The sequence below is a fragment of the Cornus florida genome, unplaced genomic scaffold, assembly GCF_030987335.1.
Source record: "Cornus florida cultivar Cherokee Brave unplaced genomic scaffold, ASM3098733v1 CherokeeBrave_3.0.0_Hap2_Chr06, whole genome shotgun sequence".
Lineage (NCBI taxonomy): Eukaryota > Viridiplantae > Streptophyta > Magnoliopsida > Cornales > Cornaceae > Cornus > Cornus florida.
The window spans coordinates 17,355,041-17,427,129 of NW_026775576.1; the positions used below are offsets into that span (position 1 = coordinate 17,355,041).

General features: G+C 35.6%; 2 protein-coding genes across 2 annotated transcripts; one reads left to right on the top strand and one right to left on the bottom strand.

The window, feature by feature from the left end:
• The first annotated feature begins 12,873 nt into the window (after positions 1 to 12,873).
• Positions 12,874 to 23,717, top strand: LOC132311136 (uncharacterized). The gene is made up of 10 exons (XM_059808877.1): positions 12,874 to 13,072; positions 13,936 to 14,161; positions 14,282 to 14,439; positions 14,534 to 14,679; positions 15,313 to 15,375; positions 15,475 to 15,567; positions 19,216 to 19,377; positions 19,787 to 19,878; positions 20,453 to 20,616; positions 22,843 to 23,717. The coding sequence occupies exons 1-10, from the start codon at positions 12,976 to 12,978 to the stop codon at positions 23,145 to 23,147; spliced, it is 1,506 nt and encodes a 501-aa protein (XP_059664860.1). The 5' UTR covers positions 12,874 to 12,975; the 3' UTR covers positions 23,148 to 23,717.
• Positions 23,718 to 30,880: 7,163 nt separating this feature from the next.
• On the bottom strand, positions 30,881 to 31,615 carry LOC132313842 (secreted RxLR effector protein 161-like). Its single transcript, XM_059812785.1, has one exon. It carries the CDS (start codon positions 31,613 to 31,615, stop codon positions 30,881 to 30,883), a length of 735 nt encoding a protein of 244 aa, XP_059668768.1.
• Positions 31,616 to 72,089: the final 40,474 nt, after the last annotated feature.

Here is a 72,089-nt window from a genome sequence, read left to right on the forward strand (position 1 = left end):
ATTCATGTATTGATCGCCATCACATACATATATAAATATCTCTTGTAATCAAGTAGACACTATCAATTCCATAATGAATCGAAACATAATACATTGAATTCAACAATTGTACAAAACATAAATATTTCAGAAACATCAGGAACATATGTCACTATAATCCAAATAGGAATTTGCTATGCCAGGGCATATAAATCACAACACCTTTAAGCTCGAGCATTGGTTGAAGCTCGAGCCTAGAAGGTTAAGCTCGAGCCTCAGTTTCCAGATTGCAGAAATTGGATAATTTTGGTGATTTTAGGGATTTTCTTGGGAGATCCTATTAATTGAAAGTAGAGATGGTTCGTCCTGCTCCTTCTAAGCGTGCTAGGGTGACTAAAGATGTTTTGCCAAGTGCTTGGAAGATAATTCCAATTTCTTATGAGATGACCTTTGATTATCAGGCGTTTATCACTGATCCTCGCACTAGATGGGCTATGAAGTTCTTCAGTTATAGGCATCTTCTGCATTTTATGGTCCCTGTTACTAAGATTGCTTATCCTCATCTTGTTCGTTTGTTTTATCTCAATCTTGTTTATAGTAAGGATGACCCTTGGGAGCTTAGGACTATGATCGATGGGCATGAGTTGATTATTAATCCTTGTGCTATTGTAGCAGCTTTAAAATGTTATCATACACTTCCTGAGGTGGTAGATGAGAGTCGTAGTTGTCCTACTTCATACCTTTCCCTAGGTTACCAATTGCAGAGAATTTGATTCAAAAATTATGTGATGATAGATTTGCCAGGCAAAAGCATAGTAGTACTACCAAAGCTAAGATTCCAAAGAGGTTATGGATTCTAGATTCTATTATCGCTGCTAATGTCCATCCTCTTAGGCATAAGAATATTAGGAATACTGATTTTCTCCAGGCATTTTATGCTAGTCAGTTTGAGCACTAGTATTTGTTTCCTAGGATGATTTTCTACCAGCTACTGCAGTTTTGGTCAGAGATTGGACCACATAAGAATGTTCCTACCCATATGCTACCTTTTCCATATATGATTACCAGGCTATTAGAGCTACATGGTTTTGTGGTAGGTCAAAAAGAGGAATCTTGTGATGAATCTCCAAAGTTTGGAATAAAGAAATGGAATAAGGTGTGGACACATATGCCGACACATCATCGCAATGCAGTGGAGTTCGGCGATAAGGGTTATATATAGTTACTGCTAGGTTGCCAGAGGATACAGATAAGACCACGTAGGATGAGATAGATACCTCTGACAGCCAAGCCCTACCGAGGAGGAGGCCAGTTTCTACAGCCCAGCCTGAGAGTTCTTCTCAGGATGTGATTAGAGAGTTACAGGCCAGGGTGACAGGGCTGCAGGATGGACAGACAGTGCTAAGACAGATGCTGACTGCACAATAGAGCTGTGACGGCCCTGGTTTTTAGGCTAGTGCGTCCTGTGATGAACCGAGCGTCCTGTGATAAACCGAACGTAGATCCGATAACGAATCCAGAATGCGGAAGCAAAAAGATAAAACAATGATCTTTAGAGATACAACACATCTTTAAGACACTAATATAACCCTCAACGAGGTCATGGAACCCAAAGGAAACAAATGCGGAAGCGGCGTTTAAAAAACGGACAAGAATGAACCTAGGGGAAAAAAGGTCATTTCCAAAATAAAAGTGGGTGTTACTGAGCACACCATTGGAAAGACAACGAAAAATTAATAAACTTAGACTCAAGAATCACTTGATTTGGAATCCGGATAAAGAAGATATGGCTAACGGAAGAAAAAATGACAAAAAGGTCAAAATGAGCCAACCCAAGAACATTTAACCGGTTACAAGGCTTTCCTAACCTGTTAGAAGGCAATATAGAATGACCACAACACTGCCCCAAGTCATCTAACCGGTTACGAGAATTCACTACTCGCACACTTGTACTAAAAGTCAGCAAAAACCTAGCAGCAGGGGTTTTTCAGTAAAAAATGGGTTTTTGAGGGCCGAGATGACTTTTTCTGAAAAACACAAAAAAGAAGAAACCCCCCACAAAATCGAGTTTTCTATTCGAGAAAGAAAATGAAAAAAACTCGTTAAAAATGCCCAAAATGCCCCTCCATGAAATTAGGTCATGAGAGTTAAAAAGCTGCTAAATGAAAAACAGAAAGATGAACGTCGTGAGGGATTTCTGATACCAAGACAACATTCTCTGGAAAAACACAAAGAAGAAACCCCCCCTAAAATCACGTTTTCTAAGTGACTACGTCAAGGCCAGATTTATTTCTTCAAAGAAAACCCTAAAATGCCCCTAGACCAGATTATGCAATAAAAATGCAAAATGAGTCCATAGGAAGCTCATTTCACCAAAGAATAAGTTTTTCTTGAAAACGATCATGCACGCAAACGTAACTTACCTATTAGGATGTGCTACAATGATCCACGACTTAAAAATACCACTGATGCAAAATACGACCCCCCGACGGCCAAAATGACAAAAATGACGCTTGGAATGAAAACTTGGCACTCAAAATTATAAAATGGTTTTAAAATGCCGTTTAGCCCTTGGCCACACTTCATACATGATTAATGAATGCATAGTGCACTATGAATTTCATACATAGTGCACGCTCTAGTGCAAAATAACATATTAAAACGCATAACTTTTCATATATTCTCATTAAAGGCAACATTTAACATCCATGACATATATGCAATCCAAAAGAAGTTTGGCCCTTGGCCTCATGTCATATACATAAAATGAGAATCAAAAAGTGTGCTTAGGCACACATTACAAGTTTAAAATCAAATATACACATTTGATAAATAAGGCTACAAATGACATTTCTAGCCAACATTTACAAGAATTGAAACCTTCAAGTTCACAAATCATCCAAGCATAATGAGAATCTCAACCTTGATTCCTGTACCCAAAAAATGTTCCCTTTACATGGGTGAGTAACATAAAGTTACTCGTAGGAGATGAGCATGCAAGGACTTAACGTTTTACAAGTTTGCATAATTTAATCCATATAGTTCATTCCTCCTAACGTCTATGTCGAAGGTGAGACTTAGGGAGCATCCTAAGCTACCTTAGATCATTTCTATCATAAATCACATCATTCATGCAATTTCAATAATATAAGAACATGTTATACAAGGCAACAAGGTATAGATTCTCAAAGTTATCAACTTGAAATCTAAAATGCGAAAACAACCAAAGTGGGTTATGCTACCTAACGTCTATGTTCCAAATAAATCTATAGGATCATTCCTAAGCTACATTTGAACATTTAGCATAGATGTATTTAACAACATCAAAGTTTGCAACGATTAATTAAAAATCATAAAACATAAATGTACTTAACAACATTAAAAACATGCGATGATTCCTCACAAATCATAATGCATAAATGTACTTAACAACATTAAATCGCCAATAACCAAAACCATAAGTCACAATTAAACATTGGTTGTCAACTTGGAATTGAATGCGAAATCAAGTAATGGTAGACTTGGACATCAAATCTTGGATAATGCCAAGAACTACGGTTATTCCGGGCATTAACCCGTTGGGAATACCGCCCTAATGTGCACTATAAAATAGGGAGAACTCATACCTCCCGTACTAGAGCCAAACTCTAGCCATATCTCAGTAACAATGTCCCAAGTGACTCCAAAATAAATAAGTTAACAACTTATATACGAAATATATAAAGCACGAAACTACATTTCATGCACAAGTAGGTTGAAACCACACAATACATGCTTCAAATCCACAACTACTATACGATGACAATGTCGAATCTTCAGAGTGCGATTCGTGACACGCTATAATAACATTACATGTCGAATCTTCAGTGTGCGATTCGTTATACGCTATAACAATATAACTCAATATTGAAAACACAAACTGAAGAATCTAATACAATTCCAAAATCATGATTTAAATATACAATCAATGCCAAACACATGATTAAATCATTAACGTAATAAAAACGAAAATTAATTACATAACCTAATTAATTTCTCTAGGTTTCAAATCTCAATTAAATGATCCCTAATTAATATATGTTAAACAATATAGAATGGTCATTACATACATCAAATCAAAAACTTAATTAGGCCAATGGAATAACAAAGTATAATTTAATTAAATCATGATAATTAAATCTCTAACTTCTAAAACAACTTCAAATGGTCCCAAATTAATATATGCTATTATACAAGTCCTAGTCATCACAAATATCAATTTAAAAACTTAATTAGGCCAATAGAACCTTTAAATAGATTTTAATTAATCCTTTTAATTAAAATCTCTAGATTTTCAAACTTATTCAAATGCTCTCAAATTAAAGTATGTTAAGGAACATGCCAAGACTTAATTTAAAAACATACCACAAGTTAATTTCATGCAAGGTAGATCCATGAGAATTAAACTTTCATAAAAGATAATTATTAAATAAAAAGTGCAATTCTTATTCAAATAATTTCAATTTAATATATGTTAAAAAAGCATATCAAAGTATAATTTATCATCATACCACAATTCAATTCTAAGCTATATACATCCTTGTAAATTAAATCTTATACAAAGAAATAAATATTACTAATTTTCTAGATTTGATACAAGGCATGCAAATAAGTTGTATAATCATGAAAAATATTCAATATTATAACACAAACATAATCCTAAAACACTCTCTAGCTCAATTTGAGATGAAAATCTCAAAAGCCACCAAAATGAAACCGCTCCGAATTCAATGATACTTTGAGGTTTCGTTGGGGACAACACGGTGAACAAGAACCCCAAGGAAGTCCCATCGTAATCACAACTTGGCTTCAAACCCAAACTCAAGAAATAGCCAAAACGAGATTCCAATTGGTGGAATCGAAGGCCTCGCCAAGACGAATATAAAACACTAAGGCACTACGGCGTTTCACTAAGGAGAAAAAGCTCAAAAGAAGAGAGAGAATGTGGCAACTATGGCTGCCATGGAATCTGGCCAAGAGAGGGGAGAGAGACAGTGAAATTTGATTTTTCAATTAAAGACTCCCTATTCATAGAAAAACTCAAAAAGTGTCCCGAACGGGCCCCACTAGGTCCGGAAAAGTGGAATTCGAGCAGATGCACTCAAACGGCAAAACTCCATGAATAAAAAAGAACCAAAATGAGAAAATATGAACGGAAGAAACAACGTGAAAAATCGAGTCCCGAGCAGAGAGATATATCCCAAACAAGTTTGGTAGCAACCGGTACCAGAAACCCTGAAACTGGAGAAAAATAACTAGAAGGAAATTTTAAGAGTAAATGACTTGACAAAAAATGAAAATGAATCCCGTACTAGGATCCAGGCTCAAAACAAGGCATTTAGCAATAACTTTCATTAATTACATAATGGCCCTCCAAAAAGTGAAAACTGCATAACTGACCCAGAATGAAAATATCTTCCAAAAATATTTTCTTAAAAAACCCTAAAATAAAATATCTTTAAAAGATATTTACAAAAAACACCCCAAGAAAAGAGAATATTTTTGAAGAATTGTGCATCTATACCCCTATGGACACCGAGAGGAACCAGAGTACTTTTCTGCAAAAGTAAAGATACGTATTCTATGAAAACCACTTAGAATGAAGATACGTGAAGTCAAAAATCAACTCCGAACACAAAAAGTATGGTTATGCCAACAAAGTGATAAACGGGAAAAAGACAGAACAGGGAAAAGGACGAAAAGTGAATAGTGTCTGAAAAATGAAAATGTGGAAATGATGCGGTCTTTTAAGGAAGTTGTCAATCTAAAGGAAAGAGTCTCGAAAACCATTCCAGAGCACTCGAGACGACACTAAGTGATGAGAAACCGAGCTCAGAAAAGGAAAGATCAACCGAAAAAAAAAATATCCGTGAAAATCTGAAAAAAGTAAAAGGAAGGAAAATGACCGGATCATTGCAAAAGCATTCTTGAAGAGCTATTACGCTGCACTCTGTCTACACCTTCTACTTCTATTGATACTCTTCCACCTTATACAAATTAGCTGTCTAGGGTTTTTCTGTATTTTCTTTTGCTAGATAGGCACTTTTGTTGACTATGGTAGTATTTTTGATGTATTTCTTTCTTTATGTTGTATTTCTGCCCTAAATTTGTTAGTTCAAAAGCATTCTACTGATATTGATCATTTATATACATGTTTTCTGCCTATATTATCCTTGTGTTGATATTTGAGCTACATATGATATTTCTTTGTTATTACAACATATACTTGATACTCTGATGTGTGTTGGAGTTTATTCATTTTACTAGGTACTATAGATTAAGTTTGGGAGTGATTTTTCCATTTTACCCTTTTGTGCTTCATTTTGGTCTATCTTTGTTGGTTTGCTTGTATGGTAATATTTTTCTAACTCTCTTTTGTTTTCACACATTGAGGATAATGTGCACAATCAGTTTGGGGGTAAGGTAAATTGGGAAATCAAAAAATTTGGCTACTACAAGGTCATGATATTTGATGTTATAAGCATTAATTTGAGTCTGTTGATTGTCATATATTCTGTTTGCAGTCTGATGTTGGTTATAAATGGTTTGTATGCCAAAATATTATGAAAAGATATTCTTGAAAATTTTTGAAAACAGTTGGTGATCTGTGGTCCACTCTGTTAGGATGATTATTGTTTAATAATATTGATCTCTGAGATGCTACATTTTGCACATATTCATACTTGCATGAATTCTGTGGGATAAACACTAGAAGTCTTTGAGTTAAACTGAGATGAGCAGGTGGATTTGATAATTTTGATAACTAAGGCATAAAAAAATAATAATAAAAGAAAAAAAAAAAAAAAACAAGAAATTTGGTATGTATGCAATGTAATAAAAGAAAAATTCTTTACTAATGTGAATGAAAGAAAAAAAGTGAAAAAAATAAGTAAAAAAGGGTCAGGTTCACGTCTTTACCTAGATAACTTGAGCAATTAAGTCCTTAGGGGTGTGTTTTAACACCTAATGCCCTAAGACCATCTGGTCTAGGAATCATTGGCTGAAAGCTTGTTACATAAGGGGTTTAAGTTACCTTCATTACTTGAATAATTAGGTCTGGAGGGGTGTTTTATCACTTAATGCCCTAGGACCATCTGGTCTAGGAGTCATTTGCTGAAAGTTCGTTAGATAGGTGATTTAGAAAGCTTAATAGACCTGAACATTGTACATGTTGACCTTAATGATTTCATTCAAGGACAATCTAGAGGTTTTGATGATAACAAACCATTAATGGTGTTTAAGAACTAATATTTACATTGAGTGTTATAGATTATTCACATTCAAAGGATGATCTCAATGAAGCACGAAAGATCATTCCAAGTATTCCATTATTCAAGATCATATCAAGGAAAGCAATGGATACAAAGAAGACATGAAGTTGCAAAGAAGCAAATGCAAAGTCCATCCAAAGATAGCTTGGACTACAACGAGTAAGAAAGCAACTCAAAGAAAGGAAGAAGCAAGTCTACCTAAAAGCCTACACGATCATGGACAAAGCTTGAAGAAAAGGGCAGACAAGATGGTGAGTATTTAGGATTTAATGTCAAAGTATTTATGAATCCATTTGAAGCTCATCTCTATAGGACCTTGGATATCATATCATTATTTATATGCTCCTATATCTATTAATAATAGACTATGCACTTCATTCATATATAATTGCACATGAAGTCATTGTTAAAAAGTGAGTTAGTTCAAGCTTGCATAAGCTTTGAAAGAACTTATCATTTGTGCTAGAAATGCTAAGACCATGCACATCAATCATATTATTCATATTGGTCAACAATTAAGGTATGAAAAGCCTTCATTACCATGAGTTGGTAACGGACATTAGGACCCCATAATGCGCTACATGAAAAACTGTGTTTTTGGCTAAGTGTGAAAAATGGATTTTTGAAATAATGATTATTTCAAAATAATTTTTCCCGATAATAACTCTTTATACTTCAACTAGCCTAAACTGATTTTATCAGAATTTTTGACCAAATCTACATTGGTCTACATAAGGATTCAATTTTACCAAAACTGTCATAAATCCAAATTTATACTAAAACTGAATTTTTACATTTTGATTTAGTTGGATTTCAATTTTCTAGTATTTTTTATTGAATCCAAATGGGGGGTACTTCCTTATTTACATTGTAAACTTAAAGTAAATGTACATATAAATTAAAGTAAAGACATTTACTTCAATATTTTCAATGAAAATAAGGTCTGTGCAGATGTCCTGTGGAGTAACTATTTCATCTGTTAACCTAGAACATTTTCTGGAGTATCAGTTCTATTTCGGTCTACCGAAATACAAGACCAACTCACTTCGGTCTACCGAAACAGAGATACTGAGGATGATGCATCAGTTCTATTTCGGTCTACTGAAATACAAGACCAACTCACTTCGGTCTACTGAAACAAAGATACTAAGAGGATGATATCCAACCTTAAAACCATTTCGGACGACCGAAACACAAGGGTGTTTCATTTCGGTCGACCGAACCTGCATAGATTTGAATCTGAATGGCTATTTCCTCTCGGGCAGTGTGCATAACAGCTCTATTTTTAAATTTGCTGCTTAAACTCTATAAATAGAGTAAGGGGACTTCGGGATTAGTTGTTGCTACACTTGAGAGACATCTTCTAGCATCCAAAGAGCTTTTGTTTTTCATTCATATCATACTCTCTCATCCCATATCATTCATAGAGTATTAAGTTTCAATTTATTCATCTATACTTTAGTTGTGAGCTAATATTTGCATATCAATCTTTGAGAGATATATTTGTATGCAACAAATCTGATCTTCACTTGTAAGGGCTGGTGTGGCCCAAGGAAGAAGAAGCAAGCTAGCTTCATATTTGTAAGGGTTGGTGTGACCCAAAGGAAGACTAAGAGAGGTTGTCTCTTAGCAAAGTGAAGCAAGGAGTTGCTTCATGTAAATGTTTGCTCTCCACCCGTAAGGAGGTGCCATATCGGATTGGGAAGTCTCAAGAGGGGTCTTGAGCCGAGGAGTAGGAGTTTCCGAACCTCGCTAAAATCGCCATATGAATGTATGCAATCTTTCTTCTCTTATCTTCTTTACATTTATGCTAGTAATTGTTCATGTTTATATCTTGATAATTGCATAATTGTTAGAAGAGTTTAGTAGAATTTGCAAAACTGAAAATTGGCCATTGTTTGCCAAAGACTCTATTCACCTCCCCTCTAGAGTCTATACTTGGGCAACAGTACAATATCCTTTTTGAAAAAAAATGCATACCAGTAGAAAAAAATAATAATGCATTGGGAGTTGGAATTTGAAAAGTTTGCCTATAAATTGAGGAATAGCAAGGGATAATGCAAGTATGGACAGTAAGTCACACGTTTAATTATAAGATCATTTTCAAAGAGTTTTGGAGATTAAGATTGTTGAATGAATGATTAAACTAACATATGGGGACCATGGCTGTTAAATTGAAATTGGAAGTTGAAAGTTTTTCTGATTATATGATTGGCTGTACTTGCTACATTTGACTGATTAATGAACTACAGGGATATTATGATTTGAAAACAGGCTTGAATGAGCTTATTGTGCAATTAAGGTACTATTTGAGATGTTTGTGGGTACCATCACTGGAAACTCTCACGAGACTATAACTCGTCCACTAGGAGTAACCTAGGGGTTTAAAGGCTTGTTGCATAGGCTAAATGCAACCGCGATTCTCACGAAAGCGGCTTTTTAGTTCTATATTGCTAAGGGACTAGCAATATGTAAGTTTGGGGGTGTGATGAGTACTGAATATTGCATATTCGAGCCCCTAAATATACATATGTTAAGGCCTAAAGTAATACTTCTATCTATTGTTAGACTGATTTATGTTTAATATGTGTTTATAGGTACTTTCCCAGAGAAATGGTTAAAACCGAGACTTTATGATGAACAGACTGATATCGAAGCTTATAGAGTTGTTGCCGGTTATTCAGAGCAAGCCGAGAGCTTAAAGTTTGGAAGAATTTAGGAACCAAAGCTCGAGCTCAAGTCCTGAGGCTCGAGCCCTGCAAGAAAAAAAAAAAGAAAAAAAATCAACAAGGCATTGAAGCTCGAGCCTTTTACCTTCAGAGCTCGAGACCTACTCAGTGGTGCTCGAGCCTAACCTCAGGATGCTCGAGCCTTGGCCCTCAAGCTCGAGCACAAGGCGTCGGAATTTGAAGAGTTGATTTAATGAAAGAACCAAGCTCCCAGGCCCTCGTGCTAGACCTCAAGGATCGAGCACCATTATTCAAAGCTCAAGCCTTGAGTACCTAAATCTCGAGCTTGGTACCTAGAGCTCGAGCCCATGAAGCTTGGATTGAGCAATGTTAAAAGAGATGAATCCCAAAATATTCTAAGTGTTGAAAGAAAAGACGCTTTGGAAAATAGTTGAAGAAATTTGGCTAAGTGTAAAAGTGAAGATCGAGCACTATTCCTTGAAGCTCGAGTAATAACTCAATGAAGCTTGAGCCTTGTTCCCAAAGCTCGAGCCCTGTTCCCAAAGCTCGAGCCCGAACCTCAAAGCTCGAGCTCTACTTCCTAAAGCTCGAGCCTTCCATGACAGATCAGATTTAAGTTACGGGATTATTCTTTTTAAAGTCATATCTCATTCCAGATGGGCCAGAAGACCTAAAAGCCCACCAGACCTTTATTTTCTTCTATAAAAAAAGGCACATGCCTTGATAGAAGGAGTCCCTTTTCTTATATTATTCAAAAGGCTGATACTATAGTGGCGGTTTTTAGGGTTTCCATAACCTTAGTAGGTGAAGATCCTAAGAAGAGAAGTGCGTCTGTGATGATGGAGACGACTATAACACAGATGATATTCGGCATCATCATGAGTAGGTAATTTCTCTCTTAGGGCACTGTTATAATCCAATCTAGTACTATGGCTTGATTGTTTTAACTCTGGGATATTGTTAATATATTATGTTTTTGATTACATAACTATGAGCAATTGAGACAATTCAATTGGATTTTATATTTTAAATAGTTTTCGAATTGTTATTACTTTGTCTTAGATATAACTGTTCGTTTTTTATTCTCAACCCATTCTTATTGGACGGTATCTGCCGGAGCCCTGCCGGACATAAGAATGGAGGTTATGTAATGGTGTTCCAATGTTTTTTATAAAAGAATGTTTTCATAGTCTATTCTTAGGAAAGATGGATTATTTACAAATTAGTTAAAGTAATTAGAGTAGATAGGTGAATAGATCATGCTAACCGCAGATAGATTATAGTTAATTACATTTTATAAAATATATTTATTTAAAACCTGAGTTGAACGAATGTTATTGAGTTCAATTCATTTAAAATATAATTTGTTAAATCCCTATAGTTGAAACAGTTAATCATAGTATATCAAAGCCCTAAGACCTTTCTCTCTTTAATCACTCTAGTTTAATTTTAGTTTTATAATCGTGATAACCAATCAATCAATTGAACCAGTTATCGTAATAACTCATCTCCCTGTGAGTTCGACACCCTCCCTCCCTATGGGTTCGACACCCTCCCTATATTGTTATCCTACGAAGATTCATACTATTGCAAGTGGTTATTTATAATTGACACAACACAGCAGTTGCGATTTAGCTTAGTGGTGAATAAAAAGAAGAACATCAGATGGGGGGTCGTGCTTGGATAAAAAAAATTTCCTTCAAATTATTGTTGTTATTGAAGGATTAATTGACACACACACAAACACAGATAAATAGAGAGAAAGGTACTCATTGATGAAAGGATCTGTTGTAGGATTTTGATTAATTGAGTAAAGAAATTCATAGATCTTCCACGAATCCCGCCGGTGGTGTAAAAGTCAGGTCCTTCCCTTGAGAACCCCGATGACATTTTTGCCAGCTCTCTCTCACCCAACTCTGCCTACACTCCGGCGAACTTTCACGCGCGCTTACTCACCGGTATTGCGCCACTTCTGCATCGGTAACCATCATCCTCTTCATTATCACTTTGCCGGCGAGTGAATCTCCGGTCGCTTAACGTTTCTGAACTCTCTATAGTCTCTGTTTTTTCTTCGCCACCGCCATCGACTCCTCCATCACAAATCTACCGTAGACATCCTTGAAGTGTTCATTAGTTCTCTACTCCGATCACACAAAATTGACCACATTGAGCATTGATGAGAATGATGGAATTGATGATCTAAATTGAAGTGTTGTGGGTCGGAATTGAAGAAATGGTGGGATGGAGGTTATGGAACCCAAAACTTTTCTAGGTTGGGAATAGCTAATATGAGCCAAGATTTTGACACGTTTTTTAATATACGTGTAGCTTGGTTCATGGAGAGATTTGGAGGACTTAATGGTGTTATGTGTCCGAAAATCTTGGTGGAACAGGCTGGTCATGAACTGAGGGTTGTATGTTTTCACTTTTCATTATTGGGGAAGAAGACTTACGACACCATTTTATTAAACGAGTATCTTTATACTTCTATATGATACATAGTATATAGCCATGTCTATAGCCAAACATGACAGTAGGAGGGTAATTTTGGCATTATAATTTAGTTTTTTTTTTTTTTGTTGATGTTAGAAAAAAGTGTCTCTAAACAACTTTGATAGTTAAAGAAGGGAGGAGACTGATTTGTATTAAAAAAATGTGGGGGATTTGACTGAATTTTCGAAAATATGAGGGTGTATTGAAGCATTGACAAACTTCAGGGTCCAGATGAATTTAACCCTTTATTTTTTCGGTCAAGTCCTTGCATACAAGTGTTTTTTACCCCTATAACGCAAAATTTATCTTCTAGTGTTTTCTATGCTTATCAATGAAGGGAAAAGCTTAAAAATTAACAACAATAATTTACGCAGTTATGTGTATATAGTTTTGGCCCTTTTGGGTATAACTGAGAATTTGAAGAAATCAAGAGACAAGCGCGCGTTCTCTCTCTAGAGACCTAGAGAGAGAAAGAGAAGAGAAGAGGTGACGGAGGGAGGGCGATGGGCTCATCTACTACTATTCTTCTGTTCTTCCTGTTAGTTTCGCTTTCGACCTCCTTATGTTCGAACAGTTCGATCCATGTCACAACATTCAAAGGTACTTTTCACATAATAGAATTTCCAGAAGTGCTTTTCGTCTTATAATGAGGTGTGAATTAATGGAAACTTTGAGATTTAGTATTGTAGTTTATTTTACCTTTTAAAATTGACCTCGCGTAAAATTAGGGTTTTGTTTTGTAGTTTTGGTTTAAACGATTTGGTGTCGACTATGTAGTGTTTGATCTAAGCGTGACTTTTTAGCAGTTTCTTTAGAAGATTGATAAAAACAAATTTATTTCTTCCTAAACTTCAGAACTGAAATTTATTAATAGTTCGTTTGCAGTATTAGTTGCTTTTTCTTGTTCGTTTTTTTGATGAATTACTCTATTTATTCTATTCAAAGTAGTTGTATTGCTTTTGTAACATTGATGACAATGTCTTATATTGTGAATAATTGGGAGGCAAGTTGTTCAATATGCTTGTGTTAGTGGGGCGGTTTGTTTCTACTTAAAATATATTCATGGAAAATTCTTCTAGTGATAAAAGAATTTTTACTAGTTATATATCATTTTCCTTTCCAATAAAAACTATTTATCTACATAAAACTTGGGTTAAATTTATTTCCTTAAAAATCTAGGATATATGGAAAGAATTGAATTTGCTTTGTTTTGAAGGAAATATAGAGCCTGAAAGTATAATTGGCTTGTTCAATTGGAATGACTATTTTAGGTTACTGATGGTTCAATGGCTGAATCAGTATATGGTGCTTGAAATGCCCAATTTAGTGTTGTTCTATGAAATTATGTTTGTCATGGAATCTTGGATGACCACAGTTATGTAACCGTTTTCATTCTTGTCATTGACTCTAAGTGGGTATGTTAGATATTAATAATCTTAAGCATGTTAAATTTGAAATTTCAGGCATTGATGTGCAAAATCCATCTCTTGATGTAACTCCATCCACCCTCTCCGGCCATACACTTTCTGCTCGTGGTTCTGAAGACGTTTTATCGTGTGAGCGTATTCGAGTTGCTGGTCTATCAAGATCAAAACTTGGGAGTTATGCCAGTGTTTATAAGGTTACTGTGGCCCCATCGGTAGCTATCCCTGAGATATTACATAGCAAAATTCAGATTTGTTTTCTCCAGTAAGCCAAATATTTTGGAATTACAGCTCCTTTCTCTCTCTCTCTCTCCCCCGGCTCAATGCACATTTTACCTTAGTGCTTAAGTTTCATTATTGCGGAGAATTGTGTCTTTTTTTGCAGGAATGCTTCCCTTGGATTATGTCAATGTGATAAGGATGAGTGGAAATCTGTCCAGAAGGGGCTATGGAGCTCTTTCATGTCACCATATCAGGACAGATACATTGATGTCAAGTTTGTTGGTGATGTTTCTGGTTCTGTCACTGTCACCGTTGAAGAAGGTTGTGTGCTTTTTTATTTATTATTTGTTTGTTGTTATTTTCCTGAAGCTCGTGTTTAATTTGCTATCCTGCTGTACTTGTCTGTTGCATGCAGAGTTTCAACGATGGCGTCTGCTTTGTCTTGCCCTGGGTTTTGTTTTACTGCTCTTGGCACCAATTATCAGCAGTTGGGTTCCCTTTTATTATAGCAGCTCAATGGCCATTGGTGTGTTGCTTGTCATTGTAATCCTTCTGTTTCAGGTATTTGGGTCCATTATGCATGAAATAGTTTTTATTTTTTTATTTTTTGCTTGTCTTGTTGCCTTTTAGATTTATCCGAACTCTTTACTATTATATGGTCTTATTTGTATGGTTCAGACCGTATACTAGGACATAATAAAAAAATCCTTATTATTTGATATGTTGGGAGACACTGATAAATATTTTTAGCATTGCAAGTCAGGAAAAATAGAAATGTTTGTTAGTGGTTGCATTTGCAGTCTGATCAATAACTTTTACAAAAAAAAAATTGAATCCACAATGTCTCTTTATAGTTTTGTGATTGTGCCACGAACTAGAAATCTCATTGTGATTTTTTAAAGCGTCATCATCTAAATCTATATTGACAAGAAACTGGTTTTCTCATTGAGAGTTATAAAATGGACAAGGGAAGGGAAAATAACTATTATGTTATGATGTGCATCAATGCATTCATCTCCAAGTAAAGTCTTACTGCTTAATTAACTATTGAAGCATGAGTTTGCTTACAGTAAAATTGCATCTCAGCGATATGATTTTATAGAACATATCTTTCGTCTTATAAGTTCTACAATCTGCTATTATGTTCATAAAAAACTAGATGTCTCATTAGTCTGCTTTTGCATTGTGGCATAGGGAATGAAATTATTACCAACTGGCAGGAAAAATGTCTTCTATCTCACTATATATGGATCAGTGGTAAGCGTTCTTTTGCTCCAGTCTAATGCTGTTAGAAGGTATTTCATTATTTATGTTAAACATCTTACATTCATGGATCTTACCTCCATATTGTTTCAGCTTGGAGCAGGATCTTTTCTGTTTCATCAATTTTCAATGTTGGTTAATTCTATTCTTGTCAATTTTGGGCTGAGTGAAGAGATGCACAACCCTGTAAGTCCTCTTACTTCCATTTTCTCTTTCCCATTTATCATCTCACGAGTAAGCACACATCTTCACAGCTGTAGTCAGCTTCATTAGATTTTCAATATGGTCATATGAATTTAATCAATATTTGTGTAAATTAACCCACTCAATCTGAAATGTTTTGCCGATGTACCGCTTTATTGAAACTTGAAAATGCTTCTTGAGATTTTTATGCAGTGGAACTAACACTCGTTGTTCTAAACCTACAACCAGCACTGTTAACAAAAGATATCCGTGTGATCTCAGTTCGCTTGATAAGATTGACCACTTTGTCCTTACCTCCATATGTATAAATTTATGATTTTTTATTTATTTATTTATTTAAAAAATTGAATCTTTTTCTTTGACTTGTTGTTTATCTGTATATAAGTTGGACTATTATCTAATAGTCTTTGTTATCTGTATATGAGTTGGACTATTATCTAATAGTCTTTGTTAGTGAATCGATCATGCAAAGAGGTGAAAATGATTAGTCTTTTTTTTTTTGGTTTAACACTCCTAATTTTAGAATGTTATTGATTTCTTAAAGGGATTTACAAACACCATCTGATCAATTTCTATTCAAAATCATCATAATTAAATTTAACCATTAGTAGAACATGTTATATTCTTTTTCCCCTTTTCCCCATAGTTTTTTTTTTCCTTCCCTAATACTTTGGGGAGCCTTTATATGTATAAATATATATTCTGATTTAATATATGGAGATTTGCTAACTATATATATGAGAACACCATTAGTTGTTGACATTGCTGAAAGTTCAACATGTTATGTTTTCTATTTCCATCAATCTGACCAGATTATGTACACGGATGGAGAAATTGGAGATGATTTTAAATCTTAGAATTAATTCAAAGTGGGTTGGATAGGGGATGACTTTTGGCATATTATGTGATCAGCGTGTACCTCTAAATCCGAAAAGTAAATTCTCTTAAAGAGTTGTTAAACCGGTCATATTTTATTGGATGGAATGTTGGGCGATAAGAAATGACATATTCATAAAATGTGTAGCAAAATAGCTGAGATGTTTATGTGGCAAGATAGGAAAGGAGAAAATTAGAAAGAAATATACTAGTGAGATGGTTGAAGAGTAGTCAATAATGGACATGGGTTGAGGTAGTTAGCAAAAATGGAATACCATGCGATTTAACTGCACATTTTTAAATCACCAAATTTTTTTATTTTTTATTTTCAAATGGTTGGGAATGTTTATGTCTAGTTGAGGCTGATGAAATTGTTCTGTTATTATTTTGATTCTTTTTTTAATTTTTTTAATTTTTATTTATTTATTGGAATTAGTTAATTGTATGATGAAATATTTTTTAAATGTCATATGTGTAATCTTTGTTTTTTACTTTTTAAAAAGAATTTTCTAGCTTTAATATTTAGTATTCAATATTGATAAAATTCCAAAAAGAAAAAAATTGGCATATACTCTATATTGGAAAATGATTAGATGCTGTCCATAAATCAGTTAATGAAAAAGTACACTATCTTATCATTTTTGGTGTTTCCTTTACTGTGGTTTTACTTTTAATAAATTTATTATTAATTTGTACTTGCCCTTTTTTATGTTTCCTTTTCCTTTTTTCCCGCGGGTTGGGGGGGGTGGTTTGTTGTCAGTTGGATTGATGTTAGGGAATGCAATTATTTTATTTCAGCAGTATTTTATTCATTGCACGTATCAAGAGGCCAGTTTACAACTACACATGGCCTTCATCTTTTTTCTCTATCCTTGTGCTTTTCTTTATTTATTATTTAAATACCTACTGATTCTTTTGCCAGTATGTAAGGTTTCCCATTAAAAGGTTATACTTGGAATTTTAAAAAATAATTTACTTATAAAATGTACTGATATAGTTAACGCATCTATTATTAGAATTAAGATATAATTTGAACTTTGAAGAAGTCCTGTTTGCCTTTTTTAACATTGTGGACGGTGTTGATGAATATCAGATACGATTTATAGGTACTTGCAGAGTAGCTTGCTTACAAGTAGCTTCTGGTGAATCCTGTCTGTGGCTGTTGGAATCTGAATTTGCGTTACAAATGAATGGCTGACCTAAGCATCCTTCTGTCTTTGGTCATATATTTAATAAAAAGTTGTATAACAACATAAAACTTATCTTAACACTACTAAGATACAAGTGAATGGGTTTTACAGTTGGGAAATCTAATTTCTTAGAGCAAGGGACAGCTTTCTTGCTGATCTGCAGATTGGGCATTTGAGTGTGAATCTGTCCTAATGTGCAGAATAGATTACAAAACACAGTGGGGTATTCCTAAATGCTCTTTGTTTTAGTCAGGTAAATTTTTTTGTTTTTACCATCTTTAGTTAGTGTTGACATCAAAACTAGGACACAACACTGTAATGAAGGGCAAGTGCGAAGAACATTCTTGTAGAAACTTTGACATGAATATCAATGTTGTTGTGTTATAAAGGGTTTTTTAGAGGCTGAATGTTGTTTATTTTCTTCCTTGTGTTGTGCCTAAAGGTTTGTTAAAGTATTGATTGATAATAATTTTTAATGGTGTAGAATGTGATGGGGGGTTTTGATAGTGCAATTAAGTAGAGAAAAGCAACATCTTTGAGGCTGTGTTGGGAACAGTAACTAGGCTGTTTCAATGTTTAGCAAAAAGGATTCGGTTTGCCTAACCAGATATTTTTTAGGGCTGGGAAAAAGATAAACTGATTGTGATTATGGTTTCAGTGGTGGGATGTGCAGAAAATTTAAGGAAAGGAGGTGTGTGGAAAAAGTTGGGCCCAATACGTAGATTCCCTTAGGCATCATAGTTGCATCTCAGAATTCAAAAGATAATGATACTTGCACATTACAGAGCGAACCTTACAATTATATAAATTCCACCCCCACGTCTGCCCTCTTAGTATGATCTGAAGGACAAGGTCTCAATCTGCATGATTCAATCTGCGTTCTAATTTTCCTTGGTGTAGAAGTATGCAATGGCTGTGAAGTATATGAAACAGTCATAAAGCCTTTAAAAATACTTCATGTTGAGTCTTAAAGGTTTTTCCCCTTCTCTAAAAACAATAGGCAATTTATCCATCATTGCAAAAATCATTTATAGGTTTGATTTCTGTTGGTATTTCTTCTATTGAAAATTAATTAATTTGAATAATCAAAGTTACTAGTAGCTTAAGAAATTATGAACTTGCATATACATGCAGTCATCTGTGTTGTATGGCTATGGGTCATATTTTGGCAACAGGCATTATTCCTCTGGAATGATTTCTATGAAGTTTTGGAATTGCAAGGTTGTTCCTAGTTGCATGGCACCCATACATAGCATTTGGAGACATCGGTTTCACTCGTAATTAGTCTTTGGGTTTATAATATGCAGTTCACTTGCTTGACAAGACGTCTTGTTTGGTATCTTGATGTGGTGCTTCTTGTATCAGTACAAAAGGTCCAAAAGGAATATGCAGTTCACTTGTGAATGTGACATTTATGTTGGCTTCTTGGTGTGTGTATATATATATATATATATGGGTTGGTTTTTTATTTCTTCTCATGATTCTCCAGTTTTCAACTAAACCATGGTAACAGCTTTGTTTCCCCTTTTATATCTTTAACAGTTTTCACCTTGCCCTTTTACAGGTGTCTGTGTTTGTACTGGTCTTGATTGTTCTTGCAGGAGCTGCTCTAGGTTACTGGATTGTGCGGAAATATGTTATTTCAGAAGATGGAAGTGTGGATGTTGGTGTAGCTCAATTTGTGAAATGGGCAATGCGCATCATTGCAGCAACATTTATTTTTCAGGTGCTCTGTAAATGTAATTCCGTATAAAAATTAGGAAAGTTCTAATATTCATAATGGGGAATAGTATGCTTGTAATGTTGTATAACTGAAGCCACATTTTACTTGTCCCTCGACATTACTCATCAAATGAAGGCCACCCTGCCATCACAAAAAAAATGATTCTTGGCTGTCTTTTTTACTGAAAGCCTTCGTATTTCTTTTATTGTGTATGAAAATATATTATTTTACTTATCAAACTATATATATATATATATATATATATATATATATATATATATATATTGCACAAATTAGTTCCAGATCAATAAGCAAAGGATGTCAGTGTTAAGTAAATATATATATATATATATGTGTCATATACCTTAATAGTTTTGCTGTTCCTAACTTATTCTTCTTTATTCTCTGTCAGAGCACTCTTGATACTCCTTTGGCAATGGGGGTACTGGTTACTAGTTTGACAATTTGCTCTCTTGTCACTTCTTCAAAGTGGCATGTTCTTGAGTAAGTTCGATATAGCTTTTCTTTCCTGCCTTTCCCTTATTTCCTGACTCATTCTGGAATACTGGTACCTAATAGCTCTTCTAGGTGGTTGACCAGTCCTTTTCAATCTGTTTCGTCTACGACATCTAAATCAATGATTGATCTTTTATTAGCTATTTTGAGTAAAAATTATCTAAGCCATCCATTTGGACGATCAGAATTGGTGGCCTGTGAAAAGTTGATTGAAAGGACCGATGATCATGAAAATTGATTAAAGAGTTCTTCGGATGTTTAATGGGAATATAGTAATTTTATTTTATTATATTTTAACTTTTGTCTCAACATTTGGAGGCACAGACACTATGGTACAGACTACAGGATCATTGTTGATGGTAATTAAGGGAATCAAATAGGCTTATTTCAAATGGTAGACAAAAAAAATGGTGGACCCTGTTTCTTTGTAGATCTGAGCTATGAACAATTGTTGTTGCAGTTTTTAGTGTTAGTGTGGTGCAGTTGATAGGACAGATTCCAAAATTTCCTCATTTACCTTGTATTATCAATAGATTAACATTATCAACGTGATTCGATTTAGGTATCCATATTTTGAGGACGAGACTTGGCCACGAGGTGGTGCTTGGGCAACTCCAAAGCACAATCGTGCTGAATTCCTTAGTAGGTCAAAGAACATGCGTGCTAGAAGAACATTGTCGAATAGCCCAAGGAATTTGTCTGCTCGGTCCAATTCTCCTGTTAAAGGTCCAAATTTTCTTACATTCCTTTTCCAGCATCTATGTTCACATTGATTTTAAAAAGTGAATGCATATAATATTTTATTTTTGTATACATATAATATATTTGCTTTGACTTGGAAAAAATTTAATCCCAATGACATGCTTCATGATTTTAACCAGTTGTATAACTGTTAGGATTTGAATTTCGATTTTCTTTTACGAAAAAGTAGATTCTCAGTCACAGATGGCTTCAGCATGAATGGATTCTACCAAAATCAATATCTAGTGGATGACTAGGGTGAGCTTTAGGGTGCTCGGGCTCGGCTCAGCAAATCTAGAGAGGTGCTTGAGCTCGGGTTGAGCTTGATCAAGCTTTGGCTAGCCAAGATTGAGCTTGGCTTGCTGGTGTTTGAACGAGCTCGGATAGCTCAACTTTGGCTCGCTTAAACATATGTTACATTGTATATGTGTGTATATGCCTCACTGGTGAGAGAAATCGCCACGGATCTCAACTCTATTTAGAGAGAGAGAGAGAGAGAGAGAGCACTGACCTATTGGCGAAGGATGTCACCTGTTTTCGTCGTCAATGGTGGCCTCTGTGGCCGGCTATTGTATCACAAAACAAGTATGTCACAGACAAGACATAGCCTTTCCTGGAGGAAGATGAGCAGCCTTAAGGTTGGAAAAATCCATTTGCCTTTCAAAATCTCATCCATTGGGTCTAAATTTCATCTTTGCGGCTAGGGTTGTGTGTGTGTGAGAAAGAGAACGAATAGGTAAGATTCATCTTTTTTTTTTTTTTTTTTGAAAATTAAGCATTTTATAACACTGAAAAAAGGCAAAGCTATTAATACAAACTACAAGGGGCATCCCCCAGGTGAAAACCCCAAACCCACAGGCATATTAGTACTCAATTCTATTAATCTACGTGGCCAATGCCATTGAGAACCAGAATTAAAACGTACCCTCTCCCCATAATTATAAGTAATGACACCATTTGGAAGCCAGTAGTCAAACCATAAAGATACATCCACTCCATTAGCAACAACATACATCCACTGCAGTCTAAAAATTGGCCTCAGCTTTAAAAGCTTTCTCCAAGACCAAGTACACTCAGCTGGTATAGGAATGTACCAAAAATTTCTACCTCGAAGAAAATAATACTTGACCCAATTAACCCAAACAGAAGAGGACTTGGGCTGTAAGAGGTACCAAATATGCTTGCTCATGACAGCATAATTCCAAGATAATAATTCTTTAAACCTAAGGTCACCTTCTGTTTTGGGAAAACAAACATTGTCCCATGCAACTTTAGCACTCTTAGTAAACACCTCAGGACCAGACCACAAGAAGTTTCTCATCACACCATCGACCTGCTTAATGACTTTTTAGGCACGACAATACAAGAAGCCCAGTGCACTTGGATAGAAAACATGACAGAAGAAATGATCTGCATTCTCCCAACATAAGGACTAGAATTTACTATGCCAAGACCTAACTCTAGAAGTGATTCTTTTCACAAGATCAACCCAATCATCAATTCTAAGTCTAGTACAAATCAGAGGAACACCCAAGTATTGATTCATCTTTGCGGCTAGGGTTGTGTGTGAGGGACAAAGAGAAGGTAATAGAGATAGGGTTTAGAATGGGCTGAGCAATGGAGATGGGCTTGGGTTCAGGGCCACTTAATTTTGGCTCCTTTATAGCCCTATGTATGACTATCACATCCTCCTGTGATTTGATTGCATATAGACTGATGTATGTCTATCCCAGTGTTCACACTCCTAGTTTTGGCTGTTGTCGTCGCATTTTGAGGGTCCAAGAATCTCCTCCCTTTGCTCGTGTGAATGTTGGATGGGTAAATTTTTTAATAGTGTCAAGCGGGCATACAGTCGTTTCAGTCTTTTCTTTTTACAGGATTGGTATGCATCCCTTCTGATTTCTACATGGTTTTCTAACTCAAATCTTCCTACTTACTGGGAAAAGAAAGTAATCTTGGACTTTGATTATTGTTTGATATGACTTGCTATGAAGAACTGGATAAATGATATTACCTGCCTTTATGAACCCTATGCTTTAAAATAACCATGTATAATTCAGTGATTTCAATATAATGACATTAATTGTTTATTTATTTATTTATTTTTGGTAAATGATCTATTAATTTGTTTTGCATATTTGGCAAGGATGACCTTCCATTTGTTGCCTATCGTCCATTTCATTTGACACGCATTGTTTTTGGTGCTTGCAGGTTTGGTGTCGCCTTCTAGCAGTAGAGTGGTACGAAATCAGCAGGATTACTATTCTACCTTCCATAAAGCACGTAACAGAAAGAAGTTCTCAAAGAAAGAGTGGGAGGAATTTACTCAGAAATCAACCCGGCAAGCGGTGGCTCAGTGGGCATCCTCTCCAGAGTTCACTGATTGGGTCATAAAGCATGCCGATAGAATACAACTCCTTCCAGATGACAGTTCAGATGATACAATGGGAAGTGGCTCAGATTCCACAGATGAGAATGTAGAGAGTCGATCCTGGCATGGGTTATTCAAGTGGTAGGCATACGAGTAGATTATGCTAATTAGCAGTATGCAGCCTATAAACATATTATTTTTAACAGGTAATACATGAGGTGACTTTAGGATAGAAGCTGAATGTGGCCATTTTTGTTAAAATTTAGATGATCGTATAACAGATCTTGCTCCCTTTTTGGTGCTTCATGTGGCCATTTTTGTTTTTAAAATCTAGATGATCATGCAACAGGTCTTGCTCCCTTTTTTGTGGTGCTTGTTATAAAATGCTTCCACTACTTGTTCATAATGGAAGTTGAGGAGCAAACAAATTTTTTTGTGGTGCTTGTTTTCAAAGGCTTCCCCTACTTGTTCATATAATGGAAGTCGAGGAACAAGCAAATTGTAATTTCTGCACATATATAGATGTAGGCACTGGAACTGTATTGCTAACCATTTGAACACCTCTCTCTCTCTCACTCACCCACTCTGTGTGTGTGTGTGTGTGTGTGTTTTTTTTCAATTGGCGTATGTCTTTTTTGTTTTTTTCTTCTTTCGAAGTGGCATCTGTATTTAACTCACCCCTTGGCAAATTAATATATACTTATTACGTCTGTAATGTTCTCCATCAATCTCTCCTCATTTGCTCTTGGATTTTCTTTCTTCAAAATTTTGAAAGATTTGTGCGCGCGCGCGCACACACACATCCACTTTCTCTCATAATAATAAACTGTTGGGGCTCTTTCTTTTTTGGGAAATACTTTGTTGACGTGAAAAGTAAGCAATGCAAATTCAAAATAAGTAATAGATATCAAAGAGATTAAATTATGTGAGCCTACGTGGAGATACATATTGCTACTTGGGTTAGTCGACATTATTCTTTAAAAGATTAGGAGAATTGTCAATATGAATTCTTAAATAATTTGGTTAAAATGTTTAGTTGAGGATTGTTCTACAATTTGTTCTAATTCATTGAATTGTCTCTATTTTTAGGTAGCAGTGTCCTATGCCAAAAAATCCTTCTCAATGTGTGTCGGTTTCATGCTTTGAGCGCGCTTTTACTCTCACACTTTCCACATGCTTTCATTCCTTTTCCCACTATTTGTGATTTAATTTTGTCGCTCTTGCGTTCACGCTCTCGATTCGCTTTCCTCCCTCTTCGGCTTTATATAACTTTGGTGTTGCCTCTTGCAGATCCCACTGAGAAGTTGAACATCCTCCCAATTAATTGTTTTCAGAATTATAGCTCTTGAATTGTAATAACTCGATCATTTTCCTTCCTTTTTTTTTTCTCAGATTTTTACGAATATTTTTTTTTTTTTTTTCCATTGTCCTTTCCTTTCTGAGTTTGGATTCTCATCACTTAGTGTCATCTTAAGTGCCCGGGGATGGTATTTGATACTCTTTTCTTTGGATTGACAACTTCCTTTGAGGACCGAGTCATTTCCATATTTTTACTTTTTGGACACTATTCACTTTTCATCATTTTCCCTATTTTGTCTTTTCCCCGTTTGTCACTTTGTTGACATAGCCTCACTTTTTGTGTTCGGAGTGGGTTTCTGACTTCACGTATCATCATTCTAAGTGGTTTCCATGAAATATGTATCTTTACTTTTGTAGAAAAGTACTTTGGTTGCTCTCGGTGTCCATAGGGGCATAGATGCACAGTTCTTCAGAAACTTTTTCTTTTCTTGGGGTGTTTTTCGTAAATATCTTTTGAAGATATTTTATTTCAGGAGTTTTTAAGAAAATATTTTTGGAAGATATTTTCATTCTGAGTCATTAGTGCAGTTTTCACTTTTTGGAGGGGCCATTATGCAATTAATGAAAGTTATTGCTAAATGCCTTGTTTTGAGCCTGGATTCTCGTGCGGGTTTCATTTTCACTTTTCGTTGAGTCATGTACTCTTAGAATTTCCTTCTGGTTGTTTTTCTCTAGTTTTAGGGTCTCTGGCCCCGGTTGCCGCCGAACTTGTTCAGGGCATATCTCTTTACTCGGGATTCGGTTTTTGACGCAGTTTCTTCCGTTGTTCATCTTTTCTCATTTTGGTTTTTTTTTTGGTTCATGGAGTTTTGCCATTTGAGCGCGTCTGCTCAAATTATACTTTTTCGGACCTGGCGGGGCCCGTTCGGGGCACTTTTTGAGTTTTTCTATAAATAAAGTGTCTTTAATTGAAAAATCAGATTTCACTCTCTCTCTCCCCTCTCTTGGCCGGATTCCTTGGCAGCCAAGGGCTGCCACCTTCTCTCTCCTCTTTTGAGCTTCCTCCCTTAAATAAAAAGTCATAGTGCCTTAGTGTTTTATGTTCGCCTTGGCAAGGCCTTCGATTCCATCGATTGGAATCTCGTTTTGGCTATTTCTTGAGTTCGAGTTTGAAGTCAAGTTGTGATTTTAATGGGACTTACTTGGGATTCTTGTTCATCGTGTTGTCCCTGACAAAACCTAGAAGTTTCGTCGAATTCGAAGCGGATTCATTTTGGTGGCTTTTGAGATTTCATCTCAAATTGAGGTAGGGGGTGTTTTAGGATTTTGTGTGTGTTGTATTGAGTATTTTCCATGATTATACAACTTGTTTGCATGTCAAATCTAGAATATCAGTAATATTTATTTCTTTGTATAAGATTTAATCTGCAATGATGTATATAGCTTAGAATTGAATTGTGGCATGATGATAAATTATGCTTTGATATGTTTGTTAACATTTATTAAATTGAAATTATTTGAATAAGAATTGCATTTTTTATTTAATAATTATCTTTTATGAAAGTTTAATTCTCATTGATGTACCTTGTATGAAATTAACTTGTGTTATGCGTTTAAATTAAGTTTTGGCATGTTCTTTAACATACTTTAATTTAAGAGCACTTGGATGAGTATGAAAATCTAGAGATTTTAATTAAAAGGATTAATTAAAATCTATTTTAAAGATTCCATTGGCTTTATTAAGTTTTTAACTTGATATTTGTGATGACTAGGACTTGTATACTAGCATATGTTAATTTGGGACTATTTGATATTGTTTTAGAATTTAGGGATTTGATTATCATGATTTAATTAAATTCCATTTTATCGTTCTAATGGTTTAATTAAGTTTTTGAATTGGTATATGTAATGACCATGTTATGTTGTTTGACATTGGTATTATGTTTGAAGTATGATTTTAGACTTGTAATGGATCTATGAGATTATGTTTCCAATATTGAATTATATTGTTATAGCGTGTAACGAATCGCACACTAAAGATTCGACATGTGATGTTATTATAGCGTGTAACGAATCGCACTTTGAAAATTCGACATTGTCATCCTATAGTAGTTGTGGTTTAGAACATGTATTGTGTGGTTTCAACCTACTTGTGCATGAAGGTACTTTCGTGTACTATTTAATATATATATAAGTTGTTAACTTATTTATTTTGGAGTCATTTGGGACATTGTTACAGAGATATGGCTAGAGTTTGGCTCTAGTGCGGGAGGTATGAGTTCTCCTCGTTGAGATAGTGCGCACTAGGGTGTTCTTCCCAGCGGGTTAATGCCCGGAATAACCGTTGAGGTTTCGGCAGAATTTCGAGCGTGATGTCCAAGTCTTCCACTATTTGATTTCGCACTTTTAGATTTCTAATTGATAACCTAGAGAATCTATATCTTGATGTGTGGTATTAGAAATTCTAATTATACTAAATTGCTATATTTAGTTGTTTTCGCACTTTTAGATTTCTAGTTGATAACTTAGAGAATTTATGTCTTGATGTGTGGTATTAGAAATTTTTATTATACTAAATTGCTATATTTAGCTATTTTTGCACTTTTAGATTTCTAGTTGATAACCTAGAGAATCTATGTCATGATGTGTGGTATTAGAAAATCTAATTATACTAAATTGCTATATTTAGTTGTTTTCGCACTTTTAGAATTCAAGTTGATGACTTTGAGAATTTATATCTTGTTGCTTTGTATAGCATGCTTCTATGTTGTTTGAGTTGCATGAATTATGTGATTTATGCTAGAATTGATCTAGGGTTGTTGCCCAATTAATGACTCTAAAGGGGGGGGGGGGGGGGTGAATAGAGTCTTACCAAACAATAGTCAATTTTCAATTTCAAATGATGTGCAATAGCGAAGTAGATTTCTCAATAATAATTTAACAAGCAATTTGAAGTCCAAGTTACACCTATAAGCAATTATCAAGAAATAAATTCAAAAGAACTTGAAGCAATAGATATAAGAGATAAGGAGAGAGATTGCAAACAAGTACTCGGCGATTTTAGCGAGGTTCGGAAACCCCTACTCCTCGGCTCAAGACCCCTCTTGAGACTTCCCAATTCACTATGGTTTCTCCTTACGGGTGGAGAGCAAACCTTTTACAAGAAGCTCTTCCTTGCTTCCAAGTGCTAAGAGAAACAACTTCTCTTAGTCTTCCTTGGGCCACACCAGCCCTTACAAGATTTAAATAAGATTGTTGAAGTACAAGATGATCTCTCTTAGATCTAAAGTACAAGATTTAGCTCACTCTAGAGTATGTATGAATAAATTGAAGCTCAATACTCTTTGTGGATATAGAGTATGTGTATGATGATAAAAAGGTTCTATGATTGCAAGAAGATCTTTCTCAATGAATGCAATTACTTTTTATGAAGACCACAACTCATTATATAAAGTTTCAGATGAGTCTGATATGAATTCTAGCTGTTGGACACACACTTCAAGGAAAAATGGCCGTTTGAAATTTGAATTTTCGCAGGTTCGGTCGTCCGAAATAAATCACTCTTGAGGTTCGGTCGACCGAATTGGTGTGAGGTTGACCACTAGCCTTGGTTCGGTAGACCGATGAAAAACTCCCTTTGTTTCGGTCGACCGAAACTCCTTCCTCCTTTGTTCTAAAACATTTTGTGAGAATCGGCTCTACTGATTCATTTGCCTCTTTAGTTTCGGTCGTTTGAAACTCAAGTGATGTTCTTTCATTTGCTAGGTTCGGTAGACCGAAATATAATGGTCCTGAGTTTCGGTAAACCGAAATTACTTGGAAGTTTTGATCCAAGCTTTTTGATAAAATCGGTCGACCGGTTTAAATTATCCTTCCATTTCAGTCGACTGAAATGGAATTTATATTTCAGGAACATGTTTTGATGATGTTTAAACTTTGTCCAATGATCCTTAAACCTAATGAGTGAGTTTCTATGTATGATTATGAGAATGTGAGCTTCAAGATGTTCATACATGCTTTAACAGAAGTTTCCTAAAAACTCACCATCCTAGCTAACCCTATTGAGATATTGATAACTTCTCTTGAATCTTGATTCCTCTTTGTCATATCTTGATGATGCTTTTTCCTTTGAGCGTTAATATGCAATGACTTGTCTTGATGAATACTTTTGATTTGTAATTTTGCTTAAGGTAGACATTAGTACACATAGAACATCATTAATGAATTATGATAATCAAAATCCTTAGATTCAAGGTCAACAATCTCCCCCTTTTTGAGGATGACAATTCATTGATGTGTTCGTCAAATGAGAATAAAAAGTGTGAACAGTTTTCCCCCTATCAATGTGCATAGTTTGAAAGTGAAGATATACATATAAGAGATTTACAAATCTCCCCCTTTCCTTGTGCATTCATCTAAACATTATTAGCAAGACATATTTAAGGCATGTATGCATATATATATAAAAAAATCAAGACAATGTATTTGAAAACATGCAATTCATAAATACCAAAAACATGTATTTCCATTTGATTCAAGAATTCAAAGTACAGTCAAGTCAAAGATCACATCAAAACATCTACACCATTTCACTACCCTATTCACAACTTCATAATTATATTACCTATATTTTTTACCACCTTAACTGTCATAACTACATTTTCAACATCATTTCTCCCCTTTTGTCATTCATCAAAAAGGGGAGGGGAGGGGGAAGGGCATCAAAAGTGAGGAAGTCCCGTAGCTCGAAGATCAGCGAGGTCGTGCTTGATAATGTCGACTTCATTTGCTACCTCTTCAACTCATTCGCGCAAGGCGAGAATGTGGTCCTTATTTTCCTTTTCAATGGCAATTTGCTCTTTTGAAAGAGCAATACTCTCAAGGAGAAGCTCATGGAGGGACCTTTCTTCGGAAGGAGGGATATTCATAAATTCTTGTTGTTCTACCTCTTCTTTTCTTTCTACTTCTACTTCCTCTTCTCTGTCTTCATCACCACCCTCTTCAGCACCTCCTGCTTGGTGCTCTGCCATGACAATGTCTTGGCCTTCATCTGGCGGAACTCCAAACTTAGGGTCATACCAAATGTTGGCTACGGATTTTTTTAGACCCATTCGAGTTAGCAAGTCTCTGTCAAATCTGTAGAGATTAGTAAGCTCCTTTTTATCCTCTCCTTCTATTCGCACCTTATATGCTCTGAAGATTACGGTAAGAGGCATGGCATAAAATAGGTGTGTTTTCTCCTTTTTAATGCAATCTTGCATGTGGTGAAAGATGATGAAGGAGAGATCAAACTGCTTTCCGTTTAGGACACACCATATGAGAAGAGCTTCCATAAACGACACATCCGAGCGTCCGCCGGATTTTGGAAGGATGGTATGGATGATAACATGATAGATGAGACGGGCTTGTATGGTTAACTGACTTGCAAAAATCTTGTCAGTGTTTTCAGTAGGGAAACGGCTCATTTGTTGGACTGCTTGGACAGGATCAAACTCTTCTCCATGATACCAATTATAGGATGTAAAGTAGGTGATATCGCCGTGAGGAATTTTGAGAATGCGGCGTATACTGGACAAGGTAAGGTGAATGTGAGTGCCTACAACGAAGGAATCGTATGTATTTTGCCCTAGTTCTTTCTCCAGATGAGTGTAAAACAACCTTACAAGCTTAGGTTAGTAAGGGGCTTTGAGTGATAAAAATTCACCTAAGCCTATAGCATCAAACAGTGAGAAAGTATGTCGAATCAATGCTTCATTTTCATTATTATCGAAATTTTTTCCCTTTTTAACTATCTTGTGGAGGAATCGGGTTTCATATACTTCCTTGAACTCGAGTTCACGAAAAAGACGCATATTTGGAGTGGGATAGGGATCGGAGTGCTCAGGGTTTGGTGGATTAGACCCTCCGGCATCCATATCATGAGAATGCCTAGTGCGTTTTTCTAAGTTTCTATCAGTTCTAGAAGGATTTTTTTGGGAAGCCATGGGTTCTTTTCAGAAGATGAGGAATTTTGTGAGATAGATGACAAAGTTATGTACAACGCAATCTAACTTAGAATGATGCAACAGAGATAGATAATAGCAAAAAAGAAACCTAACGAAGAAATGATTGATTTGAAGTGAGTGAACTGCAACTTACCTTGATAGCAAAGAGAGAGAGAGAGTGAGAGAGGGTTCGTAGTCTCCTTTTGAGAACGAGAGAGAAAGAGAGAGAGAGGGTTTTGAGATTGAAAACAAAATGAAAGAGTGAGAGAGGGTTCGCAGTCTCCTCTTGAGAACAAGAGAGAGAGAGAGGGTTTTGAGATTGAAAACAAAATGGGATTCGCGGGCCTCTTTAAACCCAGATTTGGGCCTTACGAGTTAGAACCCCAAAGAATCGGTCGACCGAAATGGATTCATCAGTCGATTGAAATGGATTCATCGGTCGATCGAAATGGCTTTTGAAGAGAGTTAACATTTTCTTATTACGGACGACCGAAATAGAATATCGGTCTGCCGAAATATTTCAATTGGTCGACCGAAACATAGTTTTAGTCTGCCGAACTAGAGTTAGAAGCGCATTTTTTTCTTGAAGGATTCATCAGTGATCATGAATCTCTCTTTCTATAGCCATTCCGATTTCTCGACGAAGTGTGCAAAATCTATCTTCTTGAAGTGGCTTCGTGAGAATGTCAGCCAATTGATTCTCGGTGTTAATAAACGTTAATTCAATATCACCTTTAGATACATGATCCCTTAAGAAATGATATCGAATCTCTATATGCTTTGTTTTAGAATGTTGAATGAGATTCTTTGATATGCAAATGGCACTGGTATTATCACATTTGATAGGGATTTTGTTGAAGAATAAACCAAAGTCTTCAAGCTGTTGTTTGATATATAGGATTTGTACACAGCAGCTACAAGCAGCAACATATTTAGCTTCAGCGGTGGATAATGCGACTGAATTTTGTTTCTTGCATGACCAAGATACAAGTGACTGACCTATAAAGTGACAAGCACCGCTTGTACTTTTTCTGTCAACTTTACAACCAGCAAAATCAGCATCTGTAAATCCTACGAGTTCAAAGGATGTGTGCCTAGGATACCACAAACCTAAGTTACTAGTACCATTCAAGTATTTAAAGATGCGTTTGACAGCATTTAAGTGAGATTCTTTGGGACAAGATTGAAACCTAGCACATAAGCACACACTAAACATGATGTCCGGCCTACTAGCCGTTAAATAAAGAAGACTTCCGATCATCCCTCTATATTTTTTAATATCAACTTCCTTGCCTTTCTCATCCTTGTCAAGCTTTAAGGAAGGACTCATAGGAGTTTTAGCATGTTTGGCATCTCTCGAGCCAAATTTCTTTAACATATCTTTAGTATACTTTGATTGGGAAATAAAAATTCCATCAAGAGTTTGTTTGATTTGCAACCCTAAGAAGAAGTTGAGTTCGCCCATCATGCTCATTTCAAACTCATTTTGCATGGAGGTAGCAAACTCTTTACTTAGAGAGTCATTTAATGATCCAAAAATAATGTCATCAACGTAAATTTGAATGATCATCAAATTACCATCAATGATTTTGGTAAAAAGTGTATTATCAATTTTACCTCTACCAAAACCATTTGAAAGTTGGAACCCACTAAATCTTTCATACCAAGCTCTGGGAGCTTGCTTCAAACCATATAAGGCTTTAGTCAATTTGTAAACATGGTTTGGATTATTATACCTTTCAAAGCCCGGTGGTTGTTCTACATATACTTCTTCATCTATAAAACCATTTAAGAAAACGCTTTTTACATCCATTTGAAATAATTTGAAATTTTTGTGAGATGTAAATGCAAGTAACATTCTTATAGCTTTAAGCCGAGCAACGAAAGCAAAAGTCTCTTCATAATCTATACCTTCTTCTTATAGCCTTTTGCAACAAGTCTAGCTTTGTTCCTAACAATGATTCCCGACTCATCCTTTTTGTTTCTAAAAACCCATTTTGTGCCAATAATTGTTTTATTTTGAGGTATAGGGACAAGATGCCACACCTTGTTCCTTTTGAATTGAATGAGTTCTTCTTGCATTGCCAAAAGCCATGATTCATCATTTTCAGCCTCATGTATGTTTTTAGGTTCGAATTGAGAAACAAATGCCATAAAATTGCATACATTTCTTAATTGTGACCTTGTGCTAACACCTTTGGATGGGTCACCAATAACTTGATCTAAGGTATGATTATGAACTAACTTCCATTCATTTGGAGTAGCTCTATTTTGAGAGATATCATCACTTGAATTGAAATTTTGATATACATCAATAGGAGACTCATTTATTTTGAGTTCATTGATACTATTCTCAAGTTTTATTGGGGACTCATTTGCATTGAGTTCATTGGTACCCTTTTCAAGTTCAATTTCTTCATCATTGCCCATTACACTTTTTATAGAAGTAGTTGGGGATTCATCAAACCCAACATGTATGGATTCAACCACAACTAAAGTCCTTTTATTATAAACTCTAAATGCTTTACTTCTAGAGGAATAACCAAGAAAAATGCCTTCATCGGATTTAGCATCAAATTTTCCTTAATTATCCTTGTCATTGAGGACAAAGCATTTACACCCAAAAACTTTGAAATATCATATATTAGGTTTTCTTTTGTTCCATAACTCATAAGGTGTTTTTTTGAGAATCTTTCTAATAACAACTCTATTTATAACATAACATGAAGTATTGACGGCTTCGGCCCATAGAGATCTAGGTGATTTGTGCTCATTTAGCATGGCTCTAGCCATTTCTTGAAGAGATCTATTTTTCCTTTCAACAACTCCATTTTGTTGGGGAGTCCTAGGTGCCAAAAGATTGTGATTGTATCCATTTTCGTCGCAAAATCTTTCAACATCTTGATTGTCAAACTCTCTACCCCTATCACTTCTAATGGTTTTAATTTTACACTCCTTTTCGTTTTCGACTTTTTTGCAAAATTTTGAAAGAATTGAATGAGCCTCATTTTTGCGTGCAAGAAAGAATACCCAAGTGAATCTAGAGTAGTTGTAATGACCCGGTCATTTTCCTTCTTTTCTTTTTCTCAGATTTTCACGATTTTTTTTTTTTTTTTCCGTTGTTCTTTTCCTTTATGAGCTTAGTTTTTCGTCGCATAGTGTCATCTTGAGTGATCAGAAATAGTTTCTGAGACTCTTTTCTTTGGATTGACAACTTTCTTTGAGGACCGTGTCATTTTCACATTTTCATTTTTCGGACACTATTCACTTTTCTTCCTTTTCCCTATTTCGTCTTTTCCCCATCTGTCACTTTGTTGGCATAACCACACTTCTTATGTTCAGAGTTGGTTTTTGACTTCACGTATCTTCATTCTAAGTGGTTTTCACGAAATACGTATCTTTACTTTTGCAGAAAAGTACTCTGGTTACTCCCGGTGTCCGTAGGGGTATGGATGCAAAGTTCTTTGAAAACTTATTCTTTTCTTGGGGTGTTTTTCATAAATATATTTTGAAGATATTTTATTTCAGGGGTTTCTAAGAAAATATTTTTTTGGAAGATATTTTCATTTTGGGCTAGTTGTGCAGTTTTCACTTTTTGGAGGGGTCATTGTGCAATTAATGAAAGTTATTGCTAAATACCTTGTTTTGAGCCTGGATCCTCGTATGGGATTCATTTTCACATTTCATCGAGTCACGTACTCTTAGAATTTCGTTTTGGTCGTTTTTCTCCAGTTTCAGAATTTCTGGCCCCGGTTGCCGTCGAACTTGTTCGGGGCATATCTCTCTGCTCGGGACTCGGTTTTTGATGCCGTTTCTTCCATTGTTAATATTTTATCATTTTGGTTCTTTTTCATTCATGGAGTTTTACCGTTTGAGCATGTCTACTCAAATTTTACTTTTTCGGACTCAGCAAGGCCCGTTCAAGGCACTTTTTGAGATTTTCTATAAATAGGGGGCCTTAGAGAGAAAAATCAGATTTTTCTCTCTCTCTCCTCTCTCTTGGCCGAATCTCATGGCAGTCATGGCTGCCATCTTCTCTCTCTTCTTTTGAGCTTCTTCCCTTCAATGAAAGGTCATTGTACCTTAGTGTTTTATGTTCGTCTTGGTGAGGCCTTTGATTCCACCGATTGGAATCTCATTTTGGCCATTTCTTGAGTTCGGGTTTGAAGTCAAGTTGTGATTTTCACGGGGCTTCCTTGGGGTTCTTGTTCACCGTGTTGTCCCTAAAAAAAACCTAAAAGTTTGGTCGGATTCGGAGCCGTTTCATTTCGGTGGGGATTTGAGAGTTCATCTCAAATGGAGGTAGGGGGTGTTTTAGGATTTTGTATGTGTTTTAATGGGTGTTTTCCATGATTATACAACTTGTTTGCATGACTTGTATCAAATCTAGGAAATTAGTCATGTGACTCTCAATGAGGTCATAGAACCTAAAGAAAAAAAATGAAGAAGTGACATTTCAACAATGGACAAAAAAAGAAACCTAGGGGCAAAATGATCATTTTCAAAATGAAAGTAGTGTTACTGAGCACACCATTGGAAAGACAATAAAAAATTAATAAACTTAGACTCAAAAATCACTTGATTCGGAGTCCGGATGAAGAAGATATGGCTAACGGAAGAAACAGGGGAAAAAAAGTTCAAGAGGAGCCAACCCAAGAACATCTAACTGGTTAGGAGACATTCCTAACCGGTTAGGAGGCAAAAACAGAGGTCACGCATTCTACCCAAGCACACATAACAGGTTATGAGATCCTCACTACTCGCACACTTGTACTACAGGTCAACAAAAACCTGGCAGTAGGGGTTTTTGGGCAAAAATTGGGTTTTTGAGGGCCAGGATGACACTTTCTGGAAAAACATAAAGAAAAAACCCCCCCGAAATAGAGTTTCTACCTGGCAATGCGAACGAAAATGAAAAAAACACAATGTGAAATACCCGAAATGCCCCTGGAACAGGAGAGGGTAAAAACAAAAAAAAATGCAACCTTAAGTTTTTGTTTCATCAAGAATGGTATTGTGTGCCAAAGTAAATATGCAAGTATATGTAATATGATAAAATAGACGTACCACAATGGCCTACGGCCTCATTACAATCCATTTATGTGATACATCTCGATTCTAGAGCCATGGGTGATCAAATCCGAGCACAGATCCGAGGGATATCAAACAATTAATATTTAAACAAGCATTTGAATACAAAAAGAACAATAAAGAAGTAAATAAATAATAAGCTGAAGGAAACTAAATAATAAATCCCTATTTTAAAATCCTCAAATAAATAATAATTAAAAATTCAATAATAAAATCCTTTAATCCTCGGATACTAGTAATTAATTAAACTACAACTCGGGAATCCATATTGTGGACCCCTAATAATATCCTAACTGAAATAAAACTAATAATTAAACCATGAAGAAGAGTCTTACGTAGAGTCGGAAGAGTGAATGACTGTCTCTGCTCGGTACGAACAACCTCTAAGACTGGAACTGATGAACACCTGAAAAATAATGGTGGGTCAGGCCCACATACAAGTCCTAATCTACTACATCCCAAATATAGACTCGATACACGTACACATCCTAATTAATTCAATAATAACTAAATAGTCCATAAATAGATATATACACACTAAGGAACCTCACTAGACTATAAAGTTGTCTCAACCTGAATAGTAGGCAACATGCAAAATGCACATATGGTGGGCATGAGTACCTAGACCTACCAGGGTACACAACTACACTAGATCTAGCTACACATCCCTGACAATATATGCACCCTAACCACTGATCCTGAGACTCAAGCTCATATCGTGGCGTATATCCTAAACCAACCATAAAAAATAAACTATCCAATTATTATTTTAATAAAATGTCATCCAACTATTTTGTTGACCTGACACGAATAAGTAGGACTTAACACTGTGGTTAATCCGTTCCTTTATTAAAAATAGGTAAGACTTAACTCGTAAGTTAATCCATCCCTAATATGCCCCCATCCCATAATGGTGCATTAATCCATAACATAACCAAATAACAGTTTCCAATCCAATGATAATGTAAATAATATTTACATCTAATAATCCCAATAAATATGATATAAATCATAAACACATTCTTTGCATTTACTTGAGTAAAAATATCAATTCTAAATAGTATACATTTAATTTACATCATAAGAAATTAACATGCATATTAACAGAATTGTACATCTCCATGTTCTGATTAAATTAATTTAAATCTAAATAAATGATTAAAATAATTTAATCCAACAATATTTAAATTAATTTATCCTTTTAAAATTAATTAAATTTCATACTTAGCATGTAAACTTACAAAATAATGCATTTCAAATTCCTAATAACTCGATCTAAATTAATTAAATATTTAATATAGATTTATCAATCCAAAAATAACAAATATTAATTTAATATTCCAACCCTAAACAAATTAACATTAAAATATTTAATACAAAACTATTTAATCAAAACAAAATAAATAAATCATTATTTAATCATTATATCAATCATAATAACAATCATTATATTAATCATTATATCAATCATAGTACCAATCATTACTTCTATCATTAATTACTTTAATACAATCGTTATATCATAATTGCTTCAATTATTCCTCACTTTAGAACCAAAAACCCAATCTGATTACAAACTTCACAATGGAAAACAACAATTCACGCCAGAGACTTATTGCACCTCGTTCGGCGTGCTCTTCTAGGAAACACAATTCTGTCACCATGAAGGAAAAAACTAATTCACGCCACAACCAATTTCACCTTGTTCGGCGTGCTTCTTTCAGGAAAACTAAATTATTCTGACTTTATAAAATTAATTTATTAAATATACAAGTTCATTACAAAATCATTACTAAAACACATAACTTATGATTCTCAAATCAATTCATGTAATTAGATCTAATTAATTATTAAAAACGAAACCCTAGAATTAATCTAGCATGCATAGGGTATGAATCAAAGGAGAAGAGAAGAATTAAAACTTGTCTTTAGGGATTTGATAAAAACCCTAATCTCATTCTTCTTCTTTCTCTTCCTTCTTTATCTCTCTAAAATATATTTCGTGATTTATTTTTTAACCCCTTTTACTAACCTATAGCTATATATTTATAGGCTAAATAAAATAACCTAATCCTTTTTCCAATCCAAGTTAAACTAATAATAAAATAAAATAAAATTTAAATATTCAAAAGGTAATTAAAATATATTTTACGTACAATCTATGTGTAATCCTTTTTATGTATAACATATAAATATACACATCAGATTATTTCTAAAGAACTTTCCTTATATATATATATATATATATATATATATTTATTTATTTATTTATTTATTATATATACATATCTAACCGTCCATGGATAATTATCCATACCCATCAAATCCCTTATCCAAGTAGTCCATGGAGCCCAATTGGTTGGTCCATTATCACAATTCATATCCAATTCCTTAAAAATATAAAAAAAATAAAAATAAAAATAAAACTATAAAATTCCTAAACAAATACACATCATCACACACAATTTTATTTAAACAAATAAATCAATTAACACATTTAAACAAATAATTAAATCAATTAAACAAGTAAACAATTAGCCAAGAAATCAACTAAATAATTAAATGCAATTAAAATAATTTTTAAAAAAATACCGAGACTATCCTTTTAAAATCAGGAGTATTACATTCTTCCCCCCTAATAAAAGGAATTCCGTCCTCGGACTTCGCCCTTACCTTTTTCCATTATATCTGGAAATTGTGAGCGAATGACATCCTCTTGTTTCCAAGTAGACTCAGCCTCATTATGGTGACTCCACTGGATACATACTAACGATACGACTTTATTGCGAAGAATATGATCCTTACGGTCTATAATGCGACATGGTGGCTCCACATATGTTGCATCTGGTTGCAACTCAATTTCTCCAACATCGATATGCTGATACCGATCTTCATCTCGCAGAAATTTCCGCAACATGGAAACATGAAACACATTGTACACTCGATCCAAATGATCTGGAAGTGCCAACCGATAAGCTACAGCTCCAACGCGATCGATAATCATGAATGGACCCACAAACTGTGGTGACAACTTCCCTTTCCTCCCAAAGCGCATTACACCTTTCATAGGAGACACTTGAGTAGAACCTGATCCCCAACCTGCAACTCCAATGCACGAGTACAACGATCCGCATAACTCTTCTGCCGACTCTGGGCAGTGCGCATGCGATCCCTAATAAGAGCAATCTTCTCAGAAGTATCCTTAATGAACTCAGGACCCAAAAATCTGCTCTCGCCAACCTCCATCCAACAAACAGGAAATCTACATGGTCGGCCATATAATGCCTCAAACGGTGCCATACCAATAGTCTTCTGAAAGCTATTGTTATATGCGAACTCCACAAGTGGCAAATACTCCTCCCAATGGGCCTTAAAGTCAAGGACACAAGAGTGAAGCATATCCTCCATTATCTGATTAACCCTTTCGGTCTGTCCATCAGTCTGGGGATGATAAGCAGTACTAAGATGCAACTCTGTACCCAAAGCCTGCTGAAAACTCTTCCAAAACCTTGATACAAAGCTCGAATCCCTATCAGATATAATAGATAACGGAATGCCATGTAACTTCACAATTTCTGTAATGTAAAGTCTCGCTAACTGTTCCGAAGTGTAATCAGTGCGAATATGTAAGAAATGAGCTGATTTGGTTAACATATCAATGATGACCCAAATGGAATTGTGATTCTTGAACGAATTAGGTAATCCCTCCACAAAATCCGTAGAAATGCTCTCCCATTTCCACTCCGGTATCGGCAGTGGCTGTAGAGCTCCTGGCGGCCTCTGATGATCAATCTTGACCATCTGACAAATACTACATCATGAGACAAATAGAGCAATGTCCCTCTTCATACTTGCCCACCAAAACTACCGCTTCATATCCTGATACATTTTATCACCTCCTCGATGAATCGAAAACTCAGAGTGGTGAGTCTTAGTCATCACATCCTTCCTCAACTCATCAGCAGAAGGTACCACTAACCATCCCTTGTACCTCAAACCTCCATCAGCCCCAACATAGTAGAATGGAACCTCTCCGGAAGCTATCTCTACAACTTTATCAATGCACTGCCAATGCGTGAGTTGTGTCTTCAAAACATTGTGAATGATAGAAGGTGTAACTACCATGCAAGTAAGGAAAGCATCCGATAATTCATCCACCCTCTTTAATGCATTCCACTCAGTAGTGAATAGAGCAGAAAGACTGAGTGCATCCGCCACCACATTCGCTTTCCCTGGATGATATTGTATAGAAAAATGATAGTCTTTCACAAACTCCAACCACTTGCGTTGTCTCATATTCAGCTCCCACTGAGTGAACAAATACTGTAGACTCTTGTGGTCGCTGAATAATTTGAAGGACTCACCCAACAGATAATGCCTCCAAATACGTAAGGGAAAAGCTACAGCTGCCAACTCCAAATAATGCGTTGGATAATTAAGCTCGTGAGGCTTAAGCTTCTGAGATCCATACAAAATCGGTCGCTCCTCCTGCATCAAAACACATCCAAGACCCTGTAACGAAACATCTGTGTACACAAGATACTCTATCTTGCTCTGTGGGGTAGACAAAACTGGTGCAGAAGTCAACTTAGTCTTTAGCTCATCAAAAGCTTTCTGACAATGTTCATCCCACACGAATCGTACACCCTTCTTAGTCAAATGAGTGAGTGGTCCCGCTATTTGTAATGACCTAGATTTTCATGGATATTTTTTTTCCGTTGTCTTTCCTTTCTGAGTTCAGTTCCTCTTCGTTTAGTGTCGTCTCGAGTGCTTTGGAGTGATTTCTGAGACTCTTTTCTATGGATTGACAACTTACTTTGAGGACCGAGTCGTTTCCACATTTTTCGTTTTTCGACACTATTCACTTTTCGTCATTTTCCCTATTTCGTCATTTTCCCTATTTTGTCTTTTCCCCGTTTGACACTTTGTTGGCGTAACCACACTTCTTGTGTTCGGAGTTGGTTTTTGACTTCATGTATCTCCATCTTGAGTGGTTTCCACGAAATACGTATCTTTACTTTTGCAAGAAAGTACTTTGGTTGCTCCCGGTATCCATAGGGGCATGGATGCAAAGTTTTTTGAAATTATTTTCTTTTCTTGGGCTGTTTTTCGTAAATATCTTTTGAAGATATTTTATTTCATGGGTTTTTAAGAAAATATTTTTGGAAGATATTTTCATTTTGGGCCATAAGTGCAGTTTTCACTTTTTGGAGGGGCCATTGTGCAATTAATGAAAGTTATTGCAAAATGTCTTGTTTTGAGCCTGAATCCTTGTACGGGATTCATTTTCACATTTCGTCGAGTTTTGTACTCTTGGAATTTCCTCCTGGTCGATATTTTCCAGTTTCAGGGTTTCTGGCCTCGATTTGCGCCAAACTTGTTTTAGGTATAACTTTCTGATCGGGACTCAGTTTTTAATGCCGTTTCTTTCGTTATTTATATTTTATCATTTTGAATCTTTTTTGTTCAAAAATTTTTGCCATTTGAGCACGTCTGCTCAAATTTTACTTTTTCAGACCCGGCGGGGCCCGTTCGAGGCACTTTTTGAGATTTCTATAAAAGGGGGGTGAGATATTTCCTTTTTCATCTTCTCCCCTCTTCATGCACGACCTGGAGCTCCCATGGCAGCCTAAGGGGTGCTGCCATCTTCTCTCTCCTCTTTTGGTTCACTTTTCCTTGATGGAAAGTCTTCGGCCTTAACATTTGTTGTTCCCCTCGCCGTGCTCTACCTTTCCCCCTTATTAGAATTCAATTTTGACCATTTCTTGAGTTTGGTTTTGAGGTCAAGTTATGATTTTGATGGGGAATTCATGGGGGTTATGTTCACGGCGTTGTCCCCGACAAAACCTAGTAGTTTCGTCGGACTCGGAGCCGTTCCATTTTGATGGCTTTTGAGATTTTCATCTCAAATTGAGGTAGGAAATGTTTTTGGATTTATATGTGTTGTATGGAGTGTTTCTCATGATTATACAACTTATATGTATGCCTTGTATCAAATTTAGAAAGTTGGTAATTTTTATTTCTTTGTATAAGATTTAAAATTCATGATGATATATAACTTTGATTTGAATTGTGGCATGCTAGAAAATCATGTTTTAATATATTTGTTAACATATATTAAATTGGTATTGATTGAATAAAAATTGCATATTTTAATTAATATTTATCTTTTGTGAAAGATTAAAGAGCATGGCCGTACCTTGCATGAAATTAAGTTGTAATATGCTTCTAAATTAGGTTTTGGTATGTTGTTTAACATACTTTAATTTGAGAGCATTTGGACAAGTATGAAAATCTAGAGATTTTAATTAAAATGATTAATTAAAATCTAATTCAGGGTTCCGTTGGCCTAATTGAGTGTTTAGCTTGATATTTGTGATAACTATGACTTATGTAATAAAATATGTTAATTTGGGACAATTTAGAGTTGTTTTAGAATTGAGAGATTTAATTATCATGATGTAATTAAATTCTACCTTGTTGCACTATTGATTGAATCATGTAATTGACATTGATAATATGTTTAAGGCATGATTTTAGGCTTCTAATAGAATTATGAGTTTATGTTCCAATATTGAATTATGTTGTTATAGCGTGTAACAAATCGTATACTGAAGATTCAACATGTGATGTTATTATAGTGCGTAACGATTCGCGCTCTGAAGATTCGACATTGTGATCCTATAGTAATTGTGGATTTAGAGCATGTGTTGTGTGGTTACAACCTACTTGTGCATGAAAGGTGACTTAGTGCATTATATAAATTACGTATAAGTTGTGAATTTATTTGATTATTTTGGAGTCTTGGGACATTGTTACTGTGATATGGCTAAAGTTTGGCTTTAGTGCGGGAGGTATGAGTTCTCCCCAATTGAGATAGTGCGCACTAGGGTGGTCTTTTCAGCGGGTTAATGCCCGGAATAACCAATTTGTTCTTGGTTTAGTCTGAGACGTGATGTCCAAGTCTTCCACTATTTGTTTTCGCATTCAATTCCAAGTTATCAATCATGTTTATATTGTGACTTGTGGTTTTGGTTATTGGCAATTTTGATGTTGTTAAGTACATCTATGTTTATGATTTTAATGAATCATTTTAATGTTGTTAAGTACATTCATGTTTATGATTTTCAATAAATCATTGTGAGCTTTTAAATGTTGTTAACTACATTCTTGTTTTATGATTTTTAATGAATCATTATAAGCTTTTGATGTTGATAAGTACATCCATGCTATATTGTTCAAATGTAATTTAGGAATGATCCTATAGATTCATTTGGAATATAGACGTTTGGTGATATGATCACTTTTGTCGTTTTTGTATTTTAGATTTCAAATTGATGACTTAAGAATCTATATTTTGTTACTTTGAATAGCATGCTCCTATGTTGTTTGAATTGCATGAATGATGTGATTTATGCTAGAAATGATCTTAGGTAGCTTAGGATGCTCCCTGAGTCTCACATTGACATAGACGTTAGGTGGAATGAACTACAATAATTAAATCATGCAAACTTGTAAAACGTAGGTCGATGCATGCTCATTTCCTACGAGTAGCTTTATGTTACTCACCCCTATGATACTGGGGCATATTTCAGGTACAGGATATAAGATTGGAGATTGCAATTGCTTAGGTGATTTGCTGAGTTGAGCTTTTTTAGAAGCATTCTTGTTCACATGCAAGTGTTAGCATGTTCATGATTTGTCTTTGAAATGTAATTTTTCTAACTTGGAGGTTTGACATGTCAAATGTTGTAAAGGTATTGTAATGAGGCCATAGGCCATTGTAGCACATCTATTTTATCATATTACATACACTTTCATGCTCACTTTGGCAAACAATACCTTCCTTGATGAAACAAAAACCTAAAGTTGCATATTTTTTTGTTTGACCCTATTCTGTTACAGGGGCATTTTGGATATTTCAAAATGAGTTTTTATTCATTTTTCCTTGTGAATCATGTAGAAAACTTGATTTTGAGGGGGGTTTCTTTTTTGTGTTTTTCCAGAAAACATCTTCTTGGCCCTCAAAAATCCATATTTTCCCAGAAAATCCTTACTGCCAGGTTTTGCAAATTTTTAGTACAAATGTAGTTGGTACTATTCATCGACTTTTTTTTGAAAATCGTCACGACTGATCCGAAACTTCTGGAGGTCTTATGGGTGTATTTTAAGAGTGTATTTTCAATTTAGACAATTTAAAAACGTCCCGAAGCCCTAGTTCTAAAACTTGGGCAGTAGCTCGGATTAGTTTTTGTTCCTCTTGACCTGATTTTCTTGGGGGCATTCTGGGCATTTTACAATGCATTTTTTTTGTTTCCGTTCGCATGTAGGGTAGAAAACTTGATTTTAGGGGGGGTTCTTCTTTGAGTTTTTCCAAAAAAGTCCGTTTAGATGCCCGTTTTTTACTCTCAGTTGCAGCGGTGGTGGGTTGTCCTTGTCGAGCTGCCACGACATCATTTTTGTTTTTGATCTTTCTCCTTCGTCCGGACTCTGAATGATTAAATTCTTGAGTCCATTACGATTAATTTTTTATTGTCTTTCCAGTGGTGTGCCCAATAGCACTTGAATCCACTTTTCACAAAATGACCATTTTGCCCCTAGGTTCTTTTTGTCCGTTTTTGAAAAGACACTTCTGCATTTGTTTTCTTTGGGTTCCATGACCTCATTGAGGGTCACATTGGTGTCTTAGAGACGCATTGTATCTCTAGAGACCGTTGTTTCACCTTTCGCTTCTGCATTTCGGATCCATTATTGGGTCATCTTTTGGTCATCACTGACGCACCGGGTTTACAAAACTTGGGTCGTCACACTATCTTTGAAAACCCTTGGATGAACCTCCTGTAATATCCTGCCAAACCGAGAAAACTCCGAATCTCGGTAAGTGATGTAGGCTGTCCTCATTCAACCACCGCTGAAACCTTGGCTGGATCCACCGCTATTCCCCTTTTTGACACCACGTGACCCAAAAATTTCACTTCCCGCTGCCAAAATTCACATTTCTCAAACTTGGCATACAACTGGTGCTCACAAAGCGTCTGTAAAACTATCCGAAGATGTCTAACATGATCGTCCTCTGACCTCGAGTAAATCAAAATGTCATCTATGAAGACAATGACAAATTGATCCAAGTAAGCCCTAAAGACTCTGTTCATTAAATCCATGAAAATCGCTGGTGCATTAGTCAACCCGAACGGCATCACCTGAAACTTATAAGATCCATATCTAGTGAGAAACGCTGTCTTCGGAACATTCTGCTCCAGAACCCGAAGTTGATGATATCCAGACCGCAGATCAATCTTAGAGAAATAAGTAGCTCCCTTCAACAGATCAAACAAGTCATCAATCATGGGCAAAGGATACTTGTTACGAATAGTAATCTATACCTAAGCAGAGTGAACCATCCTTCTTTTTCACAAATAAAACCGGTGCTCCCCAGGGTGAAGTACTCCTGCGAATGAAACCTTAGTTGAGTAGCTGCTGAATCTGATCCCTCAGCTCACGCATCTCCACTGGTGCCATCCTATACGGTGCCCTAGCAATAGGCGTAGTGCCTGGAGCTAAGTCTATCACAAAGTCGATCTCGCGACTAGGTGGTAACCCTAGAATCTCCTGAAATACATTCGGGTAATCCTGTACAATTGGTATGTTATCCAATAATACAATAATCCCCTCCTCCGTTTCCTTCTCCATATGAAACAAATAGGTGCTAGTGACCCCCCTAGAACGCGACATAGCGATGACGTACATGTCCTGACCAGGTATGGTGAAAACAACTGACCTATCATAACAATCAACTTGGGCATGGTAATGCGATAACCAATCTATCCCAAGTATCACATCATAAGTGTGCATGTCCAGGACCAAAAGATTGGTTAGAAATTTGAGTCTACCAATATCTAGTGTCACAGGCCTATCACTCTCATGAAGAATAGATGTATTACTTAATGGTGTAGAAATTCCATGTGGTCTACTACATACCCGAGTCATCATCCCAGACAAAGCAACAAATGACCTAGCTACAAATGAGTGTGTAGCACCCGTATCAAATAAAACACGTCTATAAAAACCATGTATAGGAAACTTACCCTCAACAGCCTGAGGTGCCTGCATATCCTGTGGCATGGGGTTGTACACCCTGCCATAATGTAACTGCTGCGGTGCCTGTCCTTGAGGCTGCGGCGGCGCTGGTAAAGCCGGATATGTCTGTCCCTGAATCCGTGGAACTTGTGGAGCTGGTAAAGGCACTGGCCCCCTCTGCCCTTACTGCACATGCTGTCCCTGTCTCTATCCCTGTCTTACTGTAGGACACTGCCTGGAAGTGTGACTATACTCTCCACAAGTGTAGCAACTACCCTGGAAAGTACCAAATGGCCTCCTCTGTTGGTTAGCCAATGGCTGACCCTGTCCTGCCTGTGTCCCTCATTCTGTTGTCACTGAATAGGTGCCACATCCCTGGGAGCATTTAAACCACCCTCGTGTTTCTTCCAAGGCTGTTGTCCCTGGAACTTGTCCTTATCATTCTGTCGGTGTCCGTTCCCATTCCCTTTCTCAGCTGACTGATTAGCAGAGTCTCTGTCACCCCGTTTCTCACCCTTGGCCTGTCTGATATCCACGGTTAACTGATACTGCTATAAAGCGGCGTCTACCACCTGAGCATAGGTAGTATAGGCTGGATTACCCATAATAACTCTCTTGATAGAACACATCAGTCCCTTGACAAAATTGTTGCGCTCCTTCTCCTTTGTATCCACCTCTTCTGGTGCAAAAAGAGACAAGCGTGTGAACTGCTGCTCATACTCCGCTACTGTCATGTTCCCCTGCTGCAGATTAAGAAACTCAGTCTTCATGGCTGCCCTGACTGCATAAGGGAAGTACTTCTCTTCAAAACGTGCACTGAACTCATCATAAGTCAAAACCATCCTCTCTTCTATGGTGGTAACTGACTCCCACCATTGTAGTGCATCCCCAACTAGCTTGAAGGTAGAAAACATCTGCTTCTGAACCTCCATGCACTGAACCAAGCGAAGATGTCGCTCGATGTCCTGTTTCCACTAATGAGCTACTCTCGCATCGGTGGAGCCTGTGAACTTAGGTGGGCTCCTCTTTGTGAAAGAACTCCTAGCCTTTTCCCAATTATCAGTCTGAACAACCGGTGCTAGTAACAGTGCTGGCTGTACCTGAGGCTGATTCCGAAGTGCAGCGGTTACCCCTGCTTCTATAGCCCGAGCAATAAGGTCATTGACGTGAGGAGGAAACTCTGGATCTCCTCCCTGATCCCGAGTCTGTTGAACTTCCTCATGCTCCTCATGGAACTGACCTTCATCCTCTTGACGCTGCCTACGGGCCGCTTCCCTTCGTTGCCTGTTTCTCTTATTGTCCCGTCTTCTTCTAGCGTTAACCATTCTGTTAACATAGAAAGACAGACATCAATACGATATAACTGAACCGTAAAGAATACAATGAATCCTAATACTTAAGCTCTAAACAATAGAGAACGCTACGCGGAAGTCTTATACGATAGAATCCTAGAGACACTTGAACCTGGAGTGCTCTGATACCAACTGTGATACCCCTCGATTCTAGAGCCTAAATAATAATTAAAAATCCAATAATAAAATCCTCTAATCCTTGGATACTAGTAATTAATTAAACTACAACTCGGGAATCCATATTGTGGACCCCTAATAATATCCTAACCGAAATAACTGAACTGAAATAAAACTAATAATTAAACCATGAAGAAGAGTCCTACGTAGAGTCGGAAGAGTGAATGACTATCTCTGCTCGGCACGAACAACCTCTAAGACTGGAACTGACGAACATTTGAAAAATAATGGTGGGTCAGGCCCACATACAAGTTTTAATCTACTACATCCTAAACAAAGACTCGATACACGTACACATCCTAATTAATTCAACAATAACTAAATAGTCCATAAATAGATATATACACACTAAGGAACCTCACTAGACTATAGAGTTGTCTCAACCTGAATAGTAGGCAACATGCAAAACGCACATATAGTGGGCATGAGTACCTAAACCTACCAGGTTACACAACTACACTATATCTAGTTACACATCCCTGACAATATATGCACTCTAACCATTGATCCTGAGACTCAAGCTCATATCGTGGCGTATAATTATATATGTAAAATCCGTCCTAAACCAACCATCAAAAATAAACTATCCAATTATTATTTTAATAAAATGTCATCTAACTATTCCGTTGACCTGACACGAATAAGTAGGACTTAACACTGTGGTTAATCCGTTTCCTTATTAAAAATAAATAGGACTTAACTCGTAAGTTAATCCGTCCCTAATATGCCCCCATCCCATAATGGTGCATTAATCCATAACATAACCAAATAATAGTTTCCAATCCAAGGATAATGTAAATAATATTTACATCTAATAATCTCAATAAATATGATATAAGTCATAAACACATTCTTTGCATTTACTTGAGTAAAAATATCAATTCTAAATATTATATATTTAATTTACATCACAAGAAATTAACATGCATATCAACAGAATTGTACATCTCCATGTTCTGATTAAATTAATTTAAATCTAAATAAATGATTAAAATAATTTAATCCAACAATATTTAATCAATTTATCCTTTTAAAATTAATTAAATTTCATACTTAGCATGTAAACTTACAAAATAATGCATTTCAAATTCCTAATGAATCTATCTAAATTAATTAAATATTTAATATAGATTTATCAATCCAAAAATAACAAATATTAATTTAATATTCCAACTTTAAACAAATTAACATTAAAATATTTAATACAAAACTATTTAATCAAAATAAAATAAATAAATCATTATTTAATCATTATATCAATCATTATATCAATCATAGTACCAATCATTACTTCCATCATTAATTACTTTAATACAATCATTATATCATAATTGTTTCAATTATTCCTCACTTTAGAACCAAAAACCCAATCTGATTACAAACTTCACAATGGAAAACAACAATTCACGCTAGAGACTTATTGCGCCTCGTTCGGCGTGCTCTTCTAGGAAACACAATTCTGTCACCATGAAGGAAAAAACTAATTCACGCCACAACCAATTTCACCTCGTTCGGCGTGCTTCTTTCAGGAAAACTAAATTATTCTGACTTTTTAAAATTAATTTATTAAATATACAAGTTCATTACAAAATCATTACTAAAACACATGACTTATGATTCTCAAATCAATTCATGTAATTAGATCTAATTAATTATTAAAAACGAAACCATAGAATTAATCTAGCATGCATTAGGTATGAATCAAAGGAGAAGAGAAGAATTAAAACTTGCCTTTAGGGATTTGATAAAAACCATAGCCTCCTTCTTCCTCTTTCTCTTCCTTCTTTATCTCTCTAAAATATATTTCGTGATTTATTATCTAACCCATTTTATTAACCTATAGCTATATATTTATAGGCTAAATAAAATAACATAATCCTTTTTCCAATCCAAGTTAAACTAATAATCAAATAAAATAAAATAAAATTTAAATACCAAAAAGGTAATTAAAATATATTTTACGTACAATCTATGTGTAATCCTTTTTATGTATAACATATAAATATACACATCAGATTATTTCTAAAGAACTTTCCTTATATATATATATATTTATTTATTTATTATATATACATATCCAACCGTCCATGGATAATTATCCATACCCATCAAATCCCTTATCCAAGTAGTCCATGGAGCCCAATTGGTTGGTCCATCACCACAATTCATATCCAATTCCTTAAAAACATAAAAAAAATAAAAATAAAAATAAAACAATTAAATTCCTAAACAAATACACATCATCACACACAATTTCATTTAAACAAATAAATCAATTAACACATTTAAACAAGTAATTAAATCAATTAAACAAGTAAACAATTAGCCAAGAAATCAACTAAATAATTAAATGCAATTAAAATAATTTTTAAAAAAATAACGAGACTATTCTTTTAAAGTCAGGGGTATTACAATTTACAAGTTTTGGCATAGCTAACTTCAAATTCTCAGAAAATAGGCTACAATGGCAACACTTAAATTTTAAAGAAAGCATACTTGAAATCGTTAAAGTTAATGGCCCTTGGCCTCATGTCATACATACAAAGTAAGCTTCAAAAAGAGTACTTAGGTACACATTACACATTAAGGAAGTTACATTGGCTTTTAAAATACCATACACCCATGGTATACAAAATATAACATTCAAAATAAAACATGCTAAACAAGTGCATGTCCATATACAAAAATGTGTCAAGTACTCATGAGCCTCTAAGGATGATGAACATTTAAAAATATTATCTGCTTACCTGTAAAATAACCCACACAACTAGGATGAGTAATCAAGTTACTCGTAGGAAGAAGCATATGCGTATACCCTAAAGTTTCAATATCATTGCAAGATCAATATAGACGAATACAAGGGATCATTCCACTTAACTTCTATGTTCAAGGTGTTGTAAGGGATCATCTTAAGCTAACTTAAATAACTTTAACAACACAATATCAATATAAATGTACTTAAAAACATTAAATCACATATAACAAAAATTACAAGTTACAAATAAACATTGATTGTCAACTTGGAAATGAATGCGAAATCAAATTGTGGGAAACCTTGTACATCACATCTCAGAATAAACCAAGATTTTAACGGTTCTTCCGGGCACTAACCCACTAGTAATACCACCCCTAGTGTGCACTATATTATAGGGAGCTCTCTATCTCCCGTACTAAAGCCAAACTCTAGCCATATCACTTGTAACATTGTCCCAAGAGAATCCAAAATATATCAAGTTCAAAACTTATATACAATAATTTAAGGCATGTAAACCACCTTCCATGCACAAGTATTTTGAAACCACATAAACCATGTCTTAGGGTTCCAAGTCTAGAATGACATAATAAATGACAAGTCCTTAATATGATATAATGTGCAATATAATACCACCAACTTATCAATTTAAATCATACCTCAATAATTAGCTTTATATACTAGATCACAACATTATAGTAATAAGCTTCTAAAATAATTACAATTACCAATAGTAATCAACTAGAATATAGAATTATCATCACAATAGTATAGTAATTCAAATTAATAAGAGTTCTATACAACATTCATAATCCTACTCAAGATACATACACAACATACATGCATAAATCAATAAACCCTAAGTCAATCATAAGGATTTCCTATAATATGCAATACTACAATTTTAAAAGCATGTACACAATATATATTAAACCCCAAAGGATTATAAAACACTTAAAATATAAACATACTACCACCCCTACCTCAATAGGATAAAAATTCTAAGGTTAATGAAGAGGAAAGTGGGAGGAAACTTTTGTCTCCCAAGGTTTATGGTCTAAGGTGAATGGAAGGAGTCCAAAAATGAAGTCAAAACTCTAAACCAATCTTTTGCTTCAATGGTGACTAGATTAGGGTTTTGAGAACAAGTGAAATGAAAAAGATGAAGTGAAAAATGGTGAGTGGAGGATCTAGTATTCATCCACTCACTATGTGTTCTTACACTTCCTCTCATATACATACAATGCAAGACTAATTTGTGAGTCTACATTTGTCACAAATCCAAGGCTCCTTCCTAGGCTTAATTTCAAGCCTACCCTTGTCAACCATCTAAGCCAATAAGTGCACCAATCTTAGGCCAACAAGTGGGCGAATCTTCACCTTCCAAATGTCACAAAATCATGTTTACAAGTCTCTCCACCCCAATGCCAACAAGTGGCACCATGAGAATGTGACACTTGTCACACTTTTCAAAAATTGCAAAAAGATCCTTTTCTAAAATATCTTCCAAATTAAATTACAAAATGGTTCCTAAGACGAAAAATAATTATTTTACATAATTACACTAAAACCCCAAAAATCAAGAATATTTATAAGAAAGTATGTATCTATGCCCTTTACGAAAAAGTAAGCAACTAGAATGTATTTTCTACAAAAGTAAAAAAACAAATGTCATGGAAATCAAATATCATGGATGTATGCAAAGCCGGAATTAAATCCGAGCACAAAAAGTGAGGTTATGCAAAGAAAAATGATAAACGAGAAAATGACGAAATAGGGAAAAGGACGAAAAAAGAAATCTCCGAAAAAAGAAAGAAGGAAAATAACCGGGTCATTACAATGATAATCCTTTACTAAAACCTCATAATAAATTTTCATTAAAAAATTCTTCTGATACAAGTAATCCTCCAATTTGTACAACTCGGGAATCCATACTCTGTGGACCCATGAAAAACCAAAACTAATCAAATGATAGCAATAACTGTCTACATCAGAAAACCGAAACATAAATGCACTCCTAAGTAAATAATCCGGAAGAGTGAAGTAGACGATCCTTGCTCAGTATGAACAATCCCTACTCTTGAAAAATACCTGAAAAATAATGGTGGGTCAGGCCCACAAACAAGTTCTACTCTACTACAGTCCAAGCAGAGATCCGATACGCAGATACATCCTAGATAACCCCAACAATAGCTAAGTAGTTCATATATGTATAAATACACATTTTAGGATGCTCGCTAGTCCATAAGTCAGTCTCAACCTGAATAGAAGGTAACATGTAAATCGCACATAAAGTAGCCATGTATACCTAGACCTACCAGGGAACATCAACTATGTCTAGTTACTTATCATATGCGATATACGCACCCTAACCATGATTCTGAGACTTAGGCTCATATCACGGTACCATAATCATATATATATAATATTCTTCCTAATGCAAAATATAAAAACAAACATCCAATATGTCATTCAACTGTTTTAGTTGACCTGACATGAGTATATAGGTAGGACTTAACTTTTATAGTTAATCATTTCCCTATTTCAGAATAAGTAGGAGTTAGTGTTTTGATCTAATCCATACCTAATATGCCACCGTCCCATACCGGTGCATATAATCCACAATCAATCCAATAATGGATAAAACAGATAAATCAGTTCATCAATTTAAAATCTAGAATAACATCCATGTAATTGACAGAATAGAATTTAATAGTTCATCAATTAAAATCCAGAATAACATCTATGTGATTGACATAATAGAATTTAATAGTTCATCAATTAAAATCTAATAAGTATATGACCCTATTATGCATCCAATACAGATTTAAAAATCATATCACAGTCCATTAAATTGCTAAAATAAAATTAAGCAATTATATGCCGTATATCCGTTAACAGCATGCACAATTGTTTAAACTTTCATACTGTTAAATCCATTAGCATATAGATATTAACTATGCAATATGGGGTTTAATATAACATCAAATAATGTTTAGAATCCTTAATATTAACCCAGGACAGTCCGGGAACCCCAAAAGTATCCAAACAGTGCTCCAAATAACATCCAGTACATGTTTAGGCATGAGAGCAAGCTCTCAAAAGTTGAGAGCCAGCTCTCAACCAATGGGAGCGGGCTCCCCTGCCTTGGGAGCTGGCTCTATGACTTAGGGAGCCGGCTCCCTCAATCCATGGAGCCAGCTCTCTCTCTCACAGAGAGCCGTGGCAAAAAATCTTAGGGAGCCGGCTCCATTCCCTTGGGAGCCGGCTCTATCCCTGCTTCCTGTCATTGTCTTCGCCTTCGATGACGTTAAATAACCCTCTATAATGTTTTGTTTAAGTTCCTAGTGGTCCAACAATGTCCCGTATCATCCAGAATAACACATAAACTTAGTATACATTAGTACAAGATGTAAAACAGAATATGAAACAATTTGATCAACAATTAAATTTTAATTAATCAACACATAGAATACAGTTTAAAACCTGAATTAACATGCATACTTATTCATTATTAATATCCATTTAGTTCCTGGAGACTACCTAGGCATGCACAAAACATAGGTCAAAGGAAAAGAGTAAGAAATAGAACTTGCCTCTGATTTCAGTTTTGAAACCGTAAACCTTTATCATAGAAAAATCCGACGACCCTGGTTGCTTTCACAGACCCTCCGTTGCTCTTGGCTCAACCCACAAGCAAGCGTCAATCTCCTCTCCTTGGTTCAGCCCTTGTCTTAGCCAAGCCCTAATTTTCCTCTCTCTGTTTTCTCTCAGACTCTCTGTATACGTGAATAGGGCTTTGTTTTAACCCTCGGCGGACGTATAAAGTTATAAATATATAGGCTTAATGAAAACATAACTCGTATTCTAAGAGGAGATAAAAAAGAAAAGAAAAAAATAAAAAATAAAAAATATATATATAAGTCGGCTACCCTAATCCAACGTGATAACATATATATTAAAATCCCAGAATTTTATATAATACTTATATACGAAAGTGATCCTAATTTAACCATTATTCATAATTAATAATTAAATTAACCTTATATACATATATATACATGTATATACTTTTATGGATAAAAACTGTACCTAATTACACTATCCAAATAGTCTGTTGATCCTATCCAAGCCCAACTTCGTTTAAAATAAAAAAAAAACATCTAATTTAACATTTAATTTCCACATAAGCATATAATTCAATTAAAACAAATAAATCAAGTTAAACACATAATTGTAATCCACATAATCAATTAACAATTAAGTCAATTAAACATAAACATGAAACCATATAAACACATATCCACGTAAGCACCTAAAATATAATAATTAAATTCCAATTATATCTTTTTTAAAATTAGGGGTATTACATTCTTCCCCCCTAACAAAAGGAATTCCGTCCTTAAAATTCACGAAACTCTGAATTATTGTTGTTAAAATTCATTTCCGTTTCATTGTGGTTATTGTTGTTAAAATTCATTTCCGTTCCGTTGTGGAGTCTGCCCTTGTGTATGGGCTCCACTGAATTCCAAATCCTTATAGAAAAATTTATAGGTCCAATATTTAGGAAACACAAAAATTATTCCACACCTAAGTTGTATTTAACAACTCATCCTTACCCAATTTTTATACCAGGGTATATATCCATATTCCTCCAAGTGTCATAGGAGATACGCATAAGATTCCTATGCATCCAGCGCTAACGTTTTGGTAACACTAAATTATAGGCTACTACCTAAATTTATAAATTCATTCCATGAAAAGGCAATTTAATATATAAAACTGAAATTTTCTCCAAAAAACTCCTTGCTTCCCATAGGGAAGACATCACAAGCAAACTACCTCCTGAGAGAAAACTTCAGTGTAGGTCAACTATTTACACCATTCTACTTCCGCCTCCAAACCGCGCGTAATCCATTACAAAGGAGAGTATTGCTCTCCAACATATCTGTAAATGAAGTCAAGGTTTGATTGTACAACCCTTACTTTCATTTAAAACCAGAAAATGAAAGGTCTGCATTATAATATACAAAACCTCAATCGTTGTCACACCAACCTTCTTATGCCAACTATATGATAGACAAATACTCCGAATAGTGAAGTAAACACTTCCAATTATCCATGAAAACCTAGGATATATGTCCCAAGCATATCCTCTATGATCAAATTTAAATTCTCAATCAAATCCTCCGTCTAGAGATATGAAGCAAAATTGCTGCTCCAAAATCCTAATAAAGCTCTTTCTAAATAACAACTTTCATCCATTATAATAAACATCCACATGCTATAACATTATTATCAGTTGCGATGTAGAACTGATATGAAGCCCCAAAGTGAACACTACTCAAACAATATCCATAAGAGAACCTGTTCAATCCACCATCCTTTACCCTATATGAATTTTAAAAAATTCCAAATCAATGTCGATAATTCTTACCGACCTTCCGGTCCTGATTAGTCCTACTCCCAATTTGAAATAGGAAGTGACAAAAATCTCCAATGATATCCGACTATCAATCTTCCACCATTCTATCAGGTGTTACTCTTAGAGACAGTTATGCACATGTTGCTACCGAAACTTGTTCACTAGAAATGACATTCGATGTCTTGATATACCTTATAATCATTTGAGTGCATCGAGAAAATTTTTTGAATTTTACATTTCATTCACTCTGACATCATTTACAGAAACTACTAATCCTTCTCCATTTATCCAAAGTCAATTAGTTATAACCTTTCCACACACACCATGCACCTTGTCTTTATTATATAGGTGATCGGTCTCCCCATCCTGTCTTGACACACCCTACTTCTTTAATACAAGTTAGTGTCAATTAGACTTCTTATCTAACTTCAAAAGAATATGGAACTTTTCCATCCTCCAAACAAGTCATCAATTTCCTAGCAACAAATAATTGTCGCGAAATATGACTAAAAAAAATTCCATATTTTATACAGTGTAGAGACTTTGTTTCCTTCTCCATGTGCAACACCGGCAACTCCTCCTAATGACACGCCCTCATGAAAAGATTCTTGATTAAGAATAGACTGATGAAAATTTATTCAATTTGATACCCTTAAGTGGCGTCATGTCAATAAGTACATAAACTAGCACGAAATCCTCCGGTGACCACTTCTGAAATTTCCAAGAAGATGTTCTGCACCTCCGACACCTCTGATAAACCATTGTAGCGTTACAGTGGTCTTTATTTACCACAACCTCACGAATACCAAAATATCAACAACCACCATTATCTAGGCATTGTAAAAAAAAATTACGAAGCCAGACCTAGCGTAAAGTACATCAAACTAATCGTACTAGATTATCTGACTCGTAGTGATGGTTTAACTATCCCATCCCAATTAACATACCATAAATACACATGTCCAGGTCCATTAGATTGGCCAAATTTATGTGTATCTCCTAAATCCTGTAACTGCATACTCATAATCCTAGCATAAATAGTGCTACTACACAAAACAGTAGTTGGCTGATCACCTACTTGTGTCCCCAACTAAACCATATTCCAAATCCCGAAAAATTAACAAAAATAAAACATGTATGACAAACACAAGAACACAAAATATTTTTACTTAAGACATTGTTCAATCTAGAAAAGAAAGTCTCTTTTGAAATCAACCTTACCAGATTGTTTCATAATTTCCTTTTATAGTTTCGTAGGTAATCATCCAACCTCGAAACATATCCTTTAAATATAGCTTAATAGCAACATCCATTTGCCTAAGCAAATACCAAAGGCTTAACCCTCATCCTCCTTATACGCGGAATTCAAATCGTCTAACGTGGCTTTATAAAGCAACTTACAACATCACAACCTAATCCCCATACTCTCTGGAATGTGATATAAAATTATTGCTTCGTTTTGATAAAAACTCCATCCGATTCCTAAACTCCTGAAGAGTACTTTATATCTACCTCTTTTAAAGATAATATAAAAGTTTAACTATATGTAGATTGAGCCACACCAACTCTATTTGTATCATTCATTATACTACTAACGAATAAGATCACCCTTGTGCGATCACTCATCTTCAAGATTTAGTATCCTCTTTCTTGGATACGCTGAAATCTCCTCCCTTAGGATCCTCTTCGGACTCCTACTCTACGCTTGTCTCCTTTTTTAGAACAATTGAAGTCGTGTTGGCCCCGATATACGGTGACCTATCATGTACAACTAAATCCTTCCTTGGCTTATACTTTTAAAAGTAGCGCCAACCGGAACTAAACCTTTAATTCCTAATTCTACCTTCTGGCAAAGAAATCGATAACGTACTCCTTTACTCCTTTGGGTCTTGATAACTTTCGCCTTGGACCCAATCCTCCTCCCAGTGTTAACCATTCTGTGATACGGAATATAAATGACATCAGCTCCTCCTAACAAACTGTAAATAGAGTACAACGAATCCTAATATGGGATCTAAGTTTTAAGAGATGCAACGCGGAAGTCATATAACGAAAGACACTCCTAAGGACACTTAAACCTAGACTGCTCTAATACCAATTGTGATACCCTCGGATTTTCGAATGCGGGTTGGCCATGCCCACGCCCAAATACCCGAGGATATCAAAACAAATGGCAATAATTGAACACAGAATACAAATATGATAAATAAGAATAAATAAAAGAATGAAATAAAGCTAAAATGATAATCCTTTAAAAAACCTTAGAATAAATTTTCATTAACAAATTCTTCTGATACAAGTAACCCTCCAATTTATACAACTCGGAAATCCATACTCTATGGACCCCTGGAAAACCAAAACTAATCAAATGATAGGAATAACTGTCTACACCAAAAAACTGAAACATAAATGCATTCCTAAGTAAATAATCCAGAAGAGTGAAGTAGACGATCCTTGCTCAGCACGAACAATCCCTACTCCTGACGAATACTTGAAAAATAATGGTAGGTTAGGCCCACAAACAAGTTCTACTCTACTACAGTCCAAGCAGACACCCAATACGCAGATACATCCTAGATAACCCCAACAATAGCTAAGTAGTCCATATATGTATAAATACACACTATAGGACGCTTGCTAGTCCATAAGTCTGTCTCAACCTGAATAGAAGGTAACATGTAAATCGCATATAAAGTGGCTATGTATACCTAGACCTACCAAGGAACATCAACTATGTCTAGTTACTCATCCTATGCGATATACGCACCCTAACCATGATCCTGAGACTCAAGCTCAAATCATGGTACCATAATCATATATATATTTATAATATTCTTTGTAATGCAGAATATAAAAACAAACATCCACTATGTCGTTCAACTATTTTAGTTAACCTGACATGAGCATATAGGTAGGACTTAACTTTTATAGTTAATCCATTTCCTATTTTAGAATAGGTAGGAGTTAGCATTTTGATCTAATCCATACCTAATATGCCACCGTCCCATACTGGTGCATATAATCCACAATCAATTCAATAATTGATAAAACAGATAAAACAATTCATTAATTTAAAATCCAGAATAACATCCATGTAATTGACAGAACATAATTTAATAGTTCATCAATTAAAATCCAGAATAAGCATAATAAAATCTAATAAGTATGTGACCCTATTATGCATCCAATACAGATTTAAAAATCATGTCACAATCCGTTAAATTGCTAAAATAAAATTAAGCAATTATATCCCGTATATCTGTTAACAGCATGCACAATTGTTTAAACTTTCATACTGTTAAATTCATTAGCATATAGATATTAATTATGCAATATGGGGTTTAATATAACATGAAATAATGTTTAGAATCCTTAATATTAACCCAGGATAGTCCGAGAACCCCAAAAGTATCCAAACAGTGCTCCAAACAACATCCAGTACACGTTTAGGCATGAGAGCAAGCTCTCAACCAATGGGAGCCGGCTCCCCTAACTTGGGAGTTGGCTCTGTGACTTAGGGAGCCGTCTCCCTCAATCCATGGAGCCGACTCTCTCTCTCACAGAGAGCCGTGGCCAAAAATCTTAGGGAGCCGGCTCCATTCCTTTGGGAGCCGGCTCTATCCCTGCTTCCTGTCATCGTCTTTGCCTCCGATGACATTAAATAACCCTCTATAATGTTTCGTTTAAGTTCCTAGAGGTCCAACAATGTCCTGTATCATCTAGAATAACACATAAACTCAGTACGCATCAGTACAAGATGTAAAACAAAATATGAAACAATTTGATCAACAATGAAATTTTAATTAATCAACACATAGAATACAGTTTAAAACCTGAATTAACATGCATACTCAATCATTATTAATATCTGTTTAGTTTCTAGAAACTACCTAGGCATGCACAGAACACAGGTCAAAGGAAAAGAGCAAGAAATAGAACTTGCCTCTGATTTCAGTTTTGAAACTGTAAACCTTTGTCACAGAAAAATCCGACTACCCTAGTTGCTTTCACAGGCCCTTCATTTCTCTTGGTTCAACCCACAAGCAAGCTTCAATCTCCTCTCCTTGGTTCAGCCCTTGCTTAGCCAAACTCTAATTTTCCTCTCTCTGTTTTCTCTCAGATTCTATGTATACGTGAATAGGGTTTTGTTTTAACCCTTGGCAGATGTATAAAGTTATAAATATATAGGCTTAATGAAAACCTAACTCGTATTCTAAGAGGAGACAGAAAAGAAAAGAAAAAAATAAAATATAAAATAAATATATATAAGTCGGCTACCCTAATCCAGCGTGATAGCGTATATATCTTAAATTCCCAGAATTTTATATAATACTTATATACGAAAGTGATCCTAATTTAACCATTATTCATAATTAATAATTAAATTATCCTTATATACATATATACATGTATATACTTCCATGGGTAAAAACTGTACCTAATTACACTATCCAAATAGTCTGTTGATCCTATCCAAGCCCAATTCCGTTTAAAATAAAAATAATACATTTAATTTAACATTTAATTGCCACATATGCATATAATTCAATTAAAACAAATAAATCAAGTTAAACACATAATTATAATCCACATAATCAATTAACAATTAAGTCAATTAAACATAAACATGAAACCATATAAACACATATCCATGTAAGCACCTAAAATACAATAATTAAATTTCAATTATATCCTTTTTAAAATTAAGGGTATTACAAAAATCCTCTAAATCAGACATGGCTGCTAATGATCGTGATAATGCATTGGGAGCTTGTGTACCACTTGCACCTACTCCCACACCACTAAGGGATCGTTACATTCCCACTTCATACACTTCGCCCTCGTGCTTCCAATTCCCAAACATTAATGCCACCCACTTTGAGATCAAGCCTGCTATAATCCAAATGCTTCCATCATTCCCTGGGTTTGCTACTGAAGATCCCTATAAGCATTTTGATGAATTTTTGAAATTGTGTTCAACTACCAAGTTGTCCACTCTCTCTGACGATACTTTTAGGATGAGACTCTTCCAATTCTCTCTCAAGGACAAAGCAAGAACTTGGTTTCATGCCCTACCAAATAATTTCATAAGCACATGGGACAAGGTGCAACAAGAGTTCTTGAAAAAGTACTACATTGTGGGTAAAACCACATAAATGAGAAGAGAAATCATGTAGTTCACCCAAATCCTTGCTGAATAACTTCATAATTCTTAGGAGAGATATAATGATCTTCTGAGAAAGTGTCGATACCATGATATTGCTAAATGAAATTTGGTGTAAATCTTCTATGATGGATTATCAGATCCACATAGGAACATGGTAGATGCTTCTAGTAATGGAGCTTTCCTTCATAAGAGTGCAGAAGATGCTTGGGAACTGTTTGAGGCCCTAAGTGAAAACTCTGTACAACATATTTCTTCCTTTAGGTCTTGGTCTACTCCCGGTGTCCATAAGGTTGAAAATCTATATGGAGTCGAGAAATCTAGAGAGTTAGCCACTCAAATAGAAGCGTTGAACCGAAGGTTTGACCAAGTCTTATCATCTGGCTATGTTCCTATCTGATGAGTACTGAAAAATGCGTATTTAAACCCCTCAAGCTTAGGCATTCTAGTACCTTTATCTATCTTACTTTACCGTTTTAGATTGATTTTGTATTATTTCCATTTTCAGGCACTTATCCCAAAAATAAGCTAACTCAGCTAAATATGAGCTTAATTGAAGCAATTCTGGGATTAAACAAAGAAAGGAGCAAAGTGGAGAAAGAAAGAAGCAAATGAAGCTAAAGGTGGGAAGCAGCAAAGTTCGATCGATCCAACTTCAAGGTTCGATCGATCGAACACTGATCGATCTCAGTACTTCAAGATAGATCCAAACCTTGACCCAAAGCAGAAAGTCCAAAGTTCGAACGATCCAACACTACCCTTCGATCGATCGAACACTTTTGTCCTTGTTCAAATGATTGATCCTATCCACAGCTGTACCACTCACTAACCACTTTTGTCCTTTTCCCAAAAATATCACCCAAAATATCTCAGATTTGTCTTTTCCCAAAAAGCTCAACCAGTTGGATTGATCCAGCCTCAGTTCGATAGATCTCAGCCCAGTTCGATCGATTTAAGTCTAAGGTTCGATCGATCGAACTTCCTCCAGTGCGAAAAAGTTAAAAAGCCAGCTTGTTCAATCCATCCTCTATCCAATCATTGGGGAATATGCTTTGCACGACCCTAGCTCATTTCGTGTGTCACTTGACCTACCTATAAAAGGAATATGATGCACTTTTTGAGAGATATACATTTCTAGGGATTATTCTCAAAGGAGACTTAGCATTTTTGGTAGATACAACTTTAGAGGCTATTCTTAGTGTAGAAGCAAAGAGGAGGAGGAAGCTAGAGACACCATTGGAGACTCTTCATCATCTAAGGAGCAAATCTAAACCATGGAGTTAGCCCTTGAGGGTTGGAGCAACATCACCATGAGTGGCTAGACATCCTCTTAAGGCTAGAGTTAGCCCCAAACATGCTTTCTATATCTTAATCTTGTGTATTATTGAGGGATTAATGTTGTAATTAATGTTTTGACTCTTTGATATATATAGATCTTGATTGTTCAATGATTTATGTAGTTAAATGCTTTCAATTGATCATTTCATTCTATCCATATGTCTATGTATGTTAGAATAGATGTTCATGTGCTTGTCTCTAGATTTTGTGTTATTGATGCATGTCTATGTGTATTGATGCTATAGATTTAGAGATTGTCAAAACATAGTGCTTAATAGAATGCTCTTGTGATTTTCTTGATGGTTTATACTTATTCCTTGATGGATTATGCCTCTCCCCTAGTTTATTTTTATGCTAGTAGTGTAGATGTAGTGTAGTTGTAGTGTGGTGTTAAATGGGAGGACAATCCATGCTTGTTGTTTGATGATCCAAGCTTTTGAATGCAAGTAGCATATGTTTCTAACCTTGTGTTGTATTTGGATTGTGAGCTTAATGAAAGGATTAATGACTTGTTTTGATCTATTGTGCCTTTCACATGTTGTTTAGACAATATATGCTTCATTGTTTAGATATATTGTGCCTTTCACATGATGTTTAGACAATACATGCTTAACTAGTCATCCTTACTTGTTGAATCAACCAAACACACACACACACACTAATATTGCAACACACCATTTGCCCTCATTAGTCACTTGTCAATGTTATAGAAATGTATTGCTTGGTGGTGATTTCTAAACCCCAAGACTCTTTTCTCTCTTATTTGCTCTTAATTGCATTCTTTTGTTATCATTTAGTTTAATTTAGTTGCTCTCTAGTCTAATCAACCAACCAACCAATTGTTTGATCACTCGACCTACTAGCCCTAATAGCAATTCCATAACAAAGTTCGACCCTCACAATCCCTTGGGATGATCCCTACTCACCCTAACTGTATTCTTAGTGAAGGTAGTAGTGGCTTCTATGAATGTAAAACTTGGCCCTCGCCTAAATTGCACACTCTTAAGCTTATGGTAGGACGACGACCACTGTCTCTTCTCAGAACTCCTCTTTGCTAAAAGAGGTGTGTTCAATTTGTGCTAATCCATCTCATCTTGCTGATAGTTGTCCTCTGATAGGACAATCTTCTGAAATTCCTCAAGAGCAAGCCAATACTGTATTCTCTGAACCAGAGTATAATGCATATTCTAATACCTATAATCCTGGTTGGAGAAATCATCCAAATCTATCATGGCGGAATCAAAGCCAAGTAAATACTATTCCCCAATCTCAGGGATAGTACTAGAATCCATCCAATCCTCTGCCCCAAAATAATTCTTTCAATTAATCTTCCATCTATCGTCCACCTTAGTTTAGGAATCAATCCATTCAAGCTCCTCTTCCTTCTCCTCCTAGAAAATTTTCTTTCGAAGATCAAGTCTTAACTATTCTTACTAATCTTAAAGCGAATACCCAACTTCTTCATTCTTATTCTTAAGCCATAGCCAAGCTATACGCACAAGTTGGGCAAATAACGAGTACTCTATCTCGTAAAAAGGATGGAAAGCTGCCTAGTCAGCCAAAGGCCAACTCGAAAGGGCAGACTTACATGATTGATGACACTAATACTTTAAGTGGTCATCATAAGCAAGTTCAGGCCATCCTTACTTTGAGGAGTGGAAAAGTGGTTGATAATCAAGTTGAGGAATAATGGGAAGCAAAAGAGAGGTGTAGGATTCCCATTAATCCCATTATTCCAATTCCATATCCCAAGGATGTTCCCTCACATTCTGCTCCATCGAGCTCCAAAGGAGTTGAAGATGAAGTCACTTCTTCATCTACTCCAAACCTTGAGAAAGCTTATGAGCCAAGAGCACTTTTTCCTCAACATCTCAAGGAACCCTCATAGTTTGGCAAGAAAGGGGAGAAAATTTAAGACATGTTGGAGGTTTTAAACAGGTAAAAATCAATCAACCTCTCCTTGATACTATTAAGAAAATCCCTGCCTAATCTAAATTTTTATAGGACTTGTGCACTCAAAAGAAAAAATAATAAAGCCAAGCTCCTAAGAAAATTTGTTTCATCGAGCAAGTCAATGCTATCATTCAGCACAGCACTCCTCCTATGTTCAAAGATCCTGGTGCTCCTACTTTTTCTTGCATCATTGGAAACAATGTGATAGAGTGAGCACTCTTGATCTTGGAGTGAGTGTGAATCTCATTCCGTACTTGGTGTATGAGAATTTAGGTTTGGGAGATCTAAAACCTACGTCGGTTGTTTTACAGCTTGCTGACCATTCTGTCAGACAACCACGTAGTATCATTGAAGTTGAACTAATAAAAGTGGACAAGTTCTATTTTTCGGTCGATTTCCTTGTTTTTGATACAAAACTGGTCAACGATCCTAAGAGACGTATTACAGTCATTCTTGGTCGCCCTTTCCTTGCCATAGCGAATGCTTGCATTAACTATAGGACGGGTGCCATGGATTTATCTTTTGGGAATATGAAAGTCAAGCTTAACATCTTCAGTGCCATTTATCATCCCCACGATGATAGTGAATACTTCTTCCTTCATGTCATTGATGAGTTGGTTGAGGAATCACTCCTAACTATTTTATCCAAGGATCCTTTAGAAGCTTGTCTCACTCACTTTAATTTTTAGGACTTCAATATTGAATCCTCAATCACTGAAGTGAATTCATTGCTTAACATCACTCCTATCTAGCCTCTTCCACCACTCTCTAGTACTCCGCCAATTCCTTCTCTCGAGTCTCCAAATAAACTTGAGCTTAAGCCACTTTCGAACAAACTCAAGTATGCTTTCTTAGGTTTAAATGACACCCTACTGGTGATCATTGCTTCGAATCTCACAGGTTCCCAAGAAAACAATCTCTTAAAAGTTCTCAAGCAAAATAAAAAGGCTATTGGGTGGAGTGTGGCTAATTTGAAAGGAATCAATCCCACAATTTGTATGCATCAGATTCACTTGGAGGAGAATTTTTGACCATCTAGGAAGCTCCAAAGAAGATTGAATCCCAATATGAAGGAGGTGGTGAAGTTGCTAGATGCAGGAATCAAATACACTATCTCTGATAGCAAGTGAGTGAGCCCTACACAAGTGGTACCTAAAAAGTCAAGTATTACTTTAGTTGAGAATTCCGAGGGAGAATTAGTTCCACAACGCACCACCACTGGATGGCGTGTGTGTATTGATTATCAGAAACTCAACTTTGCTACTAGGAAGGATCACTTTCCATTGCCATTCATTGATCAGATCCTAGAGCGGTTGGCTAGCCAGAGCTATTAGTGTTTCTTAGACGGTTATTCCGGCAATAATCAGGTGGCCATCGATCCTAAGGATCAAAAGATAACTACTTTCACCTGTCCATTTAGTACATTTGCTTACAAACGGATGCCATTCAGTTTGTGTAATACTCCTGCTACATTCCAAAGGTGTATGATGTCTATCTTTTCGGACATGGTTGAAAAGTTTCTTGAGGTTTTTATGGACGACTTCTTTGTTTTCGGATCCACTTTCGAAAACTGTCTCCATAATCTTTCTCTCATCCTTCAGTATTATAGGGAGACCAATCTCATTCTTAGTTGGGAGAAGAGCCATTTCATGGTTCAAGAGGGTACAGTTTTGGGGCATATCGTTTCAGATAGAGGTATTGAAGTTGATAGTGCCAAAGTAGAATTGGTATCTAATTTTCCTTCCCCTACCTCCGTAAGGGGAGTGTGATCTTTTCTTGGGTACGTCGGGTTCTATCGACGCTTCATCAAAGATTTCAGTAAAATCTCATGTCCTTTGTGCCATCTACTTGCAAAGGACACTCATTTTATCTTTGATGACTCATGCCTTGAAGCTTTCCATAAGGTTCACTCTCTTCCAAGGTTGTTAAAATCGGGATTCTACCTAGAATCGTTTTGAATTCTGTAGAATCGGAATCGTAGAATTGGATCGTAAATCGTAAGATTCTACCGAATTAATAAAAATACAACTCAAACTAACTTTCTCAACGAAAATTATCTTCAAAATAAATAAAAAATGAGCCAAAAACTCAAATATACATACATACATATATATATATATATATAAATTGATATAAAATTATCAACAGATTCTTTTAAAATTTACAATAGATTCTTTTAAAATTTAATTTATTTATTTAATTTTTGGAATGAAGACAAATTTTATATAAATGTGAATATTACATTAGGCTTCAAAAACTTTAAAGTTTGCAAAGCCCATTTGGCCCAGCTATACAATAGAACAAATAGAGCACAAGAAAAGTAAAAGGCCCAAGACTAATCTTTTTTAGGCAAGTCTAACCTAGGTCAACTTGCCATCTGAATTCTGAAGAGAGGCGACATTCCCCAGCGGCAGACAAAGAGAGCAAAATTCCCTTGTTGCAATTCCCCGGCGGCTGCAACAGCTCATCTCATCTTTTTTAAGTAAGCTCTCTTAGCCTCTTCTTCCCTCTTTCCTCCTCCTCTGCTTCTTCTTCACCAAAACCCTAGTATTCTTTTTGCCCTCTGTATCTCATCTCTTCTCGAAGCTGTGCTGGAGGCCGCGAAAAAGAAGAAATTGTTGCACTGTGGTAATCGATTTAGGGTTTCTTTACAATTCTTAAACCCAAAACAAGACCACAATCATGGATAATTCAGAATCATTGGGATCGTATAGAATCGTACGATTCCATGATTCTACGTACGATTCCGGTGATTCAACTCACGATTCTGCACAAGCCACAATTTTTCTGCGATTCGGATCGATTTAGGCATGTTGGATCGCAAAATCGCACGATTCTACGAGTCAGAATCGCGATTTTAACAACCATGCTCTCTTTTTTCCTCCACTCCAATTATGAATCCTCCAAATTGGGCTCTTCCCTTCGAGATCATGTGTGATGCATCTGATTATGCTATAGGTGTTGTCCTAGGAAAATGAGTAGAGAAACTTCCTCATGTTATCTACTATGCAAGCAAAACTCTCTTAGAAGCATAATTGAATTACACCACTTCTGAGAAAATGTTGTTTGCAGTTGTCTTTGCCTTGGATAAATTCTGATCTTATCTATTGGGATCTAAGGTAGTGGTCTATTCTGATCATGCTGCTTTGAGAAATTTATTGTTAAAGAAGGAAACTAAACCCCGTTTGATTCGATTGATCCTTTTGCTTCAAGAGTTTGATTACAAAATCCGGGATAAGAAAGGGTCAGAGAATGTGGTGGCTGACCATCTTTCTAGAATTCTTATTGAGAACACCTCAACTTCACTTCCAGTTTGTGATTCCTTCCCAGATGAGCAACTGTTTGGGGTTTCTCATGAGAATTTGCCTTGGTATACCGACATTGTGAATTATCTCGCAATTGGCAAAATTCCTTCACATTGGTCAAGGTATAAAAAGGATCGCTTTTTCTCCTAAGTTCGAATGTACTTCTGGGAGAACCCCTAACTCTTCAAATATTATGCTGACCAAATAATTCGTAGATGCGTTCCCGATAGTGAGTTTCATAGTATTCTAACCTTCTATCACACTCTTTCTTATAGAGGTCACTTCAATGCAAAGAAAAGCGTTTCCATAGTCCTTCAATATGGTTTCTTTTGGCCTTCTCTCTTTAAGGATTCGTATGAGTTTTGTAAGTCATGTGTGTGATGTCAGCAGTTAGGGTCAATCTCTAAAAAGAACATGATGTCTCTGACTTTGATCTTAATTATTGAAGTATTTGATGTCTGGTGTATAGATTTCATAGGTCATTTCCCTCCTTCGAGTGGTTATAAGTACATTCTTATGGCTGTGGATTATGTTTCTAAATGGGTTGAGGCAGTGGCTACAAAAACCATTGACCATGCAGTCATCGTTGAGTTCATTAAAATGCACATTTTTTGTCGATTTGGTATGCCACGAGCTATTATTAGTGATGTAGGTGCTCACTTTTGCAATAGGTATTTCCATACCTTGCTATTCAAGTACTCTATCACTCATAAAGTTGCCACTCCTTATCATCCCCAAACAAATGACCTAGTTGAAATATCCAATCGTGAGATTAAGAACATTCTTGAGAAAACAATTAAGCTAGATCGCAAAGATTGGTCCTTGAGACTGAACGATGCTTTGTGGGCTTACCGTACTTCTCTTAAGACTCCGATTGGAATGTCACCTTACCACCTTGTCTATGGTAAAGGGTGTCATCTTCCGGTAAAGTTAGAGCATAGAGTTCTTTGGGCTATCAAAAAGTTTAACTTTGATTTGAACTTAGCTGGCTCTAATCGAAAGCTTCAATTGACTGCACTTGACGAATTACGTAATGATACTTATGAGAGTGCCAAAATTTATAAATCCAAAGCCAAAGCATTCCATAGTCGTCACATATTACGTAAGACTTTTGAGCCAGGGCAAAGGGTTTGGTTATTCAAATCGAGACTAAAACTTTTTCGTAGAAAACTTCGATCACAGTGGGATGGTCCTTACATGGCTACTTCTGTTGCACCCCATGGCGTGGTAAAGTTACAGGATCCTAAGACTGGGGATTTGTGGAAGGTCAATGGACAAAGGTTGAAACCCTACATAAAGGGTAGTGTGCGGAGAGGTACAGTGGAGGCTGTAGACCTTACGGATCCCATTTATTTGAACTAGAGAGTCATTGTTGCGTTAAGCTAGCAATGTTAAACTTATCACTTGTAGGTTTGTATATTAGTTTGGTTTGTTTTTCTTTTTCTTTTTCTTCTTATTTTTCTTCTTTTTATTTTTCTAGGTTTTAAGGGTTTTTCTTAGTATGTTTTTCTTTTATTTTTAGGTTAGGTTAGTTATAGGTTTGTTTTAAAAAAGAAAAAAAAAATCAAAAAATAAAAAATTGTTTCAAAAATCTCAAGCATAAGTTTTTTTGCTCGAGCACTGAAATCTATTGAGCTCAAGCACAATTCCATGTGCTTAAGCATTTCTGCATAATTCAAAATTGGGTCAAAGGCAATTTTGCTCAAGCACAAAACTTTTTGCTCGAGCATTGAGTTTTAAATTCTAAAAAAACTCTCATGCCTTTCTCTTTTCTTACTTTTCCTCCAGCGTGCATTCTTTCTCCCGAGCCTTTTTTTCTCCCAAATTCTTCACTCTCTTCGTCGACGTGCTACTTGTGGATTCAACCTTTACTCATAATCTTCATCTCCGTCATCATTAGGGTGAGCTTGGGATAGTTTTGGGTTGATTTGGAGGCCGGAGTTGACATTTTTATTAGATTTGAGCTATTAGTGGATTTCTATCTATGGCTAAGGGACCGACATCCAGGAGAGCACCACGGGCTACGCTCGGTGCTATAGACATCTTCTATTATTCCTTCGGAGGCCTAATAAAGCTAGATAGGGTACTAGTTGGTCTAGATTTTTGTATAGGCATTCTATTGACCTAGGGTGGACTTGTTGTTGTATTTTGTTTCTTGTTGTTGTATTCCTTCCCTAGGTCTCATACAAAGCATTGTACTGACATTCTTGATATATATATATGCTTGTTTTGCCTATTTTGCCCATGTCTAATTATGGATGCTATGTTTACTTGTCCATGATGATATATATATGTTTTACTCCATTATTTGACACTCTGATAAATGCTATGGAGTTTGATTATTTTGCCAGGTGCTGTGGACCAAGTTTGGGGATGAATTTCCTGTTTTGCCCTTCTGAGCTACATTTGCTTATCTTTGTTGGTTTTGCTCGATCTTGGTAATATCTTTATGACTTCAAATTTATTTTCTCATATTGAAGACAATGTGCATAATAAGTTTGGGGGTAAGGCAGTGCCTTTTAAAAATTTGTTATTATTGTGTTGTGCATAATAAGATGAATATTAATTTCTAAACATGAGTTTGAACCTAATTTTGTGTTATGATGTTCATATGCAATCTAATATGGGTTTAAAATGGCTTGTATGCTAAATTCATATTAGTTGGGGATTTTTGAAAATATTTGATATCAGTTGGTGGCCTGTGGTCCATATTGTTAGGATAGTTACAGTCTGATATTTTGATTCCTAGAATATTTCACTTTGCACATATTCACACTTGCATGTATTTTGTGGAGTATAAACTTGATATCTTGTTCTGTTTTGTGTTAAACTGAGATAAGCAAGAGAATTTGATAATTTTGAGAACTGAGATATAAAATATGGCATGTATGCAATAAAATGAAGAGAGCTTTTTCACTGAGTAATTGGGACTCTTGCCTCATTAAGCATTGAGGATTCACACAGAAAAGTGGAAAAGACAATAAAAAGAAGTTGAAGGGTTAGTTTGGGTCTATAGCTTAGTCTGCTTGAGTAATTAAATCCTTAGGGGTGTTTTGACACCTAATGCCCTAAAACTATTTGGTTTAAGAGTCATTGGCTGAAAACTCGTTATACAAGTGACTTAGAGAGCTTAAGAGACCCGAGCATTGCACAGTCCCCTGTCTAAAAAAAAAAATGAAAAAAAAAGTGATGATGAAAAAAATGGAATAAATGCATACTTGTTAAAATTATAAAATATACCTTGGGGATCAGGATTTGGAAGGTTTGCTTGTGAATTGAGGGATATCATGGAACATATATGAGTATGGATGATAAGCCACATGTTTAAAACTGTAGGTTCACTTTTAAAAAGGATTTTGGGATTTGGATTATTTGATATATATTTAGACTGACATGCGGAGACCATGATTGCTAATGTGATGTTGGAAGTTCAAAATCATTTTCTAGAGATTAGGCTCTGATACCAATTGTTAACCACTAATTGACTCTAGAAGGGGGGTGAATAGAGTTAATGGCCAATTTTTGCAAATTATAAAAATGTTTTCTAACTATCGATTAAGCAATAATTAATAGAGACAGTTAATCAATTTATAGGACCAAATATAAAGGAGACAGAGATAAGAGATTGCAAACAGTGACTCGGCAATTTTAGCGAGGTTCGAAAACTCCTACTCCTCGGCTCAAGATCCCTCTTGAGATTTCCCAATCTACTATGGCTTCTCCTTAATGATGGAGAGCAAACCTTTAAATGAAGCAAGCCTTTGTTTCTCTTCCTTGCTAGGAGAACACCCTTCTCTTAGGCTTCTTTTGGGTCACACCAGCCCTTACAAGATTGTAAAAATATGAATGAAAGTTACAACAATGTTTTTCTCTCTCTCTATGATATATTACATGAATCAATCTCACTCTAGAGTAAGTAGATGAAATAAATGAAGCTCGAGTTCTTAAATTGATAAGAGAGAAGTAATGAGAAGTGAAAGCTCAGATGAGAATTTTTGGGCTCTTTGAATACTCTTAAATGCACTCGAATGATAGACTTGAATGCTCTCTCAAGGTTTGTGTTTTATCTCCAAACCAACCCTCTATATTTGTAGAGATTTCAAGTTCAATAGAGCTGTTGCAGGTGGTTGGGAGCATTAAATGAATTTTTAGCCGTTTGAGATTTGAATCTGCAGAGTTGCGACCAAACCGGTTGACATGTGGATAAACCGGTTGACATCTTTGCATGAACCGGTTGATGTATGCTACAATCCGGTTGACATCTTCTTCATAAACCAGTTGATGTATGCTACAAACCAGTTGACATCTTCTTATGAACTAGTTGATGTATACTACAAACTAGTTGACGCAAATAACCTTCTTTTTGAGATTTTGCTACTACCTAGATACCGATTGATATGAGCTTAGTAGGCATCGACATAAATAAGCTTCCTCTTGAAGTTTTACTACTGTCTAGATACCGGTCGACATATGTATCAAATCAGCCAACTGAACTCTTTGATCTTACAGCTTTGAGCCTTTTTGTGCTTTGTCAAAATCATACCTTGATACATTGAATTTGAATGATTGCAACTTGCCTGATTTTAGTGTTCTTGAGCTTCAATTAAATTCATCTATTACTTTAACAAGGTTACCTATATCTCACCTTCCTATCTACCCTTCTTCTTGATACCTTTAGTTGATCATGAATTCTTATAGAACATTTGCACCCTTTTGATGTTTCAAGAATGTGCATCTGAGTCCATATGATGACATGAAGTTCATTTCTTTTCTTTTATGAGGAAGCATTCATTTTTTCTTGCATTTAAACTCAGTTAAATCATTAGAATATAAAACCTCTTTAAATGATTTGTTTTCATCAAAACAAATGGATTAGGGTCATTTGTTTAACAATCTCCCCCTTTTTGATGATGACAAATCAATCATGTGATCTTCAAATTATATAGGGTTGTATTTGAAAAATACTCCCTCTATCAAGTTGCACATAGTATAGATGATTAACATGCTTAAAGAAATAAGGCATGACAGAATATATTTTGCAAGTAAATATTTAATTTTGGAGATGTTATCTCCCCCTGACCATTTGTATATAGTTAAGTTGTAATGACCCGGATTTTTTCAGATAAATTTTTTCCATTATCTTTTCCTTTCTGAGTTTGGTTTCTTGTTG

Excerpts from the sequence above, each read along its gene's own strand:
- LOC132313842 (XM_059812785.1), bottom strand. The coding sequence starts at position 31,615 with ATGAGTCCTTCCTTAAAGCTTGACAAGGATGAGAAAGGCAAGGAAGTT.
- LOC132311136 (XM_059808877.1), top strand. The coding sequence starts at position 12,976 with ATGGGCTCATCTACTACTATTCTTCTGTTCTTCCTGTTAGTTTCGCTT. Across the intron at positions 19,879-20,452 it reads TCAAAGTGGCATGTTCTTGA|GTATCCATATTTTGAGGACG; the intron begins GTAAGTTCGATA and ends GATTCGATTTAG. Across the intron at positions 20,617-22,842 it reads GTCCAATTCTCCTGTTAAAG|GTTTGGTGTCGCCTTCTAGC; the intron begins GTCCAAATTTTC and ends TGGTGCTTGCAG.